The 60,948-nt window shown below is 39.1% G+C and overlaps 2 protein-coding genes across 18 annotated transcripts; one reads left to right on the forward strand and one right to left on the reverse strand.

Moving 5' to 3' along the window:
- Positions 1-18,450: 18,450 nt before the first annotated feature.
- Positions 18,451-41,238, forward strand: HNRNPA3 (heterogeneous nuclear ribonucleoprotein A3). Of its 16 annotated transcripts, none has more exons than XR_001331261.2 (14): positions 18,676-18,773; positions 22,516-22,627; positions 23,105-23,128; positions 26,849-26,971; positions 27,062-27,208; positions 27,290-27,500; positions 27,736-27,825; positions 27,886-27,993; positions 28,141-28,221; positions 28,924-29,070; positions 29,914-30,039; positions 30,124-30,195; positions 33,243-33,318; positions 41,118-41,238. XR_001331261.2 is itself a non-coding variant. In XM_088058620.1 (13 exons), exons 2-12 carry the CDS (start codon positions 22,562-22,564, stop codon positions 30,174-30,176), a joined length of 1,176 nt encoding a protein of 391 aa, XP_087914746.1. In that variant the 5' UTR covers positions 18,451-18,469; positions 22,516-22,561; the 3' UTR covers positions 30,177-30,195; positions 30,282-32,690. The 16 variants fall into 16 exon arrangements, 12 of the variants coding, with proteins under 12 accessions (XP_087914746.1, XP_087914750.1, XP_014104803.1 ...); XR_001331262.2 differs by lacking the exon at positions 41,118-41,238 and adding an exon at positions 35,096-35,755; XR_001331259.2 differs by lacking the exon at positions 41,118-41,238 and adding an exon at positions 35,449-35,755.
- On the reverse strand, positions 36,980-60,062 carry NFE2L2 (NFE2 like bZIP transcription factor 2). 2 transcript variants are annotated; one of them, XM_014249326.2, is made up of 5 exons: positions 59,979-60,062; positions 41,911-42,180; positions 41,653-41,748; positions 41,135-41,314; positions 36,980-39,245 (listed from the first exon to the last, which is right to left on the reverse strand). In XM_014249326.2, exons 1-5 carry the CDS (start codon positions 60,006-60,008, stop codon positions 38,037-38,039), a joined length of 1,785 nt encoding a protein of 594 aa, XP_014104801.2. In that variant the 5' UTR covers positions 60,009-60,062; the 3' UTR covers positions 36,980-38,036. The 2 variants fall into 2 exon arrangements, with proteins under 2 accessions (XP_014104801.2, XP_014104802.1); XM_014249327.2 differs by lacking the exon at positions 59,979-60,062 and adding an exon at positions 59,627-59,752.
- Between the last annotated feature and the right edge of the window lie 886 nt (positions 60,063-60,948).

Here is a 60,948-nt window from a genome sequence, read left to right on the forward strand (position 1 = left end):
GCAAAGATCATTACCTAAAGCCTAAAATTTTAATTTGAATCTACATTGGTAGATTCTTAGACTATGCATTATGTAAATTCATATAATTTAGTAAAATCAAATTATAGCAGTTAGTGTGCTGCCCATCTGATTTTAACTAACCAATACACTTATCAAAATGACAGTATTATTTTCATAGCTGCCTGAATGTAAAAATAAGTTCTGTTTGATATATAATGTTTATATTAATCCTTTTAAACATTTGCTGCCTTTCAACCCATAGGTGATCTCTGAAAAATGTGTTGAGTGATTTATTAAGGTCTGACCCAGCAAAGTGCACAAAAGGCTCATATCCCAATGACTTCAGGAACAAGCTTCTCCACGCGCCTTCTAGGATCAAGCTCTGAGGATTTGGCAATTCTTTTGGGCTGTGGTTTTGTTCAGATTTTTCTTTGCTATCTTGCTTTATCATGCTTTCATTTTGTACTGAGGTCAAATAACAGCTCTATGCAAACTCCTCTTTCTAAGCAAATTTTCAGTTAAATCAGTGTGAGTTTGAGTAATAAAAGAATGCAGGCATGAGCAAAAAATTTGTAACAGCTAAGTTACATGGTAAAGTTTACTGAAGGATTTTATGCTACACAGATTTCCCAATCTAGACCTGAGAAAATAGAGCTATCATAGTTAATAGTTAATAAAGAAAATATAGCCAAAATATTTCCTCTATAATGAATAGTTTGTGCATCTAAAACTAGTATTCACTAATCCTATCTGCATTTCTTTCTTGAGAATTTTCCTCTACTACAAAGCAATGTGTAAATAAATCAAAAGAAAAATACTGGAAAATACAAATCAATAGTAGTTATTTAACTACTAAAAAGAAAACAAATAGTCCGAATTTTTATTGTTTTCTGTTTGCCCTTATAGTCTAGAATTGTTTCTTTTTTTCTTAATATTTTTAAACCTGTCTGTTAAGTAACAGTGGTCATGAAAATCCAAAAGGCATTTGAAGGCATGAGAGGATTTATCTGCTTATGATTGAATTGATTGACTAAGTAAAATAATAATTTTTGAAAAATATATACTGTATTTTAGAACACAATGTAAAAGCACTCAGTATTATAACAGGTAGCCTAATTTGAACATGAGTAAAAAGACAGCACAGCATTCCTAAATTCTGGAAAAAATGTGTTGTTCTTTCAGTTGTGTCTTTGTTAACAATTTGGAAGCATCCATTGTACTACTACCGCAGTGTTATTGAGCTAGTTTTATTAAGCCAAATTTATAGCAATGTTAGAAATTAATACCACTCTTATTTCCTCCACTGCCTGGCTTTATTGAATGCCATGGGGCATATTAATCAGTAAAGCCAAGTAGTGCATGAAATAAAAGTATAAATTAACCCGTAACATGAATGTAAAAGGAGGCTTAATAAAATAGAAATAAATAACACTTAATGATAATCAACCCCGCCTGGCTTAACCAAGCACAGAGTGCAATAATGCTATCACAAAAAAAAGTATTTAAACAAAGTTTAAATCATGATGCAAACAACATCATTTACGAAGTAATGCTCACTTCACTGTATTGTTTAAACACACATAAGATTGTATAAAGACCCCCACCTTTCCACCCTGACACCTCTTCATGCAAAATTCCTACCAACTTTGGGAGCAGGCCTAAGGTATAATAACCATGAATGGGAGAATGACTTCTGCACAATTTTTGCATTTAGATGTAACTGAAAAAGAAGACTGTTCCTATATACCCAAAAGGTATCTCCAAATATCAGCTATGACCAGAACAGTCTTTTCAAGCCTATTTCACACAGGTGAACTGCACACAATGTGTATAGTGATTTATTAAGGGCTTGACCTTGCAAGTGTGTGAAGTCATTTTAACCTGTACTTAAATTTATGCAGTGGTTTTTCTAGAGACAGTGTGCTCTGAAGTATAATGGAAGGGGTTTTTTTAAGGGAAAGTCTCTTCTTTTGAGGGTACAAAAAAACTCAGCACAAATAATTACTATCAGTACACAAAATGATATATGCAAATCTTTGCAAAATCAAAGATAATTTTGTAATCACAAAACACTCCACAGCTTAGCTTTTCCCCAGAGTTACTGAAATCCAACACACAGACATTTGCCCACATTCTCATAGATAATGACCACATATATGAAAATACATGCATTTGCAAAAACAATAGGGAAAAATGGCCAAAATCTGTCAGTACCATAAAACACCGAAGTGTCTGCTCCCTCTGCTGGCTCTGCCGCAAAGCTAACTGTGGAACACCTGCTGTGATCGCACAGAAACGTGGAGCAACTTTGCTAGAAATACCAAGCAACATGAAGACAGATAAGCTGAGAAATTCTGCATGAGTGACAGCACACATCACAACATAGACAGGATACTAAAGAAAGGTATTGTAAATACACATGTATACTACACTGAAGTTCATTGCATCCCAGTTGTGATATCATTATAGAGATGTACTAACACCAGATATAGACTAAATTATACAGATACAGTGAGCTACACTTGAGACCCTGTTTGGGTGGAGGAATCATTATTAATTTAATTATTTTACATTTGCAAATTGAACAAAACAGAGTTGCAGATTGGTTATATCCAAGAGTATCCAGTCTCTAACAGAAATGGTTAAGGATCTTACTCTGCAGAAAATGTAATGACACTGAACAGGAGGCAAGCTTAACATCTAGTCCAAGTGAAGTCCCCATACTCTCGGATGATGTTTGCTAGGAGTTCTGGCAGCTAATGAGTTGAACCATCTGTAGCAGTTTCCTGACAGCTGTGGCCATCTCCCACACTGGGCACTCCATCTTCCGACACAGAGCTCTGTGGAGGGCTCCAGTGACAGCATTCCAAGGGGAAGGCAGAAACGGCGCCCCCAGGTACTCAAATGGGGGAGCTCTTTGTCAATAATAAAGCAGCTTTTGGGTTGGTTGTTTTTGTGGGCTTTTGTTTGTTTCTTTGGGCTTTGCGTGTTTTTTCCTGTTTGTGTTTTTGTTGTCAAAGGGCTTTTAAAATATATTCCTCTTGATTTCAAAACTATTGTGACACTTTTATCCCACTTCATCAGCAATGGTATCACATTCTACTCCAACAACTCCAACACAATATCAGTGGATTTAAAGGAATTGTTTGACAGCTCAATTTAGTCAGGGTTTTTTTTGTTTGGTATTTTTAAATTAAGCTTCATGCTTAAACTCTGGATTTTTATAAGTCCACTGAATTTAATGCATCATACAGATTTTAAATACACAAATTTCAAAGAGTTTTATGAGATGCACAAGGGTATCCAGTTTAGAATCCACTAAATGTATATTATTTCAGTGCTGTATTAACAGAACATGTTCTAAAGTAATAAAGAATGCAAAGTGCTAAATTCATATCTTATCCAGTAACAATGTAAAAAATAAAATTCAAAATGCCCTTTAAACTGTTTAAACTAATCTTTTTGTATCATTTTTGTCTTCCATATAAACTATTAGTTTAGGACAAGAAATACATTTGGTGTCTAATACCATGATAGCTAGACTGTCAATCCAAATGGATGTATCAACATAATAAATATTGGTCCTTACCTTTATGTCACTGAACTCCACATTATTTCGTTTGGAAGTCAAATGCCTTCTCAATTTAATCTCAGTGCTGAAAACATTTTAGGCATTAGTCCGAATAAGCAACTTTTTTTTTTTAATTACAGTGGAGTTACAATAAAAAAACCCAAAGATAGTGATTTAGTTACACACTGATACTATGTTTATAGACATTTGTTTAATTTAAAGCACAAAAAGAGAAAAACTAGCCTGTAGAATGCCATTTGTTGATCTCAAATTCAAAGTGTGTACCTAATTTTCTATGACTGTTGCAACTGGGCAACACACGATATGTTCTTTTAAAAACTAAAACCTTATTTATTGAATCCAAAGTTATGTAAACATTAAAAGACTATCAATTTGCAGAATAAATCAAACAATTTAAGTAATTAATTAGGCAACAGCATTAAACACATATTATAAAACCCACAGTTATGAAATCAGTGAAGATTCATACTTGCATTTTAAGATTTTAAGGGCAATGAGGTTTTTTTCCTATTAAATATTTTTTCCAATGAAAATATCTAATACAATATTCTGTTGTATTAAATTAAAGCAACTGTGTTGCAACAGCACAGGAGGAAAAGGAGGAAGTGCACACCTGTCACAAACACACTGGAAAGGGGACCAGAAGAAAACATATGATGAAACCATGACAGTATTTTTCAAGTTAATATTTTAGGCACCTCTTTTAAATAAATTGCTTCTGTTTCTAATTCGGTTGATTCTATCTCAGACAAAAATCATTCTGTTCTCTTCATTCCCTTGGATTAGAAACATCCCTGTATTTTTCCACCAGTGTAGTCACATGTATTAGACTGGAAGTAAGACTGGCAGCTCTGCTTGCTGCTGGCAGCTGTCACTAACATGAGATCTAACTTCACAAATATTATTACAAGTGTATTCATCTGAGGTGTCCTTATTCACAAGAGCTGACCTTCGTGGCTATGTCTGACATTTGAAAAGTTCTGCATTACAACCTTCAGTGTGCCTTCAGTTATAAATTACTTGAAGAGTATTAGTAATAATAATTGATTTTAACAGTAAGTAATAGAGTTATAAACAGCTCCTACTATTTAATGAAAGAAATGCTTCTGCTTTTATTTATTAGTATTCAAGAGCCTTCCACAGCCTCACTGAGATTGGTTATTGCTTAATTAAACTGGAAAAGATGACCTGTCAATGACTCCTTGTTAGAAAGAAAAAAAAGTTATTTTTAACATTTCTTTACAGATGTTCTTAAGGGTTGCTTATTTTTCTTTTCTGCTGTGAGCTTATATGAACACGGACAATGCACAATGAATAATGAATTGTTTGAAATTTCCTCTCATGTTAATAAAATACAAGATTTTTTTTTCAACTTAGTAGGGTGTATCAGCTAAATAAATAGAATCAAGAGTTTTGCTCTGCACTGGCCACACTAAAGCTCTCCTTAATTTGCACAAGTGAATCAATTGCAGAAACCTTCTAAGATCTTTCTGCTGCTCACGAACAAAGTCTACTGCGTTTGTAAAGAAATTCAGGTTTTCAGCAAAGTAAAAGAGCACTTACAGGTTCATAACGCATAAGAAGTGATATTCACACATGTGAAAAACTAAGGATTAAAAGGCTTCACTGGCAAATGTTCTGATGAATTATACAATTACTCCATCAATAATGGCAAGAAGGTTTCAAATAAACAATATCCAACTGGACAATTATAGCAGTGGCTCATTTCATTTTACATTTTTTTGGTCACAAGGAACTGATAACTGACAAATAAAACTTAATGTCATGTTATCATGATGCAAATAAAAATATACCGTACACTTAGATAAATGTCACACTTGAGGCACTGTCTATCATCTCTCACCGCTAGCTGGCACCATAGCTTTAAAAATGTAGTGATGTATCTGGTTTATATCTTACTAATTAACAAGCCAGCTACCCAATTTTAAACAGAAAACAATTACTCAAAGCAAACAAGAAATATTTGGGGCTATAAACTAAAATGAGTCTGAAAGCAATATTCTCAGTGATGACTGGTACGATACATTCTGCAAAGGGAAATGGATAATAGTTAACAGACTCAGGGGGTGTTTTTATTACATGAAAATAAACGGTACTGTGCACAAATGGGAGAGTCTGATATTTTTGCTGCTGGCTGGGAGACCGTAGGGGTCAATATCTTGGGTTATGAAGAGGATGAACCCCAATAAACTGCCTCCCTTACTGGGCTTTTCATCCCAAATTAACTCAGAGGCCACTTCAGGTTCACTCCCAAAGAAGCAGCTTTATTGCACCAGCTAATAAATTTCACAGACTCTGTCTCCTTCACTGGCTTCCCTTTTCTCATTAGAGCCTGCTGCTTTCATTGTCTGCCGGCTGGATACAGATGCCCTAAGAGGCAGGGCCCTGGTTTCCATTCTCTGGCTGCAGTGGTTCTGACATTGCAATCGACTTCACTGCCATGTTCTGCTCCAATTCTTTCAGACCAGCTGCTGTGGGCTGACCTGACACATGCACTGCGACATGAACTCACACATCCAGGCCCATGCAAAGGTCAAAGGAGGGGACTAGAAGCCAGTCATTTACCATTCAGCCTCAGAAAAAGCCAAAATAATTTCAGGCAACTGTTCCACACTGTCTATGAAATTTACATTTATTTACAGGTTGGACAAAGAAACCAATAAATGGTCACCTAATACAGAGCACTGATAAATTATAAATATATAATTTTTATGGCAAATCTCTCAACTGTGGTCTGAATAGAAGAAATACTTCCCTCATATATGAAAATCTTTCCTAAAAAGAAAATAAAGCATCATCTACTATGGGACAGGTTCTGTGCAGCTGTTAATCCAATCAAAAGTCACTGTGAAAGTTAGGATGGACTGGCAAGATTTCAGTATCAGTAATGGCAGTCACCTGAAGAGAACCCTGCTGTTCTTGCCTTGGCACCATTAAACAGGATAGGTCATAAAGTTACACATATTCATTTTACAATCTTCCATTGGACCAGAGAGAAGAGAACGTACATTTTGAAGAAGAGTGCTATACATGTTATGAATTCTGCAGTTGGCTCAGTAAAATAGCTAGCTGGTATATCGCTCTTTCCCAACAACAACCACAAAAAAACTATCACACGTTAACTTATACTGTTAGTTATGTAGGAAAAGAAGCATTTGAATTCCTACTCTGAAAGTCACCTCCTGTGTAATTCTGTAATGACATTTTTTCCTACCAAACAGGGAAATGCAGAACTATGTCTACACAAAGATACAAATTATGATTTACACTGGTCAGATTCTGCTCTGAACATACTCCAGCAGCACTGCCAGGCCAGCCTGCAGCCTGCTTTAAGCACTGCACCTGCACGCAGCTGAAGAGCAGGCAAAAGGCAGCTCCCACCCCCAGTGCCGAGCAGAGTGCGGATCCAGACTGCAGTCGTGTTTCCAGGGTAATCACTGACGTCATGGCAATGCTGCTGCCTAAAATGACACCATCAGTTCTAACAGATTGACTTGGAAGGCTATGCATGGATGGATTTGGGGTAATAAACACAATTATAACATATATTCAAACTGGTATGGCACTAATACTTACCTACCAAATGAAAAAGAAAAACAAGCAAACAAAAGACTGGAAAGAAATTGAATTGATCCACCTAGAACTAATTCTTTTTAAACAGTGTTTTAAATATCTTCAAGTAGTTTTATATTTGCTAGTGAATTTCATTATTCACTAATAGAGATATTTTGTGTTTTGCAAAGACTTCTTTCAAAACTAACTTTACCTTGGAAGTAAAAAGAACATATTCTCATATTCCTGCCTTGGCAAGTGACACTTGAAAAGTTCCTTCCGCACCCATATGATTTGAGTCTTTGTGTAAAAAAAACTGTCAGTAAACAACAAACTAGTTCCCCCTATTTTTTTAACAAAGTCATTCAAGTTGACACCTTTTGGTCTTAAGTGCTTCCCAGGATAAACACTGCCAACATCAACTAATCATAATGTTAAGAATGTGATAGGTTTGCCATTTTCCAAAGTTATTTTGAGGTCATTTTGGTAGTCTTACAAATACTTCACAGCCCCTTGTAACTGAGTCAATTCCACAGAATTCAGGCCAGGAGGCAAGGAGGATGGAGGATCATAAATTGGCGAAAACCTTAGTGAATGCAGCAGCAGAGAAGCCTGTAACGGCTGCAGTATAATAAAGAAATGTTAGAGTTAATCCACTGCTATCTGTCTTTATTTTGCTAACCCAGTCGAGTGGACACCAAAGCATTGAGACTACATTAATCAAAATTTGGAATGACCTGCTTTTCATTGCAAACTGCAGTTATCTTTCTTTACTGATTGGCCTTGACCTGTCAGCTGCATTTGGTACTGCTGACCCTGGGGGTTCTCTCCAAGAGCCTGGAGTACTACGAAAGGTTGTCTGACTCTGTTCTTGCTCAGTTTAATTCATATTCTACTCAACATGCCCATTTTATTTCCAGTAGAAATTGTTCATTTAATTGCATTGTAAGTTTTATGGGGTATGCCCCAGGCTGCATTCTTTATGCCAAGCTTCTCAGTATTTATATGTGGAATGGTGGGGGGCGGGGGGGATGACTCACTCACAAAGCTAGACCAGGCTTCATAATACCAGTAATTTTCACTGCCTTAAATTCTCTACAAAGCTGTTTGGGGAAGAAAACAAAATGTATATGTCATCACCTGAGGTTGATTTGACAAATGCATTGTTTTTAACAGAACACTTTCAAGACAGGTTCATCCTCTTTTTAGGAATTTAGCAACGTTTCTTCAATGCTAGTTTATATTTCTCTGGTAAGAGACCTATTTTACAAATTTGTAATTAACCAACCACAAAAGTCATTGCATGACAGCCTTAGTATTACCAACCCAAAGAGTTACTCAAGAATTTAGTATTTTTTCAAAAAATACTATTTTAGTGATGTCAAATGTATTTAATATCTTCCTTTGCAAAAGGGGTTCAGGTTTGATATCCCCAATCCTGATTCTTCCTAAAGAAATAAAGAAATGATGCAGTATAACATATATCTACCTTCCCTGGGGTGTTTGCCAAAACACAAGACTTTAAATCTGACACTGCTTAATCTATTCAATTACTTAATCTATGTATTGGGAAATGGTTTCAAATATTATGCCATACAAAACCCACCACATTTATTAGTAAAATGGAAATTGTATTCTAAGAAGTAACATTAAGTTGGCCACTCCTCTTGGACACTGACAAAATTAAGAGAGATATTATATGATTTAGCAATGTAATATCAAACTAACCACATAGGGTAAATTAAATTTTTGTTCATATCTTGAATAAAAATATTCCTTCAACAAATAGGATTGAATTTATGCTTCAAAATGTTTTAATTTGCAATAGAAATTATATACTAATCAGTCACATCATTATTACGAAATTGAAAAATTTAGATCCATCATTCAGGAATACTCTGGATACTGATAATCTAATAATTTTTTTAAGAATGATGCCTTCTTTACCAAGGACCAACTACAGGGGAATGTTGTGCAGTTATAATTATTACTTATTAATATTTAATTAAATTTACTTTGTATTATATCAGCCACCTTGTTTCAAAACAAAAAGCAAAGACTAGAAACATACAAATTATGAACATAAAAATAATTAAATTTAATTTTTTTACAACATGTTTTTCAAAAATGATGATAGCAATAAAAATGGAAGAGAATCAAAAATAGAAAAACAAAAGGAAGATACAAAAAGAGTAAGGCTGATGGTCACACATGAGGAAGAGCAAAGTAAAAGACAATGTCTATCAAGAGATCAGAAAACAAACCTGGAAACCAAACACCTCCAGACTGAAAACATGCAGCTTGGAATTCAAATTTTGTGAACCTGGACATATCACTAGAAAAGTAAATGAAACCCTTCATGGAAATCTTTTAGCCTATAAATATAAAAAAATTTGAGCAAACTGTAGATAGACTTTGCTGGTTATTCTGCTATTCTTTGATGTAATTTTTTTACTAATTCTAACTGAATGAATACCAATTACCTTATCTGTAAGTACAGTCACAAAGAGGTCCATAGTCTGAAATTCACCAAGCACTTATAAAGACAAAGAGGTTTATGCATTTCCATACCTTGCCCCAATTAAGTTCATCAAGCCCCTTCTTTCTGGTATCATTTTCCTCTGCTATCTATTATTTTTAAGAACAAGAGTAAAATAAAGAAACAAAATAACACGTTCTTTGTGATTAACTAGGAGCCAATGACTTTCTTCCTTGCCATGCCTCCTCTTGACTTTCTTTCCCAGCAGACAAATGCTGTCTGTTGAGCAGTAATTGCTAAGGCAGTACTGCCAAACTAATAAAACAAACTGAATTAATAATACTCAGCTTAACTACAATTGTTGCAAATACATTACAAAAAAGGAAAAACATACACACTTTCCACTTTTGATGAATGTCACAAATTACTCATAACAACATGTGGCACCAGAATAGAAATGAGCCAACAGCTGCAGAGATTTAAGTCATTTGCACATTGCCTGTTGTCTGGTACCTCCCCTGCTGAAAGTTACCATCTTCAGAAAACAGTGAGGAGAGGAGAGTGTAGGCCTACACTTCAGCTGCTTCCATTCACAATTGAACATGTTAAATTATGGAGTGTAGGATTCAATTACAATAGAAGTCATAACCAATCTGCCAGTAGTAAAAAAACAAACAAACCAACCCACAAAAAAACAAAATGAAACAAACAAAAAACACCCCCCCACAAAAAGTATTCAAATTCAGCACTATGAAAGCAGAATTTTGCCATATTTTATTAGAAACACATAGATTCCAGCCAGCAGAAGTAGCAATAAGCCGTTATATATTAGTTGAACTTTGCACAATACTCATAATTCTGTGCATATACTGTGTCTATGTATAACCCAATTCCTCCCAGAATGGTTAAAACACAGGTAGTTCTCTTCCTAAGTCATCCCACCTAGACTGTGAACTTACAAGGCTGCAGTCCTACAGTATTATGTAGCAAATTTCCTATGCTGTCCTCAGTGGGAGCAAGTACATTCACAGAGCTGTTGGAAGAGAAGCTGTGACCTGGAGACTCAGGAAGGTTTCAGAAAGTTTTGACAAGTGTGAGGAGACCTTCAGCACTGGTGGGTGTCATTCAGTAGTAACTAACTGGGTTCTGGCACACTAATATAACTTCTGTAAGGCAGGCAGCAAAGCAGCACAGCCCCCTACTATGAGGAACCAAAGGTTTGTGGGAGGTTATCAAGCTGAGATAATATTTATCAGCAAATAGGTGGGACAAGTGTGTTCCAAAAGAGACTCTGTTTTATACCAAAATATTCCTTTTTCCTCACTACCTTCCACAGAGAAGTAACTCAACAACTGTTTTGGTCCAGTAACCATCTTTCATTAGAGGAAAGAAGCTTGTTACAGCATATACGTATAGGAGTCTTTCTAGAACAGGCTGAAGTTTATGTTTTATTTTTACTGGAATATCACTAAAATAAAACCCTAATAATGGGATGAAACTTGCACAGACATTTTTTAGCTTACATACGGCAAATTCTCCTAGCATCCTTAGACTAAAATGCATGTAAACCACTTGGAAACATACAAACTTGGGACCTCAGATACTGATTTCTCTGGAGAAAAGAACAAACAAACAAAAGAAAGGAGATAGGTTCAAAAACTGGACTGTAGGCAGATTTTAAAATCAATATTGACAGATTTAATCCAAAGGTCAAGCCAGGAAAATCTGCCTCTTATCATTAAAGAGAATTAAACAGAAAAAGGAAGAGCTTTAGGCTGGTAGCTAATGTTTTAGTAGTGCTGCAGTCGTGTAAAATTTAATACTCCATGACTGGCTAATAATATTCTTCTTTGTGTTCCTATCACAAGTTTTGCAATAGTGGTCAAGATTTGTGGTTTCCAGCAGTCAGCTTGGAATACTGCCTTTCTGCTTGAGGCCTGACATAGTAGTCCTAATTTTCCACTGGGATGTGCTATATAATTGTATCAGTCTGGTTTCTGAAACTCTTGCAAGGGTGTGAAGCTAAAAAATAGGTAAGACAGAAGCTTTGTTTGGGCACCAGAATGCAGGATAGAAATAAAAATAACTAATTAAATTAATCCCATAGCTAACTTCACAAGATGGAAGGAAAAGCAACAGGTACTGGAGAGTAAGCACATGTCCATATGAGGGAATAAAAAAGCAGCTAGTTATTTTTCAGATATAATGGCAATTTTAACTTCCACAAATAGAAAGCTCTGTGTTTTCTATATTTACATGTTATAAATCCCTGGATTTTTAAATAAAATCCTTTATACTGATAGATGTAAAAATTGAAGTTCTGTGGCACAAGTACAGCTAGTGTTCCAAATAATACAGCTCTTCTGGTTGACTAGACTTAAAAAGAAACTCTGATGTCACAGAGTCCCAGATGATATTTCTTAGAGGTGGCCCCACTGTAGTGAAGTAAACAAACCCATTTATCTGCATGTTTTTACTAATGAGCCTCAGAAACGGCACCCAGAAAGAAAATAGTAATGGACAATATCTGCAAATTGCTTGTATCTCCTCAGATTGCAGGCCTCATCCTCAGCCAACATAAAGCACAAGCAGAATAATACACCAGACAAGAATCTGTTTTCACAATTCTAGAACCTTTTTACAGAGTTTTTTTGTATACATTACAGACATTTCTAGACAGTTTATTAAATTTCTTAAGAACCATAAAATCAAACTACATTTTAACTATATCTGGTGCCAGATATTATAACCAAGCCCTCTGACACCTGGATAATGTAGATTGATGAAATACATGTTAAATACATAGGCTAAAACTACAACAGTGCTATGGTTGCGAACATTTAAAAAGGTACTAGCTTCTACATTACATTTCACTGAGTGACAGGTTTCTGGGGAAACTGCACAAAAAATATTTTTCTGCCATTTTTCCAAAAGCAAATTATGAACACCTAAAATCCGAATTGTTCCCATCTATACAAAGTAACTTGTTTCAAAGTTAAACATTAATACATTCTTTTGAATTAGATAGTTGTCCTTCTGTTGAATTTCTCTTGCATAATGCATCTGCTTACATTATCATCCTCTTATTAACACATAGAAAATGATTAATAATATGGCCAATGAATTCCAACCATGTTTGTCCTGAAGGCAGAAATGTAATCAGGTTATGTATTGCCATAAATTATTCCACTACTCAGCATGTTCAAATTGTGCTTATTGCACGTGACCTACAATATTTGGTAAACAAGCATGTACAGCCACTTCCCTGGTAAATATGACAGCATTAGAGACATTACAGGGCATTTTTTTAAACTAACAACACAATTTACCGTGGAATATATTAGCTTGTACACTTGAGGTCCCTGAATGTACAAATGACTTACTACCAGCTGCAGTTTCCTCACCTTTGGCTATATTCTCTCAGCAGTTTCAATATATTTCTCTTAATTAAGAGATTTAATCAGCCATAATGAGTAGATTGGTTCTTGACATTTTCTGCAGTTTTATTTTACTTGCCCAGTACCTCCAATGGTATTGGTCAGTACAACCATTTTAAATGTAAGGAGAAAGAATTGTAAGGTACTTGACAGAAACTATTATAATTCTGATGATATGGGTTCAAACTACAACCTCTCATATTTTAGGGCTTAATATTTTGTATTTAGCAATACCTATTTCTAACAAAATACAAAATTTCTATGTTAGGGAAAAAAAGAAAATTTGTAAGGAATTCATTATAAATACTTAATTTTTTTAAAAAAAAATATGCCCTAATTCCCAATTCCTAATTCCTGTTCCAAATGCAAACATTAGCACATGTGGTAGTACCCTCTGGAATTTTAAATTTATTTTGACAGCTTTTGAAAGACATAACTTTATTCACATATGTTTCACTCTATATATAAAGAACTGTTCATATGTCATTATATCATGGTAATCTAAAAATCTCGAATAATTTTTTTAAAAAAAGAATAATCTGCTTTTCATCAGCAACAGACCAGAAACAATTATGTAAAAAATCAATTCAATGCGTTTTGAAATATCCGACTTGCAAGGGAGTGTGATACTTAAAAATTTACAGACTAAAACATACCATGCCATCAGAAAAAGCATGATCCCAGCAGCTTAGAGCACAGCATGGAAAGTAAGTGCGGGAAAATGATCATCTATGTAGATGGTTGTTCTTTTTAATTCTGTTTGTGACAGAGATTGGCAAACTAGCTGCTAGAGCAGCTACAGTGTGTACCAGATAAACAGTTATAACTATGTTTGACATAAACCACAGTCTGAAGAATGTGTGCGAATTCAATTTAGGAGAGGAAAAAGAAATTAAAAAAAAAAAAAAAAAAGTGAGAGGTTTTCCTGCTTAGCAGTCAGAGAGGCATTCCGAGCCACAGAAACCCAGTGCCAGATGTGATGCTCCCGATTGGCTGAGCACTGACCATGTGTTTGAACCGTGCAGAAATGGAAACCCCTCCCAGAGCCAGATCTGCATTGCAGTCAAGGGAAGAACAAGATTTATTTCCTATGCTCTGCTCGCTTGCTCAGATACGTACACGAGCAGGAAATCCACCTGCAGTTTTCTCGCCTTAATAAAATGTACTAAATAATACTAAATGTTTAATTATTTGTACAATTACTTCTGATTAGTATTTTGCAAATCGTAGTAACAAAGAATGAACACTAAAGATCAAGCATAATTATATATAATTTTTTACAATTTTGTTTTCAAGAATAGGAGATATTACCTACTACATCCTCCATTTTTCTTCTTTCTTCTACATCTTAAGGGTCTTTTTTTCTTCCTGTGTAGACAAGTGAATCCAAATTAAAAATTATTCTAGCAATCTTGCTGTTCTTTCCCACTTTTTCCCCCACCATGATGATTTTGTTACACAAATTTTACAACAGCTTACTTCTCGTGCACTGGTATCTCAAATATAGCATATTAAACTCCATTTTACCTGCAGCTTTCAACAGTAAATCACATTATTTTTTGCGATAGAAATACATAAAACTCCTTTCTATTTGATCTACATTTAAAGAAAATATATGTTTGCTAGCAAAAAAAAATTTCTAGCATAAACAAAGAATACTGATTTTAAGAAAGCCCTAAATTTACCCTAGAGCCTTTTTTAAATCAAACAGCCCAGGCTGTTGGGCATATGATTCTTTATTTCAAGTAAGCTCCCTTAATATGATGGCATTTCAACATGACCTCTTTACACTTTGTCTAGGGCATAATTTTGCCAGTAACAGAATTCCCCGTCTCAAGACGTAGACAATAAATGTGGAATTCTTGGGCACAAGTTACAGAGCCAGCTATGTTATAATGGCATCTCAGCAAGCTATTTTCCCCTCACTGCTAGTGGTTTTATTTTTTAGTCTGAATATCATCGATAACACACACTTCTTTCTTTCATTTTTGTCAGAAGGGTTCAAGAAAATAAAATTTTGAGAATTAAGATAAAGCATAGACATAGCAGGTTATGGAATAAAAAAAAAATCTACTAAAAAAAAATTAACATACAAAGAACAGCAGAACAAGAAGAGAAAATATGTGTAGGAAACTACCACAGAAACTATTCATACTTATAGCAATTCAAGATGCAGGATTATTTTCCATATTACATATCTGATACAAATATAAAATATTGTAAAAAATCAACATTTTACATAGAGATACAATTTGTAGAAAGAAGCAGTTGTGTGACCCTGAATGAAACCAAAATATACAAAGGGAAATAATATACTGAGGGAAATATACAAAGTGTTCAAGTATTTTTGATTGAGCTAGCTGCTAAAAATTGTTTGATCTCTCACATTTCCTGCATCACAGCTCTCAGATATAGCTCCTGAGGAACAGCAGTCATGGAAAACTGATCTAAGGTTTCTGACAGAGGGGAGTGGAATGGACAGAGTCACAAGAGTTTGGTGCTATTTCCAAAATATTTTCTGGAGATTACTAAACCTGTACCAGGCTGGTATATATGTATATACTTTTTCATTTCAAACTAGCATATAGACAGACTGGTGTATTTCTTCAAGCATTCCTTTATAAATTATTAAAATTAATATAGGAGAGGGCAAATTGAAGCAGCTGATGTGTCTGCATGCATTCTGTAACTTCCATGGGAAAAGGCAGACAGAAAGCTTTCTCAATCCAGTGCAACCAAGTCCTGCAGAGACTGTTAGAGTTCTGGGGCATAAGACACTTGACTGGCACAATCTGTAGTGGAAAGAGCCTGTAGGATTTGTTGTTTCTGGAGTGTGTGTGTGTGTACAGAAATATACAGATGTATATGTATATATCTGTGTATATCTATTAAGAGTTATAACAATTACTGAAATAAAGTAAATGCCATAGCATAATCATACTAAAAATAATCAGTGTATTGACTCTATATATTTTTGAATTAATGAAGTAAAAGGTTTTCATGCACCCTACACTGCATACACGAATTACCAAAATGTTACCAGACTTTAGGTACGTTATCCTGTCTGTGTTCAGCAAAGCTCAGTAATTTAAATCAAATTCAGAGATGAAAACAATTGTTTTCAAATGAAGGAGATAGCAGAAGCTGCAGTTGTGTGCACAATTGTCAAGTGTCTCCAGTAACACTTGCCCATTCTTAAATATACCACATTTCTACAACACACACAATAGAACTGAATGTTAAACAGTGTTGTGGCCAGAAGCTCACATGAATGATTTTCTATGTAGCACTCTGGACTTCTTATCAAAATTGCAGTCTGCGTCCTTTTTAAAGTATGAAACTCAAATATGGCCAAGTCAACTCCATGTTCAAACTATGACAGTACTAACATTTAATGAATGAGTCTGTTTGTGCAATCTCAGTTTTATAGCAAATATATTTAGTTCAGTGAATCGGCCCTATTAACATTACTATTCTGGACTTCAAGATCAATTTCATATTTGCATCTTAAACTTTGTGTAATACTAAAAAATACTTTGGCAGTTTTACCAACAATATTTACCTACTTTAAGATTCACTTCACAAACAAATGCTGTATAAGAATCAAACAATAAAAACCTCCAATAAACCCACAAGGGAAAAAAAAGGACAATGAAGTGAAACTGACATTCCAGCCTCATAAGTATATAAAAGCTAAAAGCCTTTCCCACCATTTTTTGTTTGTTTTTTTAAATAGACACACACTGCTGTTCCCTTGGCTTACAAAGAGGAGAGTACATGTTTGCAAACATTGCTGGTAAAAAGAAAAGCATGTTAGCCATCTGCATAGATGACCAATACAGCATCTGCTACATAATGTGAAAGCTAATCTGATTATGAAACTACATGTGCCAGGACAGGCACAAGTGTTTTAAATGCTACAATTTCACTTAAGGAAGTGGGTGACCCAAAACGGGAAGCAATATTTTACTAGATAACATGAAAACACCTCACTAGCAGAAAACCATTTGCCTGAAATCAAAATTGTAATTTTATCTAAGTCCTCAAACTTGTGTATCATTGTGAAATGTGCATCTCCCTCATTTACTGGTTTGTCTTTTAGTTCAGTGCAGTAAGCACAGTATTATAAGAGTATTACATTCTGCACAGTTGATTACACATAGGGGAGGGCCATCATGAACTGAAACTGTAGAATTCAAATGCAATCTGCCTATGGCTGTGCAACCAAATGAACTGCCAGACAATCAACCTCCACGAGTAACAGTTAGATGTGAAATGAATGACAATCAAACTAATAAAGGAATTCTTTAAAATTTGGTGAGGCAGCTTCTGTGTAAAGTACAAAAAAATTTGAAACTAAGACACGTATTTAGCCAGTACCATTGTCTGTCTCTCAGTACTGTCACTGTGAGAGTAACAGAGGCAAGAGAACAAACAACATATAGGAAGAATTTTATTTTAAATAGAAAGTTAAATTGTGTGGTTTATTCTGCTGAGAAAAGGAAGATGAGAAATTTTTGGCTTTGGCCTCAATGCAAAGAATAGCTGGTGTTTTATGAGATTTTCAGGGAGTTTTAACTTTCTTTGTAGACATCTATCTTCTCAAAGATATAGAAATTATCTATAAACTTGTTTCAATCCCTGTACATGACAGCAGCGAGAGCCTTTCTAGATCTGTTGGGAATTTCTCTATGCATTAGGAAATTACATTTAGTTAATCAAAAAGGTTTGGAAACTTCTGTGTAAATGATTTTATGTATTTTTTAGAAACATCAGGGTAAAATAAAGAAATTAAATTAACAGCTAACACTAAATTTCCAGTGATTCAGTGAAACCTCAGCACCTGTTTTACTTCTTTACATACGATGAAGGTGTTTTTGAAGGGGTAAGTGCCAACTCCAGTTAAGGTTAGGTCATCGTACCAAAATACTGGTACTGGTACTAATGAGAGGATAACCAAGACTGAAGAAACCTTGACTTAACAGTAAATTTTTATAATACTTCTTTTCCTGATGTCATTTTTCTGGTAAGGAAAAACTTGTAATGTATGTGCTTAACTATGCTCCACTCTATACGAAATTGTCGTAGAATACCCTTTCTCCTGAACTCTATGCTAGCTTGTTATGACAAGAACCATTAAAAGCTACAAGCAATGCCACTGAATGGGGAAGTTGAGAAACTTACTGCCTGGGCTTGTTTTGGTATTTATCCGGAAACTGACTAGGCTACGCTCACTGAGAGGGAGCACTGAACGAGCTCTGGAGAGCCAATCTTCAGCAGCCTCCTTGCAGCATCTCCAGCGTAAAACAATACGCAAGACAAATAACTTCTCTTAGAAGGTCCTGTGCACCTCCGGGACACCCTGATACTCCTGCAGATATCCCTACAGTAAGCAGGGCATTTCCCCGTTTCCTCCTCTCTCCTGCCAGGCACCTCGTGCGCCCTGTGTGCCGTCCCCTGCGGATCTCGGCCCACAGCGCTCCCTCAGCGGGGCCCCCGCGCTCGGCCCCGGCCCGGGCTGCGGGGGCGGGGCGGGGGCGGGCCCACTGGGGGGGGGCGGGGCCGCCCCGCGCGCCCGTCGCGGCTGCGCCGGCGCCGCCACCCCCACAGCGGGCGGCGGTTCGTGCGCGGGGCCGGCGGCCGGCGTGGGACCGACGAGGGCGGGAAGGCGCTGTCGCTGAACGCCGGCACGGTGATATCTTCTCTTTCCTCGCCTCCTTACCCTTCTCCGCACCTTCCCTCTCCCCACCTTCCCTCGCTCCCGACCCTTTCTGTCCTCGCGGCGGGGAAGGCGGCGCGCGGCGCTGGCGGCGCGCGGACGGCGGAGGAGAGGAAGGGGGTGGGGGATGGGCGTCGGGCCCAGAGAAGAAAAGCGGTAACGGCCGCAGCGCGCGCGCCGCCCCGAGGCCGCCTTGCCGCCACGTGACCCCCCCCGCGCCCGCCCCCTACTCTCCCGCCCGGCTCCATATTGGCGCTGCGCTGGCCGAGCCCGGGCACAAAATGGAGGTAACTGCGCGCGGGGCGCGGGGCTCGCCGCCATCGGCCAAGGTGGGGGCGGAGGCGAGGCGGTTCCTGCCGCGCCGCGCGGAGCTGGAGCAACTTGAGTTCCGCCCGAGCCTGCTGGCGGGAAAGCGCGGCGGGAAAGGGGTGGTTGGCGGCAACACGTCATGGAGCCCCTTGCAGTTCCCGCAGCCGCCGCCTCCTTGTAGCGTTCCTGCCGCGCTCCAGACTTGCTTTCCCCTGCGACACGCCGCGTTATTCTGCAATGGCGGCGCGGCAGGAAGAGAGAGGGAGCGGGAGAGGCGGCGCTTCCGCCGCGCGGCCCCGCGGGCAGCGGCCGCCATTTCGCAGCGCTCCGGCGCGTGGGTGAGAGGGGCCCAGCCCTCGGCCTGGGGCAGCGCTGTGGTCAGCAGAGCCCTTCGCAGCAGTCCTGGGGACACCAAAACACCTGGGCGCGTATTCAGGCAGGAGTAGGGCAAGGCGAGCCCTACACGTGCGTGTGTCATTGTTCTGCCCTCCCAGTGTTCCTTTCTCCGATTTCCCCCCTCCCCCACCAGCGTAAGCTACCCGAAGTAGTGCGGCAGGGGTATTCTTGAACACACTTAGTTTTCTCGGAACACTTCTAAAAGCATTAAAATCATTTAGTGCAGTACGCTGTATCTGGCTCCTTCACTTTGTAGCACCTCCCTGATACCTCTCACCTTTGCCCAGAGGGTGTCAAAGCGTGTCAGGAACCTTTCGTGCCCGGGGAGTTGGGGGAAGGAATACAGAGTTGTTTTCCTTTTCTCCTCTCCCACAATTACATATGCAAAAGACTCAGGACATTCGGTGGCATTCTGCCATGATCCTGGTGAGCAGCACGAAGCAGTCTGCCCAAATCTAGAGAAATCATCCTCTCCCTTCTTGGAGGGAAGTAGTCATGATATCCTACTCTTGCTTTCCTTTCCTCAGAACCTGGGTTTTTTTTTGTTCAAGTGTTACAGAGTATGGTAAGCAAAAATAGTGCGCTTTCTTTTTTTTTTTTGTGTGTGTGTGGTATTTTGCATCTCACTTTCTTCACTGAAAGGTGAAACCTTAAAAAATCAAGATCAGAGAAACCCAACAGCTCGCACTAGTTTCTGTTCGTGCATTAAGAACAGAACAAACTGGATCTCTTAACAAAGTAGCTAAAAACAACTTTATCATGTAAGCAATTTTTTTAGCTGCTTCGGAGTTTAATAGCTTGAGAGGGGTGATGTGTTCAAAGCATTTGAACGTGGTTCAGTAAAGCTTGGAAACTTTCTTGGGGTTTTTCCCAGGCACACATTCCTGTTGGTGTTGGGAATACACTACTAACACACTTAAAACTAAGAATTAGATTTTTTCCTGCTTTGACTTTTAGATTTGCTAGAAGACCCTACTGTATGCACTTTAGGTCTAACTTCAATTGCTTACAGAAAAGACCAGTGCATTTCCATAGTATTCTCTGATTGGATGGGTGAACTTCCATCTTGGTAATATTTGGTTTATCTCTTGTTAGTTTCTTTTCTCCTGTAAGAGATGGAGCAGTATTGTGAGTAATGTGAAATGTGCTGGTGACTACTTTATCATTATAATTCAAAGATTTCCTTGGAGACTACTTTTAAGTTCTGTAGTTGAGTTGCAGCTGATACTTTCTCAATGCTAGTCTGACAAGCAATAACAAAAGTATTCTGAATGTTTTTATTCCGAGTTGAAGAGAGTATTTTGTTGGTGATAAGAGCTAACAAATTTAGTGCTGTCAGCCTTTCTGTAAGGCACAATAGGAATAGGACTGAGCAGGGTTCCACGTGAGCTGGTGTGCATTAGCAAGAAGACAACTCCCTTTTTAACCCTCAACCTTCTGAGGCCATTGGGGCAGAGACCATGCCCAGGAGCTTTATGTTGGCCATTGTGAAGCCTCGCTGGGGAAAGCACCTTCAGAAGGGGATTCATACTTTCCATTACTTTGGAAAGCTTATCCCTTTCCTCCCTAACAATTCCTGAACCTTTATTTTGCCATACAGCTAGTTTGTAAAAAGCCCTTGAAGTGTTAATGTTCTGTTTCATACCTCCCTTACATGACTTAAAAAACTAAACAGCTCAGTTCAAGTACTTAATATCCTAATACCTCTTAAGTCAAACTCATGTTTGATTTAAAGGATTTCAAGAGCAGATTTTAGCATTGTGTAGACAGGAACTGAAGATAAGTAACTTTAAAGTTACTTAATAAAACCTTTACAATTGTTAGTGCATTTAATTTTGATGCTCATGATTTCACAGTTGCATTTAATTTGAAGCCGGATTTTAACATGAAGTTATGTTTAAGAATTTCCGCTTTGAGTAACAGCATATATTGCTCATTAGTAGAGACCTGCCTGCCTTTCCATATGCAGGAACAAAATTTGGAGGAAGAAAACTTTTTAAAAAAAGCCCACAACCTAAACAAACAAACCTCTCACAGAAATACACATAATCTTGTGAATATCTATGCTTTTAAATGCTGCACAAGTATAGTTTTACTGAAGTATGTTATGTAGTTAACAGTATTGCCTTTTGGCTAGTGCAGTAAAGCTTCAAGCAATATCCAAAGTAGTAATGAATATTGGCCAGAGATACCAGTACATTAATATTAGGACTAACTGAAGGATCCTAGAAAATTTTATAGAAAAAAGGCCAGAAGGAACATAATTCTTTCTGTTGGAATGTGTAGGTATGGGTTCATTCACCGAGCTTATCTTGTAAAAGACTTCCTATTTGTAGTGGCACATACACTACATAGTGTACAGATCAGTAATCAAATAGATAATATGGGAGCAAAAGTAATGTAGATGCTTAATTCTACACACTGCTGGGGATCAGCAGTTCTTGATATTGCAAGGTAGCATCAGTAAGGGGTTCTTGGATTACTCACAGTGGAAAGTATTTTTTTAATACAGGAACATTCTCTAGTGTTCCGTACTTCTGGATACCTGACTACAGGAGGTTACATATCAGAAATAAGCAGCAATAACTAGTAAGCAGTAACTAGTAAGAAATATTGGCAAAATTAAATGTTTTGGGGGTTAAAAGTCCAGAGAAACAGAATTTATATAGTGGGTTTGGGTATCAAAGGTGCAATTTGCTTGCTGTGTATCAGTTGTATTCACATTAGTTTTGTCAGACAGCAATAGATACAGGTTTGCTACAGATTTTAGCATTAGTTTGTGAAGTGAGCTTGATAGGGATAGCAGATGTTTGTTTTGCGGCTCTTTTTAATCTTTATGTAGGCTGAGGCTTTTTATTCTACCCATTTAAATACTTTCGGGAATTTTTTTTTTTTTTTTTTTACTTTCACCCGTTTCTTCCTGTAAAGCCACACCTGTGCATTGCACCCAGAGAAGGCCCTGTGTCACAGGAACTGGGGTAAGTACTGACTTATCCAACCTGTTTTCTAGGTTTCCTAGATCTAAAAGAAAGGCTGAGTTAGAGTACCCTTCCAAAATGGCTGCTATTAAGGAAGAGAGAGAAGTGGAAGACTACAAGAGGAAAGGAAGACGATCCTCACAGGTGAGAGGATGGGTTATTTTATTAAAAATAAAGTAGTTTTAAGGGGAAAAGATGCAAAACTCCCAAGTTAACCATTTCTATCTGCTATATTAATATCCTTTTTTTTTTTCTACCTTCTTCATCCCCGTATTAGCGGAGTAACTTTAAATTGCAATTTATTACTTACAGTTTAATGGGGTGGGTTGTTAAGCATAATGGGGAAATTTTGCTTGTCTAGCTTTCTGTTCTAACAAACTGATTAAATATATGTTTCTGATTAAAGCAAGGTGTAATTATTAAATTCGTGCATCCTCAGAGTATCAGCAGGAACTTGATTACGTCCTACCTTCAAAGTCCTGTTTTTAGTGGGAATGAAGACAGGTTCCTCTTTTCTATTTTTTTTTTTTCTTTTTTTTAAGTAAAAATGGTTGCCTGATAGTCACTGCAAATGAAAGCGAGCTGTACTAAGTAAAAATAACTGTTTTCTTTTGCTTCTAGCAGAAATACCGTAGACTGAATAAGGTGCGTAGTATAGAGAAGATGTCGGGGCTGTTTTTGGGAGGATGGGAGCTAGTTACTTTTGGGGCAGGGTGTGGAAGTGGGAGGGGGGAAAGTTCTTAATACCCTTCAGAAAATAATTTTAAGATCAGCAAGAAGGGTATTTAACGTGCTTAAATAGCTTATAACAGAGGCATTTTCTCTTCGTTTATTTGGATTTGTTTGCTTTCTAACATTATTTTTTCAGGTTGATTGAATATTATAGCTTGTTCAAACCAACTTTTTTCTGGAATGATACACTACTGCAATGTGCGAGGGCCTATACACTTGAATTACAAACAAACCTTGTCCGAATTGCATGCGTCTGGTAGTGTATGATTATTTTGTATTGAAGTACAGTGTGTTAAATCCTTCTGGAAGGAATGTTGAAACTCTCACTCATTCGAACTTTGAATTAAGTGTAAATGGGGTCGATCAGCTGCATAGTAAATTAGCTCTTGTAGTACACAAAAGTAAATTGCCCTGCAGTGATCTTAAAAACTGTTGAGTTTCTAGAGAACAAGTTTCACAGGCAAAGTTGCTGAGGCCCCAGTTGCCTGTAAGCTTTCCCATTTCAGAAGACGTTCTAGGATTGTACTGCCTGAGGACAGGGTGGTCTCAGGTTCAGCCACAGCTGAGTGTAGGTTTGGTGACAAGCATTTTGTAGACATTTGCTGCTGCTCAGAGGTAGAATGCATGGGAGAGCTCCACCTAAAAACTGCCTTTAGAGAGAAATACTGCAAATCCAAAAGGCTGATTATTCAAAACCCCTGCCACAAGAAATTCTAATTGATGGCAACCTCGGGGTAGAAGCAGTATGTATCTGCAGCAGCGTTGTCTCAATAGGTGACAGGATTTCTGCAAAGATGAGCATTTTTGCAGGAATCCCGGCGGGGGGTCCTAGCTTCTTCCTCCCCTTCTTAGGCGAGAGGTACGTTGCACCGCGCCGAGTGTTGGGGGTTTCGGTAGGGCCTGGGAGCAGCGGTGTGGTTTTGCTGGCGGCAGGAGGTGAGCAGCGGGCCCGCGGGTGCCGCTGCCCGGCCTCTGCTTGGGCCTTGCGGCCCGGCCCCGCCCATGGCGCCACTGTGGCCCCGCCCGCCCGCCCCGCCCTCGGCTCCATATTGGCGGCGCGGCGGCCGCGGCTGAGCACAAAATGGAGGCGGCCCGGCCCGCGCAGCGCTGGGGTTTTAGCGGGGGGAGGCCAAAGTCGGGGTAGAAGGAAAGTTCTGCGCGTCCGCAGAGCCTTGTAATGTGTCTGGAAGCCGCTCTGACAGCTTAGGGGGAGAAACATTGTCTGCCGACTACAGGCAGGCTGGGCGGTCTTGCAGCTGCCCTCCCCACTCCTACCAGAGGAGTGCTGCAAAATGGCGTGCTCTCCTGCCGTGTCAGCTGAGCAGGAGGCAGCCTGACTCTGCTAGAGCAGGGTGGAAGTTACACTGAGGGAGAGATGTGTTCTGCAGGAATTTCTGTACAGGAAAGACTGCTGTTAGAAGTAACTGGCAACAGAAGAATTGAGAAACAGCATCTTGTGTGATAGAGGACAGCACTCTGAAAAACCCCAGTGGGAACAAACTGCATAAAAAATTCCCTAATTCTCTAAGGAAATACTACCTTCTGCTTTTGTACAGAGTTCCTATAAACTGTATGTGTCCTAGGGATAATTTTGGTCCAGTAGAAGCTTTAACAGCGGGTGTTACTCTTGCTGAATGAGAACAGCTGTTCTTGTGCACATAAAAACAATAAGCAGAAAAGAACTTCACTTTTCCTTACCTGAAAAATTCTGTGGTCATTCTTTTAAGGTAAAAGTATTTTGAGTTAGCTGGAAACCCTCATAGCCTTGAATAATATCAGAGAACTGTAAATAGTCTGTCCAGTTTTCCCTTACATAGGTTTCTGATTTTGGAGGAGTCTAAACTTGAGTTTCACATAAAAAATTTATTCCAATATGTGTAGAACAGTTTGAAACAGTGTTCCCAGCTTTAACATAACCCAACTAAACATTAACAGTAGATTTTAAAAATTGCAATTAGCAACAGATAATGCTTGACCTAAAGCAGTTTCTGTATGCAGTAGGAATGTAATCTTCTAAAATTAAAAGTTTCAATATAGTGAGAAGGGTGATTTGTTTTCTTTAATACCTTTATAGTCTGGACCGCTTGGAAGGCACTAGAAGCTTAACTTTGTTGTCCTGGGACCATTTTGACTGTTAATAATTTATATGATGATCCTGAGGTAACAAAACCTTAAATAGAAGGCTGTTAACAAGAGTGGTGGGGTTCTTTCTAAGAAAACTCAGCAGGTGTAAGGGCAGGGATTTACTTCCTAGACAGCTTTTCATAATCTTAGTAACTGTTTGCTGTAGTACAGTCTTGAGTATTACAAACCAATGGTTTGCTAAAGCACTATATAATACAAAAAGTCTCACTGAAAGGGGCTTAAGCCTTCCTGGCCAACCCTAGCAGCATGGCAAAAGTTCAGGCACTTCAGATTTGAAGCAAGATGTCTACAGGTAGAAGTCTGTGGCTGTTCTTATGTAGTTCACCTCAGGATAATACTGCGTCTAGTCTGGTTTAGTGCACTGCAGTAGAAACAGTGAAACCTGTTGAACATTGGTGCTGCAGAACTGAAGTCATACACAGCATAGCTGGCCAGCACCTTGTGCAGTGTTTTACGTGCACAAAAGTACCCACTTGCTAAATGAGATTTTAATCTGGTTGCTTTTTGTAAGACTTCTCTGACAATGGCAGTTGTGAAAAAATTTTTTGTGAACTCCTCATCAAATATATGTGGAAATTGACTATCTGCTAAAAAAGAGCAGCACTGGAACAGAGCAGAAACAAAGTTGTACTCTTAAGCCCATTTCAGTCACATGATAAAAAACTGGGATCTGAAAATTTGCATCTTTTAAAATGTAGCTGGTCATATACAGACAGTGTTACCAAAAACTATTAAACTTGTTGGTTCTTCGATGCTTGCTAAGTTACCAATCTCATTCCAGTAGTTGTACCCCACTACTGGTCATTGGTGACTTGTTACTCATGGCATTTTTTTGTCTGTAAGATGTAGGTCCATGTTGTCTGACATTTAAGAGGTATTTCCCATAAAACTAAAATCCACGTATATATTTGCCCTTTCTTGCTTGCATGTACTCCAATAATAAAATTATCAAAGTACAGAATTTATCATTTCAAGGAGTTTAGTACTGATTAACAAAAATGCATAAAAGTAACCTTTCAAAAATGGACATCCCCAAAGAGAAGACACTCAGCCCAAGCAGCAACCTTTTTTTCTTGTATACTGCGTCCTTAAATTTTTTGTAGTTCTGCATATTTGTGCTTCGTAAAGTGTTAGAACTTCCCTTTATCTAGCCGTGCTTCATCCCCTGTTGTGCGATCTGCAGCTCAAAGATAGGCACAGAATGAATGCATTTCTGGGTGGTGGGGAGCAGCTGAGTTATCTAGTATATTGAAATCCCTTTACTGTTTGCATTTAATGCTCTTTAAGTTGTTAGTATTTTAATTAAAATCACACTTCATTAAGTGTTTACAATTCTGCTGTCTAAACCCATTAGAAGTCATTGTTTTTATGTAAATGTATTTCACGTATTTGTAGTTATAATGTGCACAAATAATTTCTAGTAATTCAGTAAAATTTTAATTCTGTGATTTGTATTCAAAATCTGTTTCTGATTTTTTGATTTTGTAGGGCCATGAGCCAAAGGAGCCAGAGCAGTTGAGAAAGCTGTTCATTGGAGGTCTGAGCTTTGAAACAACAGATGATAGCTTGAGAGAGCACTTTGAGAAATGGGGCACACTCACAGACTGTGTGGTAAAGTCTCTATTATTTGTTTGTGCTTTTGAAAGGGTTAGGTATTTAAAGTATCACAGAAATGCAAAGTGCCTCCTTGTGTGTTTGCAGGTGATGAGAGACCCACAAACAAAACGTTCCAGAGGCTTTGGCTTTGTGACTTACTCCTGTGTGGAGGAGGTGGATGCTGCCATGAGCGCTCGACCACATAAGGTTGATGGACGCGTGGTTGAACCAAAGAGAGCAGTTTCAAGGGAGGTGAGTTTGTGTTCCAGTTAACCACATATTTTAATCTTTACCTACTACTTTAAGCACTGATTGTCATTTTTGACATTGCAGGATTCTGTAAAGCCTGGGGCACACCTCACAGTAAAGAAAATATTTGTTGGTGGAATTAAAGAAGATACAGAAGAATATAATTTAAGGGAGTACTTTGAAAAATATGGCAAGATTGAAACCATAGAGGTCATGGAAGACAGGCAGAGTGGAAAGAAGAGAGGCTTCGCTTTTGTAACTTTTGATGATCATGATACAGTTGATAAAATTGTTGGTATGTAAGCTCTTCAGTGAGAAATGACTTATGGGATAAAAGTGTTAAGATCTCAGAAGAGCATCTCAGAATGAGATGATTGCATAATCAACTACTTTATTATTGTAAAGGATGGGGTTGGTTTAATGTTACTTTTCAAAGTGTGCCACATGCCTTACAGTAACTTTCTATGAAAGTTCATAGCATATTGCAGAGATGTGATTTTTTAACTTTCCTTTTTCACTGTTTCCTGTAGTTCAGAAATACCATACTATAAATGGACACAACTGTGAAGTGAAAAAAGCACTCTCAAAACAAGAGATGCAGACTGCTAGCTCTCAGAGAGGTGAGTTGTAGTTGAGCATAGCTATTTTGTGTGACAGGTTTTCAATTAATGTAATTCAAGTGAAATATTTTGTAGGTCGTGGGGGTGGCTCAGGCAACTTCATGGGCCGTGGAAACTTCGGAGGCGGTGGAGGGAATTTTGGCCGAGGAGGAAACTTTGGTGGCAGAGGTAAATGATTGGAATATTAGTATAGAATGTGATTTACATTTTGGTTTGGTGTTGGGTTTTTTTTTTTTTTCCAATTTCCTGTGTTAGTTGGCTTAAACATTTAATATGTTTGTTCAGGAAAACATTCTCATCTGTTTTGTGTTCTAGGAGGCTATGGGGGTGGTGGTGGCGGTGGTGGGAGCAGAGGAAGCTTTGGGGGTGGTGACGGATACAATGGATTTGGTGATGGTAAGTGTATTGTTCACTCCCTTTTCCCCCAATGTTAGAACCAGCTGTAAGTCTTGCCTTCACCTTGGAAGTGAAATCTGTTTTGGTGATAACGTGGTAATAGCAATAATGAAAATGAAATTCTACATTGTAGAGCTGTGAAGAGTTAACTTTTTTTTTGTTGTCCCCATAAAATGATGGGTGGAAAAAAATACTCATCTGTATTTACCCTTAAAAAATCTCACATCACAAGGTCATGAGGGAGCTGTTTATTATTGAGAACTAAATGAAAATTCTGATGTCAGTTGAGATGACTAAAACTGAGTAAAGCAATGAACAACTGTTTTCAGTCAACTCTTTAGACTTTTTCTTGCGGTTCAGTAGTATCTTTCTCACAATGCAGTTAGGATAAGTATCCAGAATGCATGGAAGAGAAATGCAGGAATTACCAAAAGGCTAAAAACTGCAATTACCAGAAAGCAAGAAGGGATGAGGGAAGTAGCATGTAATTAATTACTTAGGTCTTGATTTTATAAGCATGGGGATTTTTATCAAATAAATGGTTTAGATAAATTATGCAACCACAATGAATATAATACAGGGAAAACACTGTGGGTGGGGCATTTTATTGTGCAGATGTGTTGGTTTGGGCTTTCTGGTTAAATGGATCTTACCAGTATTTTAGGTTTGGTGTATTAAGTTTGACTCTTCTTTTATTCAAAGGTGGTAACTATGGAGGTGGTCCTGGCTATGGCAGCAGAGGAGGTTATGGTGGTGGTGGAGGACCAGGATATGGAAACCCAGGTGGTGGATACGGAGGTGGAGGAGGAGGATATGATGGCTACAATGAAGGAGGAAATTTTGGTGGTGGTAAGATCCTAGCTTTAATTCTACATCTATGGTTCTTAGGCTTCATTTCACAATGCTTGAAATGTAGTAGTTCATAAAATTAGTTGCATGTCTAGGTTTTAATATAGAATGCTTATGTTGCATTAGGAAAGTTCTTTTTCATGTGGATCAGCTTTGATAAACTACAATGTTGTTTTGCCAGGGCTATATTCTTCAAAAAGCTTTGGCTATAAATCTATACATGAAGGAAGAATACAGCTTTTTTAATGGTTTTGACCATTTCCAGGATGTTATTGTTGGATACCAGTTCACAACATGTGGATCACATCCTCCTTTGTGAGGACTACAAATCCAGATTTTCATAAGCTTTTTTTATTGGTTTCCTCAAATTTGGGGAGTTAAGCTGCAAAAACTGCTGTGTATTTTACTATACTTCCTGATCTGTGTATGCAGCATGCCCATTACATTTCTACAACTTTTTTTTAACAAATAAATTGTAATTTACATTATTGTCATACATACAAGTTGTGCAGTAAAAGAATAATGGTGAAACTCATGGTTTTCTGATTTTGGGGGCCTTAATTTGGCCTATTGAAAAATAACATCAAATTTGCTTTGATAAGCTACTCAAACGTACTTACAATGTGATGTGTTTCATTTTCAATAAAATACCGATTTCTAATCATAAAAATACCAAGGGTCTTCTGTTACTTCTGCATTTTGCATGGAGGTAGCATCAAAATAAATGAACTTCATTTTGAATTGTTCTAAACTACTACAATTTATTTTTACATTGGATATTGGAATTTGGCAGGTTTTGTGTCCTAAGTGTTGAACAAACACGGCTTTATAAATTTGTTTCAGGTAATTATGGTGGAAGTGGAAACTACAATGATTTTGGCAATTACAGTGGACAACAGCAGTCTAACTATGGTCCCATGAAAGGTGGTGGCAGCTTTGGTGGCAGAAGTTCAGGCAGTCCCTATGGTGGTAAGTATGATTTTATACAGAAAACATTTTTGAGTTTAAATCCCTTGTTGCTCATGTATTTCAGCATACACACTGTTTTTTTAGGTGGCTATGGATCTGGAAGTGGAAGTGGGGGCTATGGTGGTAGAAGATTCTAAAAATGCTACTAGAAAAAGGGTAGGTGTAATGTATATTTATAATGATGATTAATAATGTACAACTGTTCACTGAGAGTAATAATTTTCTTATCCTGTATTCAACAGGCTACAGTTCTTAGCAGGAGAGAGAGCGAGGAGTTGTCAGGAAAGCTGCAGGTTACTTTGAGACAGTCGTCCCAAATGAATTAGAGGAACTGTAAAATCTGCCACAGAAGGAACGATGATCCATAGTCAGAAAAGTTACTGCAGCTTAAACAGGAAACCCTTCTTGATCAGGACTGTCATAGCCACAGTTTGCAAAAAGTGCAGCTATTGATTCATGCAATGTAGTGTCGATTAGATGTACATTCCTGAGGTCTTTCTCTGTTGTAGCTTTGTCTTTCTTTTTTCTTTTTATTTTCCCATTACATCAGGTATATTGCCCTGTAAATTGTGGTAGTGGTACCAGGAATAAACAAATCAATGAATTTTTAACTTTCCAATATTTGTGTAGTTCAGTTTTTCCACATTTAGTGCAGAGAACTCTATAACAGAAATGAAATGTAGTTTAGGGTGTTTCCTTGTTAGTTAATAGAGAAGATAAATGCATTTTTCAATTACTATTTTGTATTAATTTAAAGTTAACAATAGAAACACCTATTGATTTGCAGTCTTAAGGGGTCTAGTCTCAGTGTATATACGTAACTGTCATTGACATGAGTTTCATAGGCATACAGAGGGAAAACATCTGTATGTTGCATTATAGTTTGTTTAGATGTATAACTAGGATTGAGTTACTCAAATTAGTGTTTGTGAATCATAGAACTAAGCTTTATCTTAATGAAAACTTTAAATTACTTTTTGGTTTGTGCATATTTTTTTAATTTGTAGTTCTGTATTAGTAGTAGCGCTTCAAGAAAAGGCATGATAAATATTTTAACAAGACCAACTTTAGACACATGAAAGCTGTCTCCCGTCTCATTTGAGATGCATAAGGGATAACTGAAGTTGTTTAAGTCTTGGATGGAGAGAAAAAGAAATTTGCTTTTTACCTTTATATTTATTGTAATTCCCGAGAAGTTAAGGTGGGGGGAATCAAGTGCCTGTTTCCTTGGGATATACAATGATTCTGTTTCAATAAAACTATACTTGGGGGAGGGTGGCTTGGAATTTTCATCCCCTTTGTCCCCATTTCCTTTTCCCTCGCACCAGACTGCACTGTTTCAATTAAATGAGGCTTCATAGTGAGAGTAATAGGTATGTTACTCAGTAATTTAATGGCTATATACTCTCTTGCATGCACCCTAGGCAATTTTCTGGACACATACTTCTGACTGGGAGCCAAGGGTAGCACAGGTGTAATCACTGACAGTCCCAGGTAATGCGTTCCAAAAGCCCATTCCCCATGGGTTCTTAAATAGAGTTCTTGAGCTGTTTCCCTGGCAGATGTCTGTGCTCAGCTGAGAGCTCAAAGATAAAACATGATCTAGTTGTATTTTACCGACTAGAAGGACTCCCACAACATAGAGGGGTACGGTCCCAAGTTCCCACAGGTAGAATGATAGTGTGCTACAACTGGATTTGGTGCAGTGGAGTAGAAAATACGACCAGTTCATGTGGCTAGCAATTGTACTTCATTCTCACTTCTGACCTCCAAATTAAGGCACTGCAGTCTGTCCTGTCCTCATCTGTTGTGAATTCTCTTGACTATTGCCAGGCCAGTGCTTGCTGTAAATTCACTCAGAAGAGTAGGGACCCAGTCAATAAAAGAAATACTCAGACACTTGGCAATATGTATTGGAATTACTCACACCTGTTTCACTTCTGGGTCAATGTGCAGAATAAGGTAAATGCAATTCCAGTGTAGGAATGAATCTGCAAAGATGTATGAAATGGCTTAAGGCATAATCAGTCATATTAATAATGAATTATAATTTTTAAGAAGTGGTAGAAAAATAAGTGTGTTGTTTGAAAAAAATTAAACATATGTTATTTAAATGCTGTTATTGGAGTGTATTTAGACTGCAGTACGCTAAAACAAGGAACCAGTGTCAAGATGGTAGCCTCCAAAATGGATTTCAAAGTCTGCTTATTGTGTGTGGAGTTCTGAAAGATCTCAAAAGTTAAAGCAAGAATTGGTGGTTTAGTGAACGCTTCTGTTGTTGTACGTGTTCATTTGGGCTTGGGGTGGGGGGGAGGCTGTACTTCAATAAAGGCATTTTTTAAACAACCCATTTGGAGTTTGAAAACATGGGAAACTAAACCACAACTCACTAGGGAGTGAGACACCTAACTACTGACATGTTTTGTACGTTACTACGCTAGAAGATGTGTAGACTTGCATCTGGGGCCTGCATCTGATTGCAGGGACAACTGGAGAATGGGGTTGATGTCCCTTCTGATAATTGATCTGGTATTTCTAAATTTTTTTAGAATGTATTGACAGTGTTCTTTTTAACAGGGCCTCTTGTAGCTGTACTGTGACTACAATGTTAACTTTGAAAAATAGTGTCATAATAAACTTTATGAACAAGATCTGTATGCAACCTTTTAAGAGATGGATGTAAGTGACCGCTTTGTAGGTGGGTGGGGTAGCTTAGCTGTTGTATGTGACGTGGAAAAGTGTAAGCCATGAGGACAGTGATCCGCCAGCTTTACAGAACCTAGGATGTACTTCTTTGATCCATACATTGCTAAGGAGACTCGTAAGACAGGACTTCAGCAGCCTATTGAGTATGGAGAAGTCAGCCTAATTAAAGAATGACAAGGCAGCAGGAGCAACAGCTTCAACTTCCAGAAAAGTGAAGGAATAAGATACTGTGCTGATAGTGAGCAGCTTTCCCAAGGCTAGTTAAATCTGCTTATCACAGCTGAAATATCGAAGAAAGTCTAGCAAGAGTTCTTCACCTTTTGGAACCTCCCTGAGTGATAGCTACTTGAGTTGACTCAAAATCAATAGGTCTAGCATTTAGACCTGAAAGGAAGGGCAATGAGCATAGGTAAGGTTTGCCTTTAAAATTTTTCATGAATTATAAAGAGTGGTGGGAGGTTTTTAAACAAGGTAAGAGTAATTTCTTTAATTTTCAGGTTGAATTGAGAAGCTGCTGCTTGACAAAATGGGGAATGTCTTGCACATCCTCTTCAAATGAAGGTTTCTGACTGGGTAAGATTTGTAGTGTATAGTAAAATGTGTTTAACCCTTACTTCCTTCTAGGCTTTCCTTTGACAGCCTTTAAATATCAAGGGAAGCCATAAGCACTAAGCAGCAAATACTCCAGCATATGTCATCCAGTGTTTGCTGTTCTGGATGAGGGCTGCTTGCTGGCAGAATTCCTTTTGGAGAATCTTCTGTTCCTGGCAGATACAAAATTGCTTCGTGTCCGAGATCAAGGAGACAAGTTGATGTTTTGAAATAATGTGCTTTGGTTACTGGGGAGTGCTGGGGTGGGGAGTGTGGGGAAATTGTGTCCCTTGTCATGGAAGGAGGTGCCCCAGAGAAGCCCAGAAAGGCAGTGACACTTGAAGCGGTTCTTCGGTTCTCAGCAGTGTGTGATCTGCTGCTGCTGCTGCACCTGTTCTGGGAGGGAGCTTGGTATCGTTGAAAGCTGGGATTTCCTTCCTACTAGGGGTAGTGGATCCTGGTTTACCAGGTGATGTTGTATTTACCTGTACAAATTAAAGAGCTCCCTTCCAGATTCTGGGTGCTTTCAGGCAGGATAGTTGAGGCTAATACTGTTGCATGATACCCAGCTGAAATCACAATGGCATTTATACAGGCAAATTGAATGGCAATAAAAACTTCTCATAGAATCTTGATTTTATGCAGAGTGGAACATGTATTATGTCTTAGAACATGTTTCCTTTTCTGCATATTTGATTGTCACAGGTCCTTTTATAAAGTATTTCAGCATCTATTAAACTTTGCAATACATTTCTGAGCCTGTGCATTCTTAGGAAGTCAATTTCTATTTTAGTGTTGGATATACTTCAGTTGCTCTGAAAGTAGTCAAATGGAACCTGCCTAATCAGAGGCAGAGGTATGTTCACAAACTGTTTCAAGTACCTAAACTTCTTACCTGCTGTCTGTAGACTCACAAAGTAATTTCTGACTTTGTAATACACAGTTAAATGTGATTTGGAAGTAACATACAGTGATGTTCATAAAATCAGAAGCTACTTAATTTAAAATCTCCTGATGACTGCATATATTTTTTAAAGAAACATTGAGACAAGTTTGTGCTTAGCCAGGGTTGAGCCTAAATCTGAAACTGCAGCAGTACAGTCACGTTGCCTTAGTGTAATGTGCCAGCTTGTTGCTGAGGTGACAAGCTTGCTTTCTTGGACCTAAAAGTGGGAAACGTGTGCTTTTTCTCTTTCAGAGGTCCCACAAGCATTTGCACAACAGGTAATGAGGAACAGCATTGCCCCTCAGGTGCAGGCAAATGCTCTTGCATTTGCAGTGGTCTTTGGGATTTTTTTTTAACAGTAAAATTTACATCAAATTTAAAATTAATTAAAATTTAAATACCTTTCCTTAGAGGGTTCCACATTGCTGCAGACTTGTTCTGTGCTCTGGATGGGTCTTTTTAAACCAGATACAGAAATAGATACTGTTTGAATTATTTTCACAGTTTGATTTATAACACACTTGTTAAGACTAATGTGCTTAAATTCAGTTATTTATAGCAAAATTCATTTAGAAATAACTTTGACCAAAAAGAACACATTCCTAAGGGAGGGCTTGGTCAATTGTATCTCCATCCAAGGGGCACTTTAAGGAGTTAGGAGCAGTTTCATGGCCATGTTTTTGTTTACTGGCTTCTGTTGAAAATAGCAGCTTTAAATAGAGATGGAGATTAAAGATGCAAAGCTAGCAAAGTATTGGTCCCTAAGATGCAGTTGTACAGAAATTTACTTGATAACAAAAATTATACTTCCAGGTAGACAAGGGGGTTTCCCCAAAAGCAACCCAGATTGCTGGAGGTAACTATGCTTTTACAGAAAACGGAAATTAAACACAGCATCTTAACTTCAATATCCTTTAAATACTTAAGGTTCCTCATCTTACCAAGCATTGATTGTGTGATGTACTGATGTGCTGTCTTTGGTTCCTGTGTTTAAGACATTAATGTGTTTTCATGTACTGTCTATACTGAGGTGGAATATTCACAAATCAGGGTGTGGTCTCTGACAAGTGTGTGTATCTTAAATTGTGTGGAGCATGTAAGATCTTGAGTATCACTGAAATTCACATATCTGATGGATGATTCTTTTTCTGCTGTGGGTGCTACAGGTTGACATCTCTCTTTATTAGCTTTTTCCTGAACTAAAGTAATCCAAGTATCTGCACAGAAGAAAAAATGGCCATGTAGAAGATAATATCGCAAGATTGGAAACAGAATAAAATGGTAAAACTGGCAAAGACTTCAGGAGCAATGGTGCTAGTGTGCTGACACATCTTGAAACTTGTGATTAAACAAGTTAAAATAGCATGGAAATTTAAAATTTCAGTATAGTCCATAATGGATTGAAATTTGTTAAAATACTTCAATTTTGTATCAGAATAAAGTGTATATTGTCAAATGACTTACAATCTAAAATGCATTGGCATCACCTTTTTTTAATGCTGTGAAGAACACAAAGTCGTCTAGAATTATTGCAACACATTTTCTTACAGGATCATCTTTGCAACTTTGGACTGCAAGCCAAAAACCCTTGGTTCAGGCCAGCTTTTCAGCTTTATTTTTAATAGTTTTAAAAAGGAATGTTTTGATCAAGAAACAAATGGTCTCCATGTGGCAGCTTGTCAGTGTATGAGGTCAGTGTTGTGATACTTTCAACTTGGCAGTGCCACTAGTTACTCAGGTTTGGGAACATTCTCTGTATCTCAGTAATAATAATAAAAATAAAATGAAGGTTATAGTTTGCAATCTGATGTTTCTATATATATGAGTAATGTGGATTTTTTTTTTCCTTAATGATACTGGGTTCAATGCAAAGCAGCATGCACTGTGTTGGTGATGTGAAAAACACTGGTTTAAACTGCAAGTTATCACTGACCAAGTTTCTTTAGACTGATTCTTCACAGGATGAAATTCAAACAAGGCTGCTGGATTAACTGCAGCTTTTTTGCCATTGCTCTTTTCTTTTGGTAAAGGAAGAAGTATCTTTGTATTATGTTTTAGACAAATGGATGGTGCAAATACAGCAGTCCCTGCAAAGGCTGTAAGGATTTGGTTTGCCCTTGGCTTTCACATTAGTGAACAAATTAAGGAACAAATGGAAATGCAGGGCAGGATTTTACTGAGATGTCTGTTTTATAGCAAATTTGTAATTAAAAGTATTTATATTGCAGCTGTAGAGAGAATTTTCTCTGACATTTGAGACAATTTGAGAGTAGTAGTTAATGGTAGAAATGGTAGTTAAAGGGGAACCCAGGAGCTTTTTAGGTTCTCTGTGCTTTGCCCTGGCTGTGTTTAAGAGGTACTGTGTATCAGTGTTGAAAGACTGACTGGGGCCATGGCATGGTGTGCTTCTTCCTTGATGCCTGTGCTCTAAAAATCCCATCTTCCAATATGGATTAGTCCTCCTGCTTTCAGTGGAAGCAGTGTCTTGCATTCCCCCAGTGCCTGCCCATGATATAGACCATCAGTGGCAAGAAAAAAGTCACTTTAGTTCAAGTATGCCTTTTAGAACTTTCACATGGATGAAGATAGTTTTAATGTTCAGATCAACATGTCTTACAAATCGGGCATTTTCTGTATTGAAAAAATCCGAAGTGATAAAGTGCAATGAACTCCACTGAGTAGTAACCAAAACAATGCTATTTTTTTGCCCATTTTTTATTCTTTTATAAATCAGAATTTAAACTCCACAAAGCTTTTCAATTCACTGAGCAGAGATTGCAAACAGGGCAAGTGGCTGGCTGCTAATATACAGATTTCCATAAGCACCAAAGTAACAGCAGGGATGCATGATGCTCGACGATTGACGTCAGGCACAGTAGTGTATTTCTAGGAGAATTGCTCAAAAGCCTACAGAAATTTTAGCTAGAAAAAGGCATAATGCTGACAATGCTTTAACATGTAAGATTTTAAATGCCTTTGGTGAAAAGATCTCATGAATTTACATAGTGTTCAAGGAGGAAAACAAAAATGTGAGCTTAGCATAGACTTGAAATTTGGTGTTACATGGTCTTTCCAAAGGTTATTAAAAGAAGCTGAGTGAAGTGTTAGTGATGCTGACACTGCTGTGCAATTAATTATCATGCTACAGGAAGACTTAGCCTTGGAAAACTAGCAAGGATTTATCTTCTTTAGGGAAATAAATGCCTGTGAAGTAGAGTTTAAAAAGTTTAATGAGCTGATAAAGCAAAATCAAACACTGAGTGTCAACTTTTTTACTAAATTAATATATTAAATATAAAGCAAATATAAATGTGTAAGAAAAATGGAGAGCACTATTGCTTGCATATTTGTAAAAAATATCAGAAGCAATCCTGGTTGTCTTGCAAGAAATTATATTTAGAAGGCTAAAATCATTTATATATATATATAAAATCTATGAATATAACAATAGATAGGAACAGTATATAAATATGGCATATTTAAATATTTACATATATATGGAAACTAGTCAAAGTTGTGCTATAAGAATGTCTGTTTTAAAGTCAGATTAAAAATTTTGTATACGTCCATCTGCATTATGCGATTAATTTTCAACTTGCATCTTCCATAAACTAATTAACAACTTTAAAATTATCATTGCATAGACTTACTTGACAAATGTTAATTAATTCTGCATTCCACCTCACAGTAAAAACGATCATGATAATGATACAAAAATAGTAACTCAGAGAACGGGAGCCAGCTGTACTGCCCTTCAAAGTTTAGTCCCTGATTTCCTGCTCTTAGGAACAAGAAAGACATTGCCATCTCCAGTTTGCTGCAGTGAATATTCACTAGGAGAGTAAGGCTTTCCATCTTCATCACGTAGCATGCTGAAGACCTCGAGGTACAAGGTAGTGAATTGCTTTTTCATTTGATTAAGGCTCCTGTCATGTTCTCCTTTTTCCTTAAGCAATTTCTCTTTTTCATCTTTTAGGTTACTCAAATCATGCTCCAGTTCTACTATATTTTCCAGTTTTCTTTTACGGCAATTTTGAGCAGCCACTTTGTTCTTGCCTCTCCTGCGTATATCTCGAATAAGTGTGAGCTGGGCTTCATTGAACTGCTCCTTAGACATCATTTCGCTGAAGTCCGCAACAGGGAGGTTGATGATTTTTTCAACAGGAAAAGGGATCTGCAGAGCTCTTGCTCTTTGCTCATCTCTTGTGAGATGAGCTTCAAGGCGGCCTGGAGGTTTATCTTTTGTGAAGGCAGCTTTGGGTTGGCCAGGAGCAGGAGGGGGTTCTTTCTTTGGTGTGGCTGTACATGGCAAACCTGGTGTTTGAGTGCTTGGCCCTAAGGAAGAATACACTTGATCCTGGAGGTGCAAAGAGTACACGCCAGCACTGCCCTGCAGCATTCTTCCAGAAGCACTATCTGTGTCTTCCATTTCAGAATCGCTGCAACCCAAAGTCTTATCTGCATAAGCAGATGATTCCACAGAGTGTTCCGGCGATGCTACGCTGGAACTGGCATTCAGTGAAATACCGGAGTCAGAATCGTTACATTCTGCTCTGGTCCCTGAGTGGCTGCCATTAAAAGCTTTACACAGTGCAAAGTCAGAAAGATCAATAGGTTCACTTAGAATCTCTGCCAGGGATTGACTGATAGCGTTCGTTGCTGCTGCATCACCGTTCACCTTTGTATCAATAAATGTGGTGTAGAAATCCTCACAGAAATCGGGGTTTGAAGGGGATGTGTCATTTAAAGAGTTCACATTCAGCTGGCTGGTGTCTTCTGGTGGCAAAATGCCCGAGAAGGGGCCCTCCATACCATCCAGGAAATCTGGACTGCAGTTAACCTCTTTTTTCAGCATGGGTAATGAGCTGCAGTAATTGTAGCCGTTGTGCATCTCTGCTGCCTTGGTTTCAGGGCTCGTGATTGTGCTCACCTCAGCCAGGTTATCGTTTTCGATGTTCAGGCACTAGATGTGGAATGCAAGGGAGAAGCTGAGTGACACATCTCAATAAAACCCTTTTCTACAACCCAAAAACATTAAATAGCAATCAACATGGACATACAGAGGTTTTATAACACTGTTACAGTCTTGACTACAGCACCCTTGCGCTATGAAGAGGCAGTCGAGGAAGATGACAGATAGCAAATCAAGAGCAAAGAACAACTTGTTCTGGACAAAGCTGTTTAAGAGAGCAGAGCCTCTCAGGCTCAGAGCAAGATGCTCAAGACACCCATTCCAGTGTGTTATGGAAACTGCATGAAGCCCTCCTGTTCTGGTAATTGCTAGTGGGGATCCTGGAGCTGCCAGGTCTGAACTCATGAGCACCACTGCTAGGAATGGCATGAGTACAGAAACGTAAAATTCCTGAATGAGACTTAAAGAACATGTACACCAAACAATTACTTTTAACACTATTACTTCCACATCACAGCTCCCCAAAACCAAGATTCTCATAGGATTTACTCAGTGAAGGAGCTGTTCAGCACAGAGCAACGTAATTCTTGAAGTAAGAGTGCTAACATGAAGCCTGGCAAATACATGTTAGTTCAGCTGGCTAACACCAGTGTGAGCATCAGACTGCTCCACTGATGGGCTTTCGCTGGCTACAAGAACAACTTTACAATGGGGTGGCAGTTGCCTAACTGAAGTTGAAATAAGCAGGCCTGCTGTCCCCCAGGAATTACTTAACTAGAGGTTGTTCATGGTTTAAGCTAAGATTTTCAATGTGAGAGCTCTATTTTTCCATTTCTCTAAAAATAATTTGTAAAAGGCAGTGCCCTCATTTAATTATCTTTTTTTTTCAGAAAATTATTCAATTACTATTCAGAATTACTGCAATAGATTATTTTGGTTTGGTTTCTTAATGTATTTCACCATCACTGCTGCCTCTTCACAGCCAATTGCCCTTGTTACTTATGTGGGGCCTTTAAACCTAATGTAGTAATCATGTTAGAAAACTAGAAGAATATAAAAAATATCAAAAGACGAAGGGAAAAGGGAAAGTGGCAGGAAAAATTCAGCTCCTGCAAATTTTCACTTTTAGTTTCTTGAAACATGATTCAGATTTACGGGCACTCCACCAAGAAATCATCTCTTGTATTATTAGCATAAAGCAGAGCAGCAGCATGCTGGAAAGCATGATGGCATTCTACAGTAATATATTTGAAAATAAATTTTATAGTCAAATCTAAGGAAAATTGAAATATAAACATAGGATAAAATCCCTACATATTCTCTGTATTAGAAATGTGATTTTTTATTCCTTTGAAATATCCAGTTCATGTACATTACACAAGTTGTTCTTAATGAAGATATATGAGCAGTATTCATATAAATACACATGACTCTTTTGTGTACCTAAATATATATTCTATTATCAACTTTAAAAAACCTTTTCCTTAGATAAAAGTTGAATGCAAAAGTAATCATATTCACACAATGAGACACTGCCAAAACGCACCCCCAACATTTACAACAACACTTGTGAAAACAATTCCTGTTGTAGATCCATGACTCACAAGTGTCCATTTTTAGCAGCTGAATTTTAACAACAATCAAGCTGTATCAAGTTGCACACAGAAGCAAAGAGTGACTTGCTAAACATGAGGAAGTTCTGACTGAGAAGTGTTTCATTAAGGCTTATCCATAAACAACTCCTTTCATTCTTTCTATGTGTTTTTCAAGATACTCTTTTTGAAAAAAAATAAAGCTTATATTGAGTTATAAGCACCCTACAGGTATAGAAACCAAGTCATAATTACCATCTGTTCAGATGCTATTGTACTGCCTTCTCCAAAATACTATAGTCCTGCAAAAATATCATGCTTTGTTTTTCAGGTGCTTATCATACCAACCTGTAACTCTGGAAGGGACAGTAATTCTTCCCAAACTTGTTCTATGTTCTGCATATTCTCTGCATCAGTGGGTTGTACTAGATCAGAGGATTCAGGTGGCTGAGTTTGATCAGAAGAAACAAAGGCTGGGTTGCTATTGATCTGAGCAGGACCCAGTGACTGAAATGCAGCTGAAGAAACCTGAAGAGTTTAAACAAAAAATTAAAAAGCTGAACAAAACAACTATCATTTAAAAACCCACTCAAAGAAACAGATGTGTATTTCCAAAGCAAAAACTCTAGTTTCTCCTACCATTTCTGCAGAACAAACGGGTTTCTTAAGAAAAGCTTTTTTTAAAAATATAATGGAATAATATAAATAGGCTCAAGCCTACTCACTGCTTTATGCCAGCTGGAGTTTTGAGGACAAAACTCAGATCACAAATTAGTCTTATACTGAAGACAAATCTTAGTCAAAGAAGACATGAGACTGACCCCCAGGAAGACCACACATAGAACCACTAAACTGTGCATTTTTACCTCATGCTCATCTAGAAAAGGGAATGCTTCTGCTAAGAGCTGCATGCAGTCATCAAAGGACAAGGCCTCTGCTTCTGGTTTTGAAGGCTCTGTCGTCTAAATAGAAAAGTTTTGAAAAAAAGGTTACTGCATCTTTGAGCAACAGAGTATCTTCCATTACAGCAAGACATGCAAATTCACTTTAGGCAGCCACTAGTATTATGCCTTCCTGTGAATGCAGACAGGGTTAAACACACTCAGAAGAACACTGGAGTTTACCTGTGAGAAAACAGCGGGTGGCTCAGTATCTTTTGACTGAATGCACTGAGCTGGCTGCACAGGAATGAATTCACCTGTCTCTTCGTCTAACTCCAGCTGAGCCAGCAAGGCTTCCTCCTGCTCTTTCTGGAGCTGCTCTTGTCTTTCCTTTTCAAGTTTCTTCTGCTTCTCGAGTTCATACTCCTTCTGCCGCTGACTAGAATCAAAAACCTCACGTCCTGCCCCAAGGTCTATATCTTGCCTCCAAAGGATGTCAATCAAGTTCATGTCCTGCAACAGAAATGCTTTTTTTAAGCAAGTTCCTCCACAGCAGAACTGGTTTAGAACAACAGCAAAGCTTTTAATCTCTGTGTCAAATGGGTAGACTCGTGTAACTGAAGCTTATTCTCTTAATCCTACAAAATTACCAAAATAAAACATGGCTCTATATGACCTTTCTGAAGTGTGTGATCTGATGGTTTGGTTTCTGTGGCACAGACATAGGCTCACAGAAACCAAGAATTAATTGCAATTGGTAAGGAAATACAGGGACTAGCCAGAGGATAAATATATTCTTTTTTGACTTGTCTCATAGAAAACATGAAGATACAGAATGACTTTGTCACCAAGAAAGTAAATTTTAGGAGAAAGTAGAGAAATAGAAAAGTTTGACCATGTAAATTTTTCACATGTTCTTGCAAAACTGCAAAAACTGACTAAAAACATGATGGAGGCTTCCTAAAGTAACTATAATAGCCATACTGAAAAATGTATTTTGGAATATTAATGTCCCATTCTGGTATTAATCTTAAAAGATCAGCAGAACAGAGTCTCAGAGCTGGAAGAGAATCTGGTTTCAAAGACACCAAGTGACATAACATCACTTAGCATTAAGAACAATTATTAAGACTATTAGTAAAAAATTGTCTTAGTCTTATCTTAGTCTTAGTGTTGATGTGCTAAATTTGGCTGGTTTGGAGCAACTGAGTATAAACAGTGGTTGCAGGGTCTCAAATACTCTTAATGAGTTGGCCCCTGGCTCATCACAGAGTCCACATGGAATTCTACTATTGAGGAAAAAAAATTGCTTTATACTACTTGCTTTGGCTACAATTACTTTTAATTTATTGCACTAGGTTTTTTTATTGGGGGGGGGGGGAGGGCAGGGAGGTTAGTGGATTCTTTTGTTTTAGTTTTTTACTGTTCAAATAGTCAATCTTTTCAGGGCTGAAGTCCAGAGTATTTTCTTCTAAGAAGAAAACCTAGCACTGAAAATTTATCAACTTGTATGCCTGCTGATACAGAATTTTAATACTTGCTAGCCACATTACTCAAATTACCCTTTGGGTCAGCATGTGAAAATAATGTTCAGTGTTGGGCATCCTCATCAGATTAACACACTACAAGTAATACACCAAACACTGCATTTCATTTAAACAGAACCTTCCTGATGCATTCCACAGCTCTACACCCAAGATACAATTTTTTGCCATCATATCAAATTAAAATATTCCCTTCTCCCTGAAAGTTATCTTCAAAGTGAGAAGTGAAGTAACCTGAATGCCAGCTCATGCTGCCATTCAAAATGATCACGTCTGTACAACAGCTATGGGAAAGAGCTTTAGGCCAAGTCCACATCTGAACAAACCAATTCAGTGCCCTCATTCCACATGGCACGAACGACTTCTACTAATAACTAAAAAAATGTATTTTTACTAAAATTGGGTAGTTACATAAAATACCTTTGTGTAACACAATGTAGGCACTTCCAAATCTAAAACATATTTAATACACCTTGCTGGGAGAGACCAAACTCAGTTTTAATGACCAGCAATGAAGTAGCTGAAATTATTACAGTGGCTGCCCAAGACAATGTTTGGTCTTTCCAGATTGGCAGGCTAAAATGAACTAATTAAGTTCTGCAGTAATTGGAGATACTGCAATATGGTATAGCTTCATTAAGGGCCAGTAGTTTACCAGCTGCTCAGTGTCTCCTTCTGCAGCAGATCCAAAAGTGTTTCTTAGTCTCTGAGCATTTGCAATATGTTCTGGATAAAACTGCAGGATCTGGAATTTAGGGCTCACTTCTGAATTATTCATTTACAAAGCACCATTAAAAATGTGAATCAAGAGACTTTTTTTGTGCATGTGTGTGTATAATGCACAGAAGTATCAGAACTGGTGCTCAGTTTCAGGTTAAATCATGAAAAACAAGAGCTTTTCTTTCTGTAGCTACAGAAGGCAAAACACATTTTCCTTAAGAAGAAAACCCACGTAGCCTTAGTACAAAAACTTAAAACCCAGCTATTACATCTTTCAGCCATTCTAATGGCAATATTCATTACCAAGTAAGAAGCTTTGGGTGCTGCCTCCTTTGTGGGATGAGACGTCTCCAAAGACAGCAGCTGACCAAAGAAAATGCTGTGGCTGTACACCACTGCCTCCTTGTGCGTGCAGCAGTCAGCTCAGGATTCTTTTTGGAATGAATATGCTTGAATACTTATCAAGACTGTCAGGATCTTGAGCTGTTGTTTGACAAATATGACAGCACTGATTGGCTCATATCACCATTTTTCAAAGGACCATATTTAGGTCAGTGTTTTATCTCTAGCAAAGAGCAAAGCTTTGCCAAACAGTGTCATGCTCTACCCTGGAGGGCAATGCTTATCAGGAGCACTTTTAAATTTTATTTAATTGTGCTAGCAACACTTAAAACCAAAGGGATGGGTTGTATTGTTTTTGTTACCACCATGTAACTGGAAAAGAGCCCTCCCATTTTAATTTTGAAAAGCTGTACATAAATACAGCAATATTAACTTTGAATAACAATTCAACTAATTAATTTCTCTTAACATAAATGGGCTACGTGGAGGAAGTGTTCTTCTGGTCAATATGCTGATATGTAGTATCTAACAGCATGCTAATTTAAATATTAACCTGCCACTTAACACTTACCTATAATTTCAGCCAGTGCTTTTAGTAATACTTCCCTTTTCAAGGGAAAAAAGTATTCTGGTTATTAGTCCAAAGCCTCAGGTCAAAGTTAAGGGAGTCAACAGTGACCAGTGATTCACTAAGGAATGAATCACAACCACAAGAAGCACGAGGTAATGGCAAAGAACTCTGAAAAAAACCCTTGCAGTTTAAAGCAAACATTTTGCAATTTTGTTCCTTTAGCCTCTCCACAGTCTTCCCCTTTATTTCCCTGCCTTGCTGAACACCAGCACACACATGCACAGAGGTACCCACACAGGCAGGCATTCCATTTTAGGTTCATCAATCAAGCAATTTTCCCCTTCTACTGTGAAAGTATCCCAGAAGATGCCTGGAGTGTTGTAACTACAGCTATTAAACCTGTCTGAGAATGACCCGCTGGTTTTTAGATGCCTCAACAGGATGTGCTCAGGAGGTCTCAGAAAGACTCACTGGAGGGACAAGTGAGCACAGACTGGCATCTAAACTGGAACACGTGCAGCCCGAGTCCTGTGAAAGATTCATCTGACGCAGAGCTGGCAGCTGCCCTGCAGAGCCAGGCTGACCACTTCCCTGAATATCAGACACAGTTACTGCAAAGGCACAGCCTCATGTGACAGCCTCCACAAGCGCCCACTTGTTCTTTCCTCCGTTGTGCAACTCCTTGGATTGCATCAGAGGAAACGATGGGTTTGGCAGAGCCAAGAGGCCGCGCAGGAAGAGCCCGGCCTGTGCCCAGGAGGGATTGCAGCCACAGTGCTTCCCCCTCGCCTGGAGCTCAGCTCTTTCCCTCCGAACACCAACGCCCAGGCCAAGGACACGTACATTATGGGATTCTATTTGTGCATAACTGTCTTCCAACATTTTTAACTCTGGAGAAAATGGTATGGGTGTAAGTCATTTCCCAAGCAGACAGTGATTTGATTTTGGTTGATTTTGGTCTGATTTTCTTCGCAATTTTGAAGACACAGAAGCAACTTCTCTCAACAGAAGACATGTTTGCTTTCCCATGATCCATGTAAGCAGGAGGTGGCTTGTACTGATGGTTTGATTTTTCTGTTCATTTAGTGATATGCTCTTCCAACCACATTGATAGCTTAGTTTGGACATATAAAGGCACTTTTAATAAGATAAACATAAATGTTAAACAATTCACATTAAGCCACCATCTGGCCCCCAATGGAAATTTTCATGTTTTAGATTTACATATCAGCATTTGCCATCTGGGCAGAGTCTGTTATACATTTTATGAGAAAATCTCTGGCTACATTGTAAAGTTTGACAATTAACTCTTATTGCTCCTAAGCAAACATTTGCAGAAGGGTAAACAAAGGAAAGAGACCCTGTTTTCATGTTACTTTCACAGACTGACTTCCGTGCTTTAAACAAAATGCTAATCTTTTGTTTCATCCCTGTCTGGTTTATCTGACTGGTTTTGGTGCTGTTTGGAATACAAGCCATTTACAGGTCACCTTGCTGGAATGGAAACATCCAGCAGCCCAAGTGTCAGCAGAGAAACAATCTCAGCACCTTCAACCCATTGTAAGCTATCCCCTGGATATAGAGTACATTGTGAGGCTTGTGCATTTACTTCTAATGTCATGCCTTTTGCACCATAAATTGAGATAACACAAGCAGAATCTCTCACCAGACAAGGATTTGTTTTCCTTTCCCATGATCTGTTAGCACCTAACCCCACGAAGACAGATGATTTCACATGCCAGCATGAGTCAATAGAAGAGCACCAGAATCAATGGCTATTGCATCCAGCAGGGAGCTCAGACCAGCACCACACGAGGAGCAGGAAAGCATTCCTACAGCTTACTCACAGAAACAGACAGGGTGAAGTATCCCTCAGCTCTTACCTGCTTTCCAGAAAGTGAAGGGAACGAAGAAAAAAAGCACTTTACATTTCTGCATTAATAAAAAGAAATGTGTTGGAAGTGAGACAGACTCAAGGATCTGAGACACTTCAAGGCAATAATGAAAAGGAGGCCATCAAGTAATGAGGCAAGCACAAGAGGAGCAGGAAGCATCTTACCGCTTAAGAAAAGCACAGTGGAAGCAACAGCTGAAGGTTTTCACCTCATTATCCTCTGGCGGAACTGATTTTGTTCAAGTGGTTTTTAAGAATTATTTATAAATAATTTAATGTTTTCAGATGATGTCTGGCATCTCCATAACTACTGTTTAGTTTTCTAAATCTTTTTCAAGGTAAGTTACTTAATTACAGCTTACAATTACAGAACAAAATTCTGGACACATAAGCCTTATGCTTAAGAGAAGGCACAGAAAGCAGACAAAGTTAGCACAACACCCTAACTTTTTAAAAACAATTGAGAAAAATGGGGAAAAGGGAATGACAGAAGTTATTTACAATGCTGGGCAGAGGAGTACTACAGCAATTTCAGACATCTGAATTCAGGGTTTGGAAGTGTGACAGAACAGACAGCTGTCAAACAAAGCCACCTGACAGCAACCTGTGATTTGTGAATACACAAGGTCAAATCCCTGAGTGCCCTGCAGAGCTGTCTGCTGTCCCATATTTTTCACCAAGACCTTCTAAGAAATCTGGGATGAACAAGGTGCTTGGATAGATGCAAGGGGATGTCTTTTTTCTGTTTTTCATACCTGTGCCACCTAACACTGGTGTGACTGTACTGACACTAAACCAGTATGTTTTGAGACTACTACAGCCTAGTTCTCTTTCTTTATACCCATTTTCTCTTCCTGGTCCTAAAGTATCTGGATGCCTGAGTCACAAAACACTCTTAAAGCCCTGGCAGGCTAACTTACCTAGGAAAGGACTCAAAAAAGGTTGAAAAGCCCCAGCTTTAGAGAAGTGATATTGCAAGAGAATTTTCACTCCCTGTCTGTATAAATAAACCTGTTAAATGCTGTCCATGCAGACCATGTATCTTAGGACATTCTTCTGCCCCAACAGAGCCAGATAAGATCAGTTCCTGAAATGTTAAGTCTATGTATGCAAATTTGTATTTTCTCCTAACACACATCTCATATTTCAGACTGTACCTCCCACTGTATAACAGCAAGTTCTCTTAATAAATGTCAAGTTGTCAGGATCTACACTTATAAATTAGATTAGCTGAAAAATTCCTTGGCTGTATTCTCCAGCATTCTTAAGAAAACTTCACTACAAGCCTTGCCTAAGGGCATTACTCTGACAAAGACTGGGAGAGGTTCTGGCTGGTTGGAAGTACAGTTCTGGATATTACCCACACATTCTCCCAACCCCCACTCCAGAAACAATTCCTCTGAGAGGCTGATTATTTATGTGTTTTACCTGAAATGTCATCTTCCAGGAATGGTATCAACAAAGGCTAAGCCTGTAAGTTATGTACAGCTCTCAACATTATGGTTTTCTTGAACATATCCCACAGCAAACAAGCTTTCCAAACTGCCAGGGAAAAAATATACCTCGTATATACATCGTAAAAAACACACCCTGTACAGTGAAAACACAAGTTCCTTTAAGCCTGAAGAACATAAAATGAGCAAGATTTTAACTGCAGTAAAAAATAGCTGTTGAAGAATGTTTATGGCCATAAATGTACTAATTTTATTTCAATTCCAGAACTTGCAAAATCCTAATGCTAACAGTAAGGCAAAACCAAAGCAGATAAAGAAAAATACCTTCATCAGAAAGACAGCAAAGAGGAAAAGGAAGAACACAGAACAGTTTACTTCTTCACTCTGGCAAGCCTTCTCTTTTTCTGCAAAATCCATCAATCCCCACCTCCCTGACACTCCTTAAAACACTGGACATGTGCAAGCGCCTCACAGCACTCCCAGCTTGGGGCACAGCAGCAGGAGCCACACTCTCCTCTCTGGCTCAATCTCATCATCAATAGTCAGAAACATACACCTATGTTCTTTTCCCACCACAGCTGGTCTGCTTTGAGGTAACCATTTACGGTACAACAGATCAGGGAATTCTTGCTCAGTGCTGCAGATCTTTCTGCAGAAGATTGTTTCATGGTCTATCTCAGACACTCCAAAAGCAGCTATGCTTTTCTTTGTTTAATCAATACGTATTTTAGATGGCAGGTTTAAAATAATAAGAGTTTAATATAGAATGTTGGTTTCCAGGGGCTGAATGGGGTCTGGACTCATCCTGCCTTGACATACTTTAAAGGAAAAAAAAATTTAAAAAAACCCCAAACACCCAATTACACTGTCTCATTTACATGGCTTACAGAAAGCAAAATCTTAAATTTAACATTGGTACATATTTTCTTTGTCCAGAACCTATTTTTTCCAAAGTTATCCTCTAGACTGAGGACCAGATCTATCATACATTGTATCTGCTCCATATTCCCTTATTTCTGCCTTAGTCATAAAGAAAAGATCTAAGTAAGGTCTAACATGACAATGACTTTTTCTTGAATAAACTGAATTATGCCCATATTTACAAGTGCTACTGTGGCTGCTCAGAACAAGCTAAAAATGGCCATGGTTGTCATGCCAGTTCTTCAAACTTAGTCCTAAAACTTTTGACATTCCAGAGTGCTTTCTGAAGTATCTGTATCCAAAGCAATGAGTACATGTTTTCAGAGCTTTGCTGTTTTAGTTAAATGGGATCTGTTTTTCCCTGTTCAGTCTTAATTATATTGTGTTAATCCAATTTTCACTTTTCCACAGTATATCTGGTTAGTAGCATTGCCGTCCCTTACACTCCAATTCTGAATCCCTCTTTCAGCTTAACAGTGTTATTGACTTGCTATTTCTTTATCTTGCATCAGCAGGATTACAAAATTAAGTCAATAAGCACAAAAAGTTAATATGTATTCAAGCTACAATCTATTACACAAGCTGTATAATGAACTTAGGAGGCTGGCAAAAATACAGGATTGTTTTCTAAGAGTGGGTTAGTCTGTCTATTTGTTTTTGCTTGATACATCAACAAAATTCTGCTGTGCTGCCCCAACAAGTAAGGTGAGAGATTCTACCGTGGCTGACTTTCTAGCTGTTGTTTAATCACCTTGTACTGCACCATGTAACTCCACTTGGAAAGGTATTCAAACAGCAGCCATCTCAGATAGATGAGCTCTTCCTGAAATGAAATACGGCTTTAATGGCTTTATTTGTGTTTGGGTTTTTTTCTTCCCAAGTTAAAACAGCATCATAATGGAACTGGCATTTATTGAATTTTGTCAGTTATACAACAACAACAAAAAACCCTATATGTAAACAAATAATATAAGAAAAATACTGCTGATCTTTTAACCACAGGAATACAAAAGCCTTTGTGTCCCACTTTATTTTCTATATTGAACCTACAATATTTGAAAAACAGCCACCTGTTCAATTATTATCTTCCAGCTATTCTGCTGTATCCAGCCAAATATATACTCTGCAGACATTGCCACAGGATAGTCACTAGTTTATACACAAGAGGATTTGTTTATAATAATGGCTCTGTCATCTGGGAAATATGATCCAGTCAAATTATAGCACATTCTTTTGTCCAATCAAAAAATCAGGAAGCAAAATGAACATAGGAACGGAGATAAAAAACTAAAAAATTGCAAATAACATTAGGTTGTATAAATCCTGGGTTATAACCTATCAGCCACTATTTTGATTTCATACCTTTTGGAAAAGTATGTTTCAAACCAAACAGGAAAACTGTGTGTTTGTTTGAGGGTCCATATATTCTCCATGATCATATCTTTCTTGTACTACACATTTTCACCACATCAGCATCTTGGTTTAAAATCCCCATTTCCACGTGTCATTGTGCTGATGGCTGGGCAAGTTACAGGGACAGTGCCAGCTGGGTCATTTCAGCTGCACGACGGCCTGGATGTGGACACCGCGTGCTCTGACACTACTGGAGGCCCGTCTTGTCAACTTCCACCTCACTCATCCCACAAGCAGCTCGCTTTGTTATTGCTGTTTGAGGACCCAAATACAGTGGCAAGCAATCGGAGTGCCTGGGTGAGTTAGAAAGCAATGAGGCTCACCCAGTGTCCCGCCTGCACATGCCCAGCAGCCCTCTTTCAGAAACACAGCTACTGTGGCTGCATCAAGGAAATTCCATAGGAACACGTCAGCAGCCAGTACTATCTTAAGACTAAAAGCTTAAGAATAAGGTTATATTGCAGAGAACAGTGTTTGCTCCAGTGTGCCCACATCTGGCAGAGTACAGAGGTACACAGTTCTCACTGGAGTCCGTGGGGCACAGGTGTTAAACACATTTATGAGTCAGTCCCGCAATTAACGTGCCCTTTTCACATACATAATCCATAGAGACAGGGTATTCAGCCAGTGCACAGCTCACTAAACAAGCAGGGGCAGGCTTTTCTTTGAATGCTCAACCCTTAGCACACTTATTATTTAGTTTCTGCAAGGGGAAAGGAAACCAAACCCAGAAAAGAGGCCAAAATTATATTGCTATTCAACTGCTCACCACTGGGCAGTACAAAGTCATAACAGATTTGAGAAAGGGATACCCAGAGGAGCATGTTTTAGCTGTGCTGGCAACGTCTTTCCAAAAGAGTAAATCATGGTTAAATGGCACTGTGAACTTAATTTGACACTGTGAACAGCCTTCATTAGTGACATACTTCAGTCAACAGTGACATACTTCAGTAATAGCATTCTACTGTGCACTGCTGACCAACAACACTTTGCCTAAATTTACACAAAGCATCGTAGAAATCATTATTTAATTTGCATGAAAGGAGTTCCTATAGCTTTGCCCTTTTCTCTAGCCACACCACGATACATGAGTTATCCTTCCATAGAATGAAGCAATGGTAGATTTTACTCATGTTCTTTTGCACTTGTAATCCACACATTTATCTGCAAAAAGAAGGCCTCTAGAAATCATCAGCCCTCATAAAGGCTTCAGGAATTTATTTCACATGAAGGTCCTTCAAAGTTAAACAACTAAATCAGAAAACTCAGTAAGAGCCAACAAGTCAGGCATCTACATGTCAATTTATCATTTCTGTCCACAATGACAGCTTTTGCTTAAAAATGGTAAACTCACTCAGAAAGTGAGCAATAACTGGGTAGAAAACTAAAGCTTTGTCTGTGTGGTGCATTCCAGCCCTCACTTTTCAATTTATAAATTCTGAAAGCAAAAGGATCTAACTCATCTTCCAAGGCATAAACCAGAGCAGGTAAATGGTTTTATACCTCTTGCCAAAGAAATGCTCAGTATCTTCAAAAGAGCAACAAAACCACAAAACTCAACCATGGGTAACTGCCCTTCCATCCAAATCAAGAGCCTCTACTGCCTACTACTTTCCTTGGGGCTTCTTCCATGTCTGTCCCCTTGGATTACACAGTAGACTCATAGCCCATTTTATCAAAAACTCTCATCCCAAGCTTCATTTTGAATTTAAATTAATTCTATGGGTCTGACCTTAGTGACACTGTTTCAGATTGATCTGAAGGACTCCATTAAGAGTTTTATTATTTAAGCGGCTTCTATTCTTTGCTTTTCCAACATAAAGAAACTCAGAGAGATGAAAGATGTCTAGAGATGTACACACTAGCTGTCAGCTGAGCAAAGATCCCCAAGAGTGGTCAGTGCAGACTGGACTCCTGAAGTGGTCAATGATAAAGGATTACAAATCAAGCCAGAAAATATTCCATGGCACTACAGCATTTCACTGAGTCAAAACAATCCATACTAGTTGAAGAATTAACCTGATAACATTCTACTTCAAATACTAAAACCAAAATAGAAAGCACAGTATCAGAAGTCACTGGGCTGTAATTCTCTGTTACAACCTATTATAGCTGTTACAAAGCTATAAGGCACATTAATATGATGTGCATTCCCATAACCAAATAATTAAATTTAAATAATAGGGAAGACCAGCTGTCAGAAATCACGATTTAGATTCATATATAAGTTCTGGTTTTCATATTATCTTATTTTACTAGCACCATCCTTGTTGCTGACTTACTTCTATTTTCATCCTTCAGTGTCTTAAATCCTACTTATTTCAAAAGTTTACTGTTTTTTTTGATTTATTTTACAAATATAAGTGGGACAATCTTCCAGAAATTCCTCAGATGACACAGATTTGCTCAAGACCCATCTACAGTAGAAACAAAGCCAACTGTGAATATAATTCTGTGTCATAAAACAGAAAACATGTCCATGCATCTCACGTCAAGTAATTCACAGCAGATTGCACCAGGGTCTACTGTACACCTGTACCGAGGACACTTCATGACTATTATCTGCACTGGTGCAGACCTATCAGTGACTCCTCCTGTGATAGTGGTGAAGCCAAGCATTAGTGTCACAAACTGGCATGGAATACCCCCACTGACAGGTCTCAGATGACCTCTGCTGCTACAGTCCCCACCTTCTTCCAGCCATGAAGCATCTGAAAATCTCACCCTTCTGAGCTGAGCTGCACCAGCCTCCAGAGCCACCCACTCATCCCTGTCATCCTCTCTTGTTCATTGTTCTGCTACCCAGCTGATTGTGGAACACGTCATCTGGTCACATAACTGCATGCAATCCAACTGGAAATACCCTGATTTAGAACAAAATTCAGTCTTCTTACCCAACAGCATTTAACTCAAGCAAACAGCTCCTGAAGGCAGAAAGAAGAAATTATGAAGTGCCCCTGCCCAGGTGGCCAGCTGCAGAGCAGACATTAAAACTGGCCTCTTATGGGAGCAGGCAGCAGTCCAAGTGGCAGACCTGCACCAACCGTGTGCTGCCTGGGAATTCTGAATGGGGATCTCCCCATGGAGAGCCCAAGCAGCACAGGAATTTTTCCACTCTAATTACAGCAATAAGTAGGAAGAGACTCATTTTACCACAAGGTTTCAAACAAACAAAAACCCCCATGATCTTTTTATCATAGCTCTTTAAAGCAAAACGGTGGTATTGACCTGAGCAGGAAACAAATCAAAGTCACAGCAACTTTTCACATAACTCAGCTGTTGAAGTCACTGCTTTAACATTTTGTAGGTATTAATTTTCAAACACAGCAGATAGACACACCCTTAATCATAAAACAAACCTTCTCTTACAGGCACACTATCAACCAAACTCCTTCTGAGTCAATTTCCCAACTATGCAAACCTTGTTTCGCAAGCTGTCTCCAGGAGTGGAATTTTTGTTATACTTACAAGACACAGCATGTAAAATCAATACAGCAAACAGCAATAAAACTTTGAAACTGCAAGACAGAACTGGGGGCATGGAGGGAAAAGTTCATTTCTTTACATTTCATAGCAATACAGAAGATACTTCCTTAAAAGGTTTTAAAGAGATGGTTTCAAGCTGATCTTACATAACTTTGCTGCAACTTCAATCTTGAACTTTCTCTTCTCTTTTTTAATTAATTGTTAATACTGCAGAAGTTAGGCTTAAAGTCTAACTGCAACACATGTACAAGGTTGAGTGGTTTCAATTCCCTCAGTACTGCAACAGCATCCACAACAAAGACATACCTCATGAAATGGTTTAGTTTACATTTTAAAATAGAAAACATTAATAGTCATTTACAGTACCTTCCAAATTGCTAAACAAACACTGTTTTACATTCCTCCTTCCCAGTATAAAAACTGCAGCTAATCAGGCCAAAATAAGGAATCTGAACTGACTTAATAAAACACTTCAACTGTATCTGTAGTGCATAAATTGCAGCCACATAAGTATTATTTCTAAGCTATATCCATTCTATTAGAGCTGTGCCAATTGGTACTTGTGCTAGGGTTTAATAATATACTACTGAGCAGCAGTTATACTCTGCTGGTAGGACAATGCTAACTCAACTTTGAGTTATTAACACTCTAATCTCCTAATAGCTTTCCAAGATCTCCAGAACAACATGTCAAAATATCTAAGTATTTTAAAGTGAATTTTAAAGTGAGTATTAACATATAAATTAAGAGGCAAATACAAAGCCAATGTATAGACATATAACATTGAAAAATCAATGCGTCACTTAAAGAAAACAGAGAAAGTATTTCACCAAAAATTCAAAATGGCAAAAGGCAGAAAACAGATCCTTCATAAGATAAAGACAAATGCTCCTCTCCAAAGCGGTCAAATAATTAAACACTTTTACTGGATGTTGTTACAGACTGCTTGGTTACCCAAATTAATATTTTGTTTAAATGTATGGTGCCAAATTAATACTTAATTTAAACATATGGTTCTGAGAGACTTTGCTTCCATTTGAAATGGCCACTGTTGGCATACACATGACAAAGTAAAACTAAATTAATATTAAAACAAGATAACATAATGGGGAAATGTATTTTTAAAACTTTCTTATTTTAAAGAACAGTAAAGAAAAATTAAAAAGCATTATCTAGAAATCTAGAAACAGAAACATAGGTGTCGCTCTGATTGTTTCACTACTGTGCTACACAGAGCAGTAACACTGCTCTTTTACTTTAGAAAAACTTAAGTGCTATAAGAGAATTAAATTCTTGTTACTGCAAATTAATACGTGACCGTCACTACCTTTACTTTTCCCATACAGAAAGCAGTTACTGGGTAGGAAAGCTAAAAGTACACATTGCATATCCTTAATTCAATGCATTTGCCAGTATCTGTTCCAGATAAGCCTTCCACAGTTTTCAGCAGTTCTATCCACCACAGATAGCACTGCTGCCTTCAGTTCTTACCGCTGGTTTAATTGTTTACCTTAATGAAACAAATATGCCATAAAAGAATTGCAGTTGAGCAACCCTGAGCAGCATTGTGGTTCACTGTATATCAGTCATCCTTGGATAACACAAATTCAAAGTCAGGACTTCCAGCTCCCCCTCCATAACTTCTCATCAGTCTATTAAAAGACTTGCAGAGGTAGCAAACGAAGTGTTTTCAAAACCAATTAAATCAATTTATTGCTGAAAATAGACTAAGCTGGCCAATGTGTCATAGTTTTCCCCCTTCACCTAAAGCAGCATTCTGTGGCACAAAGTCCAACTTTGTTATAATATACTGGATAAGAAAACTGAACAGACTTCAAACCCTTTCAAGTTTTCTAAGAATGTGCTACATTAAAATAATAGGTTACTTAGGGATGGAATGAGATGGAGGCCAAAGCAAACTTTAACCAGGTGATTAACCTAGAGACTTTGCAGGACTTCTTGCTGGCTGTAACTCAATCAGCAGGGGATTAATATTTAATTCATGCCAATGGGTTACTGCATGAACTTGTATTGCACTGGCCTCAGCCAAGACAATCATTGGAAATACATCACACTTGCACATTGGACTAAATTTAGTGAATGGTTTAGTAATTTTAAAGTTTATCCTTATAATTGCAAAGAGAGAAAAAAAAAAGGAAAGAAGCAGTGCTCAAGATATAAAAATCAACCAAATTTCTTCTTCACAATGAGTCACGCACCCAGTGTTACAGGTATGGGTAGATGTGGCATCATTTACTGGCATCTTCCTCTGGACTTCCTATATTTTCTCTTTCTCCCTCAAGTTCACTCTTTTCTGAGCCTGCAATTGGCTATTTTCATTCTCCTTATAAAGTCTACTGCATTCCAAAAACTTTCAGTGACAAACTCCAACAGCTTTTGCTGTTTTGAGTTTTCTTAGTTCTACTGAAGGAAAAATACAACAAAATTTTGCAACTATGTATGAAAAACTCTAGTAAGGAATAGTATGAATTGATTTTACTCAGAACAAATACTTCACTTGGATCCTTCCACTCCTAATATTCCTCAACATCACCTCACAAAACCCAGCATACTCCACAAAGGTATCTGACATTTTTTTTAACAAACCTTGTAAGTATGTTCGAGATGCTATTGCTACATTCATTTCAGTCGGGATCACGGAAGTAGCAGTACCTATCAAACAGGTATTTTTCTGTTTTGCAAATTCAAGAGGTAAAGCAAGCAAAAGAAATCTAAACAGTGTTCAGGTGCAACAATGAGTATTCAGGATGACTGTTAAAACATCTCTATTTTTCAATTAAAAAAGAAAAATAATAAAGTAAGATAGAAAGCCAAAATTTATTCTTGCCCATGAACATTAGTGGGAAGTGAACAAAAACCTTCCTAACCACCCACACAGTCCTACAAAAACATCTCAGCTTCTTTAAAGCACACACGAACATCCAACTTCTTTAAAGCACACAAGAACATCCAGCGGTCTTCTGCTTACAATGAACGTTCTTTTTTATTCCAATTTGGTCTCTTTCAAGCATTTCCCAATTAACTCTCAAAGCCAATCTCCTCCCCAATTTTGAGTGCTAAAAATTAATTTCTTCAAGTCAGATAGTCAGGTTTTCTGAGACAACGAACTTGCACTTCCCCCAGTTTCCAATACAACTGTAAGTTCTTGGCACATTTTAAAGACATGCTACAGAACAGGATTCATATGATGGGTATTTACTACACTAATAACAATATCCAATTAGCTGTTCTCCTGAATGGATTGACAAGATCAGCTCCTGTTAGGCCACATTCATTTCAGCCGAACATGCTATACTGCATTGTATCTAACACTGGCTTAACTGAAAGATATTCTTTTGTGAGCTTTGAAGGAAAGAAAACTCTACCAATATAGCTCAGTATCAAGGTGAGCACAGAACTACTGGGAATGTCAAAATAAATGCATTTTTACTTAAGAAAGTGCTTGCTTTACTCTCTCATCTTCCTCCAAACTTGTCCTCCATTTTAGTAGACAACAATATATTCAGAAATATGGGAACTTCTGAATTTTATCCACATAGATACATGAATAGATATGGCTACAGATACATTGATCAGATATTCCCATTCAATAAGGTTATTAAATTTCATTATCAATAAACTAAAAAAACCAAAAAAACAGAAAACAACATAACCAATAAGCAAAGGCTTGCAGCCAGCCCTGAGTGGGGTACTTGTTCAACTTTCCCACAGAATCTACCCTCATATGGAAATGAGAGGCTATTAGAAAATAAAAATAAATCTACTCACTTGACGATTTAATGCAGCAGGTCAAGAAAAAGAAAAGTATGTGTAACCCCTCATTAAAGCCCTCTATACTGACGAGATCACACTAATTGAGCTGGAGATTCTTCAGGACAACTCTCCATGTAGAAAAACCCTAACAGATACACTTGCATGCACACTCAATTATTTGTCTACTTGGTTTTGCCAGTTGTTGCAATTAGTCTTACTTCCAATCTAGTGTAACCCACAGCTCCATTATTTGTGTTGGAAAGGGAATTCTTTTCGCTCTCTTGTGAGGCTCAAAATTTAATAACTAAGTGTCTTGCTGAGCTTTTTTACAAGGTTACAATAAACCTTTTCAATAACTTCACATTTACTGAAGAGAAAAGCTACCGAGTCCTGCCTTCTCAAGCGTGAATTGAAACATCCAGACCACTTCCTCCACTGCAATCTCTTTTCGTGGGTGGTTTGAGATCTGTGTAGGCATCCTCTTTCCAGGCAGAAAGGTACAACAAGGGAATACTTTTTACAGGAGTTTTGCAGGCAATAGCTCTGCTAACTCTCCCAGAAGTGTGCAGCTGTCAGTGGAGGTTTTACAATCTAGTTAAGGAGTTTTATCAATCCCAAAACACTCACTGCTATGACTATTGCTACCAGGCACACAGACACCAAGAACACCTTCCCACCTGCAGGCCTGCAAAATCTGAGGGGCTAAATGCAGACTGTCTTCATTTTGAGTGAACATTTTATGGTACAAGGTATGTGAATTTTCTATTTAATGAATACATTTAGGACTGTATGTCAAAGATGATGATAAGTCACTATCTAAAAAACACACTGCCTTTTCAGGCTAGGTCTGCAAGAGAAGCAGCAGCTGCCGAGTTCAGATAGGAAAGTGCAACAGGTGGCTTAGTTGAGAGGGTTTGACAAAGCAGGCAAAGCGAGGTTTCTGGAAGAGAAATCACAGTGGATTAGGGAAAATCAGGAATGAGACCAAAAGTGCCTGGATAATATAGGCAAAACCAAATTCACAGGCTGTTTATGTAACACAGGCCAAGACAGTGATTTCTGTTGCAGTATTTGCAAACAAACTGAGGAGGCAAGGTGGAGGTCATGGCCTCCACCTGGCCTGTGCTACCAGGGCTAGAAAAACAGACGGGCCAAGCAGTGTTATGAGCAGCCCAAGACTCGAAAGGAACTATCTAATGGACAGGAAAAGGTACATCCAATGTTGCTGAAGTGATAGTATCTGTAGGAAGTACCCACTTATATATCCTAAAGCGTGGACAATATTAGAAGAAACTCTACTACATAGCATATACTGTACCAACACACACTAGAACAGCATCAGAACACTTGAGTCTTAATTTTGCAGTATGAAACGAATTAAAGCAGCTCTAGAACAAGTTTTAGGTATTACTTTTTTAAACCTAGCATTTTTTTGATAAGTATACGTTTCTATTCAAATGCCCAAGAAAAGCAAAACTATGTAAATTTATAATGGAGTTCAATTATGTTCTCAGTTATTCACGCAGCACTTGTGCAACACGACAGTCCTGAACTTCCCCAGGCTTCGAGAGAAGAGCCTCCACAGCACATGAGTACAAACCACAAACACCTCTGAGCCTCCAGGACATTGGTCCTGGCAGAGGCCACCCCGGCTCCGTTTGCCCTGTGTCCGAAGCCCGGGCGGGTGTTTCCCGCAGCCGGAGGTGCCGGGACAGCCCGGCTCGGCTCCGCGGGCTGCGACTGCCAGGCTGATCCGGACCCGAAGGCGAACCCGGAGCCGCCCCGGGACAGCGCGTGGAGCGGGCCCGGGCTGCACTAGCGAGAAGCGGCGGTAACTCACCCGAGTGCGAAGCGGGAGCGCTCGGGCCCGCCGGGGGCAGCGACTCGAGGCTGCACCCGGCTCGGGCAGCCCCTCCGGCGCCGGCGCCTCCCCAGCCGCTCCCTCGGGGGCGGCCCCGGCCCCTCGCCCGGCCCGGCCCGGCCAGGCCCTCCCCGCGCTCCCGAGGCGGCGGCTGCGGGCGGCCCTCGCTGACCCCGGCCCGGCCCGGCCCGGCCCCCGCGGGCAGCGCGGCCCCGCCCCCACCGTGACTCAGCACGTTCCGGGGGGCGGGCCGGCGCCACGTGCCCCGCGGGCTCGTGACGGGCGCCCCGCCCCTCGCCGCCCCGGCCCGGGGCCGCGGCACCGCCCTCACCTGCGCGGCGGCGGCCGCCTCGATCTCCATGGCGCGGGGCCGGGGTCGGCGAGAGCCGGCACGGCCGGCACGGCGCGGCGGCGGCTGGCCCGGCACCTCCTGCCGCTTCTCCCAGCGCTGTTTGGGGACGGGGCCGCGCCGGGACGGCGACCGTCCCCGCGCTCCGCCCCGGCCCGGCCGCGCAGCCACTCAGCACCCGCGGGACCCGCGGAGGCGGCGGCTTTCCCGGCAGCGGCGGCGGCCGGGCCGGGCACCTCGGCCGCGCTCGCCGCTCCCGCGGCCCAGCCCCGAGCCCCGCGCCTCCCTCCGGGGCAGCCCCCGCTCCGGGTGTCGGCGGTGAGTGGAGGGGCGGGCCTGCTCCGGGCGAGGCCGCTGAGTTCGGCGCTGGAGCAGGGAGCGCTGCCGGCAAGCCGGCGGGCAGCGCGGAGGCACGGCAGAGCCCCGCGAACGGCCCCGTGCGCGCCAGCTGCCGGGCAGGGGGCCTCGAACGAGCCATCAAACCAGCTGAAACAGACATCGGGAGATTCGGGGTTGGCACTCATCAAATGTCTAGAGTTGGTAGCTCCGGGCGAGGTTCCCCTCGGAGCGGCAATGGTACTAGTCCTGATACCATTTTGTCAACCTTTTCCGACTATTTAACATGCAACACACATTAAAATAACACGTCACAGCCCCCAACACATCTGCTCCTCAGGAGTAACAAAGCACTGTGCCAGAGTGTGCCTAAAGGTAAGGGGGGATGCTTTAGAGCAGACATGCCGCAGGCTGGCATCCTTACGTGTGTCAGATTATTATTGTGACCAAATTATTGCAGTGTCTTCTCTTAAAGCACCTGTCGCTATATGGTGAATTCCTTTACTCAGCAAGCTGAACTCCCCTTGAAAGTAAAACAATCAGTGCACTGAATATCACTTTCGAAAGGGTCTGCTGCAATTGTGTGTAGCCTGGCATATGACAATATGTACCTTTC

The sequence above is a fragment of the Pseudopodoces humilis genome, chromosome 8 (genome assembly GCF_049639895.1).
Source record: "Pseudopodoces humilis isolate 2021_Gansu_Grassland_sample_001 chromosome 8, ASM4963989v1, whole genome shotgun sequence".
In the NCBI taxonomy this organism is placed as follows: Eukaryota; Metazoa; Chordata; class Aves; order Passeriformes; family Paridae; genus Pseudopodoces; species Pseudopodoces humilis.

Bases quoted from the DNA above. Each gene is read 5' to 3' on its own strand.
- HNRNPA3 (XM_088058620.1), top strand. From the start codon at position 22,562: ATGGCTGCTATTAAGGAAGAGAGAGAAGTGGAAGACTACAAGAGGAAA. The intron at 27,501-27,735 runs GTATGTAAGCTC...TGTTTCCTGTAG, and splicing joins TACAGTTGATAAAATTGTTG to TTCAGAAATACCATACTATA. The intron at 29,071-29,913 runs GTAAGATCCTAG...AATTTGTTTCAG, and splicing joins AGGAGGAAATTTTGGTGGTG to GTAATTATGGTGGAAGTGGA.
- NFE2L2 (XM_014249326.2), bottom strand. From the start codon at position 60,008: ATGGAGATCGAGGCGGCCGCCGCCGCGCAG. The intron at 41,749-41,910 runs GTAAACTCCAGT...TTTTCTATTTAG, and splicing joins CACCCGCTGTTTTCTCACAG to ACGACAGAGCCTTCAAAACC. The intron at 41,315-41,652 runs GTAAAAATGCAC...TAAACTCTTCAG, and splicing joins CTTTTCTAGATGAGCATGAG to GTTTCTTCAGCTGCATTTCA.